Consider the following 72089-nt stretch of genomic DNA (forward strand, 5'->3'; position numbering starts at 1 on the left):
CGTGCTAAAATGAAAAATTCCCATCTTAACCACCTCGACTCATCCCTCCTTCTGTTTTTCTCCTCGTGTACATGCACTATTTCCTTCGTATACGCAGCACACGTACAGTACGCGCGAGAGTCGTCTTCGTCTTTTTTTTTCTTTTCTCCTCCAGCTCCTTCCATTATCGCACTGCGCTTTTTTCATACGTGCAAGTTACTCCGCCCCTTTTTTTTTTTTTTTTTTTTTTTTTTTTTTTCCACTACTACCGACTCTCGACGCCTGCTGAAAAAGCAGCTTCTCCACAACTGCTCTTCTCCTCCTGCAGTTGGTATACTTTAGAGTCGAAATTTCGTTTTCCCTTCTTAATTTAAAAAGCGCATTCGCCACTGCCACCGGAACTCGCACTAATTGCACGCAGCTTTTCGCGAAAATACACTTTAATTAGGGGGACCCCGGGCTCCCGCTTAAATGCCGCTTTCGCCTCAAGATGGTGCAAATAACAAGCAAGCATTTCCCTCCCCCCCTTTTTTCTTTCTTCCTTTGAATGGCTTAATTTTGAGGCGTGCGTCCACCGAACAAGCAGCCTGGAAATCCCCCCCCCTTTTTTTTTTTAAATAAAACTCTAACGAGTTGTAATTATTCAAGAGTGTAAAACGAGGCTCAGCTCCAAAATTAAAAGTAGCTCGGAGGAGGAGCGGAAAGTTGATCCGATGCAAAATATACCCTAAATACACTCCCGTGAAAGGTATAAGCGCGGGCTCGTTTGCTTCTCGTCCTTTTCGAAGAATACTTCGTACCGTGGCTCCGAGCGAGTAATTTAAATGCCGCAAGGTGAAAAAATCTTCCGTCCTCCATCGTAACTGTTGGTGCACTGTACCCAAACTGGACTGCCCCAAGGCGGGGTAACCACGAGGAGCTTGAAATGGTTGATGCCCGAACATGTCCTGGGTCACTCTAGCAATACTTGTTTCCTTTACTGTTTCGTCCCAGTGGGTTTTACCGAACGATAATCCACGCGATTGCAGACTTATAATGTTTCAAAACGTAATATATAGTGATGATTCATTGGTGTGTCAAAACCCTCCCCTATGTGTACTGAGCGAAGTTGACAAAAGTTCGATGCCCGCGGGTGGACTTGAAAAATCAATGAAAAAGGTTACCCGGTCCAAAGTCGCCGGCTCATTCAAAGAGTCATAGCAGAAACTGTAAGTTGAAACCTTTCGACGAAAAACATAAACGGGAGGCCTCTCACCAACCTCTTCCTCAAACTTTTTTTTCCCCCAAAGAAGTCCTGTGCATTTGGGCTACCAATACGCAAAAATGCAAAATAAACGAGACCAATAAAGCTGCAATCACCGCCACAAAGGACCCCAAAAGTTTAAAGAGCTCGCTCATCTCGCTTAACCCCGCGTACAGCCGAGGAAGCGAGAGGGCAAACGTCCTTAGCCGATAATCCGGGCCAGGCGATCCCCGAGCCAAGTGGCTTTTCTTCTCTCCCTCTCTTTATTTGTCCACCGCGAATAAAATATCCCCCGTACGGAAGGAGTCTTCTCCCCGGGGGGTAGGGCAGAGGCGACACGCCATGAATTTTTCCCACGGATGATCGTATAATGTGTACACACACCCCTAAAGGTGTGCGAGGGAGCCGAGAAAAGTGGAAGCCTGGGACGGTGCATATGCGGCACGTGCACCCGACGAGGGTGTAATGTAATAATCTCGCGCGGGTGAGCTGTACCTGTGGGCTCTCTTGCGTGTGTGTGTATACATGTATACGTATGCACAAGGGCGTGAGCCCGGGGCGTCGAGATTGCGTTCGGGGCTTTAGGAATCGCGAGCGCCCCAGCTACTTACTCTCCGTGCCGTGCTCTCTGCAGCTTCTGCATGTAAACCGTCAACTTTTCTCTCGTTGTCTCTCACTCTCTATTTTTTTTTTTTTTTTTTTTTTTTTTTTTTTTTTTTTTTTTTATGTTCATTGCGAGCTGCACTATATAGGGGTGCATACGCGTAATGAGAGTTTTACAGATGCTTGTCTAAATTACTCCGCGTGACCCTATATATTTCATCTTCTCGTTTTTTTAATTAAATTTTTAATTGTGTCCGAAGCGAGAGATGATACCGCAGGCTTTGGAGCCAAAGCACGATTTTTTTTAGGATCGGAGGAGACGTTTGGATTTCTTTTCTTTATTTTTTAAACGAGGCCCATAAGCGCGAATGTTCGCACCTGCGCTACGAACGAAAAAGCCGGTACCTGGAGTCCGTACAGGTATTAAAAGTTGTCCCTGGATGCGTGGTTTTCTCGGCCTAATTTTCCCCGCGAAATCCGCTTTTTTTCCCCTCTGGCTCTCGTCTTCCTCTCGCATACGTAATCTGGTTCTCCTCCCTAGACGCGACGTGTCTTGGCCTCTGCAGGAGAGAAATTTAAAAAACTTGAGCTTCGCAGCGATGGGTCCAGCAAAAGAGAGAATTATTCACTTTCGTCGCACTGTAAGAGAGTATATATAACGGTTTTTTTTTTTTTTTTTTTTTTTTTGTAACTTTTTGCCCTTGCGCTTTAATGATCGACCTCGTAAAAACTCGACTTGAAGTCACGAGGAAGGAAGGAATGAGGTACGGCCTTGGCGATGAGTTTTTACGACTTGGCTGATGCTGAGCTTCTTTTTATCGCGTAATAACTGCATCTACCGACCTTTTTCTTGACATCAGGGATAATAGTAATAAAACCCAGAGACTTTCCATCGGTAAATTAAACATCCATTACACACAATACAAGCTTAAGCATCAACATTTCACACAGTTCTTAATACTTGAGAATAAAATAAATTTTCGAATTAAAACTTATTGCATTATTTTTACTGGATACTTTTATCATTCGTCACTACTTAGAAAACAATTTTTTTTTTTTTTGATAACTCAGTTTATTGCCTTAAATACTTTTTTCAACTACTTTCATCCCTTTTTATTCTTTCGAATTACACTGCACTGTTGTTTCGGGATTAAAATTTCGTTAAAAAATAGAAAAAAAAAAAAATACACGGTAGGGTTGGAAAAAAAGTTTGACGCGAAGCGTTTGACAGAGTATATCCGTGCCCCTACGTAGACGCGATCACGTATGCACGAGTCTCTCAAAAACCCCCTTGCCAATGAAAGCTCATCAATTTAAATTAACCCAAACTTTCAATGCATGGCCTGCGCGCGCGTGGTCTGATCTTACTACTTTATTCCATTTTCTCGTTCGACTTGACTCCCATCTAATGAAACTTTGATGACAAACACACGCGCCGGGAAATGCTGTAGCCTCGCACGCAAAGCGTCGCCATTCATCAAATTTCTCGCCAACTTGCCCACCCATGCCTACGTCCGCTGATTACAATCTTTTGCAGGAGCGGGCATACGCAACTCTCCCCCATCTCGTACACGCTATATGTCCTGTTGACTCGAGTCCACTGCTAACAGCCGAATTTCGCTTTGAGTCCCCTTTTGCTTCGCGGTACATATAAAACCAAAGCCACGCAAAAATAAAAGGATATGCAGCGATAGCATCGAGCCGATGAGCAACGGAATCGATTAATCGCTCTCGTGTGCAATTTCCCCTTTGAGCCCCCTTTCCGCGGATTTGCGCCTAAAAAGAAGATTGGGAGTCGAAAGGAATCCCGCACTTTCGTGGATTTAGGAGACAGAGTTAAAGCGGTGGGGAGAGGAAAATGTGCGAGGTGTACACTGTAATTACTATACGTGTTCGCTTGGAGCTGTACAGGGTAGAAAAGAAGCGGGAGGGGGGGGGGGTAGAGAAAAAGCTTCTTTCATTCTCTCATCGATTTATCTGAAAACTTTCTCCATGCCCGCGAGCGATTCGTCACGTCACGTGACTGCACGCGAAACCCAATTGGAACTTGGATCTTTGCGAGCGCGCAAGTTTCGGGGTAAGCATAGTGGAGAGAGAAACAAAATATCTACTTTGCTTTGAAAGTTCGTGTCGCACAATTTAACCCCCCGCCCCACATCTCTCTCTGACAAGTTTTGAAGGAAGCTGCGAAGATTTCATTATTTGCCTGCAGTGCTGTCGTTGGTAGATCTTCCTTTTCCTCGTGTCTAATTATGTTGACTCGTCTCTCGTCGGATCGTTGAGAATGACTATGATTTTTTGCTTACCTATTTTTCACGGTTACCCCGTGTTCAATGTTTTGAATTGTCGAATAAAAAGTAGATTTAACGATTGAAAAATAATAAATTTTATTAATTTAATATCACCTTTTTGTAACGAAAGCATACTTGGATACGAAAAGGAAGCAGAAAAAATTTTTTATTCCATTTTCAAACAGCGTTTTAAGTAATAGCTCGGCAGCTAGGACATTTATAATAATTTTTAGAAAAATTTCATCTGTACAATCATCCGCAGCAATAATAAAGCAAAAGTTATTGTTTTCAACGCCATTACAACTCTCCTTAATATTTTTGTCCTTTCGTAACACTACACGTTCTGCTCGAGTTGAACAAAAGACTGAATAAAAAACATGGGACGTACTTGCGTGCGCGCTGCTCGACGACTGTACAACACTTGTATACACCAGTAATCCGATAAATTGAGGGGAAAAAAGGCCATTCTGAGATTATCACGGACTAAAGTGCAACTACCTGCTGGACTGACTCTCGTAAATAAATCAACGTCGTGAAAACACACACGTGTGTGTGTGCGTATACACCTTTTTCGGTGTTTGAAAGAAGATTTGCATCGTTAATAAATCACCGCCTCCGTCCGAGGAGGTGTTGCATAATTAACACTCTCTCGTGTTGCAATTGTACTCGAAGTATAACGAGGTCAATTATCGAACGGTAATTAAAAGCTCTCGCTCTCCCCTCGCCCAATGTTGGGCTTTTTCAACTTTTCCCAAGTTTTCATCGCGAATGGCTCTCCTTTCGTTAGCAGGTATACACGCCCTCGATGGAAAAGGAAAATAAAAGAAAAAACTCGGAGCACCTCCAACGATAACCTGCTCCGTGCTGTGTATAAACTCTTGAATCCGGCACAGTGGTGCAGGCGATTGAATTCCAAAAGAAAATCCCAGCTTGATTCAATCGGAGAGGCCGAGCTTCGCCAACTTTTTCCTCGCGTTTATTTTTCCTTTTTTTTTTTTTTTTGTTTCTCTCCTGTAACGAAATATATATATATAGGAAAGAAAAAAAAGACTAGCCCACGGTCTGCTGTTGCTAATGGGCTTTGACAGCAGCTAAAGCAAAGTTCAAAGGACAAAGCGATTTTTCAGGAGGCCTCCGTTCGTTAGAGAAAGGCTGAGATTTTTTATATATATCCCTGCGAATCTCGTATGAGCTTGTTCGCGAGCAGGTGTGTATTTGTTGCTCTATTATACGTGACGTCGAGGAACCAACGTTCTTGAATATCTTTCCGCGAGCTCTTCTCTTTCTTTGTCTTCCTTCAATCGCGTCTCTTGCTTTTTCGATTTTTTACTGGTGTACCTTGCTGGCTGTATCGCTTACTCGGGAGAAACGGGTTCTTTCTGTGTTTTTTCTTTTTTTCTTTTTTTTTTTTACTCTTCCACTTCCTTGGCGTACATGGCACATGTACGTGTATGGTATATAAAGTAGCGTTTAAACTCGACTCAAACGATTTTTACCTCCGTTTGCCGGGGAGCACTTTTCTCGGAACGTTTGAAACAGCCAAACACCCGTCCGTCCCGTTTGTTCATTTCTTATGCATGGCTGTCGAAAAATGTCCCGCTGCTCGATTGAACTCGAGTGACTCGCTTGCCTTGGGGGAGGGGGTTCGTGTTGTTGATATTTGATATTTTTTTTTTTTTTTTTTTTTTTGTAGACTTTTGCCCCCGCGCGTTTGTTATTTCTTCCTTTGACCATCGACCCTTGACGTGAGATTTGTGCTCGCAAAAGGGGAAAAACACAAAGTTGATCTATTTGCGGAAAATGCGTGGTGCAATATTATATATGTATTTCCTTATTTTGCGTGTGTTTTGTGCTATCTGCAACAGGTGGGGGTGCCGAATAGTAACGTGGATAGACATGGGCCATCCTTGTGCCATTCGCGATCCAATTACTTGCACGGGTTATTTGCACCAACTATTCCCACCCGAAACTTGTATCTCTGGTGTCGGGAACTCTTACTTTGCCTCTTTGCCGGGAACAAACAGAAACTCGAGAAATTTTCTGTTTGAGCTGTCACCTTGACGGTAACAACGCTGCAAACCCGATATGGGGTAACGAGAGAATCAGAGCACCTGATAGAAATTTAAATACCCTACACAAATTCACAAGTGTGAAAAGTCGTTGCTGTGGGCATGCATTGGGGTGATTCACGGAAAGAAGCTCTTTGATGTTTCAGTACACCTTGAGGTGAATTTTCACTATTTACTAGTTAAATACAATAGAGTATTGCTATTAAATTTATTTTTCAATTATCATTTGGAATATGTTTGTGTTAAACTTTTTGCAGTGGTAAAAAATGCTCGAATAAAGTTGATGGTTTGCATGGTCGCATTTTGAAAAGCGTAAAATTTTTGATTTGCTTAAAAAAATATCAATTATAATAAAAAACTATTTCAAGATATTTTCGTGATTCACTCTAGTCTACTGCGTTGTATGGAGTGCTCATTTAGCCTATATAAGTTGAAATCCTTCGAGAAACAACAGGTATCCTCGTCTTATGGATAAAAAAAAAAAAAAAAAAAATGAACAAGGGACAAGCACGATAAAGAAAAGAACAGGAGATGAGGCAATAGAAGCGATCGATCAATCGGGAAGCTGTTGACGTTGTACACTCCAGTGCACCCAGTAGTACTCGTCCAAGCTGCCGCTGTAAAGGTCGAGGTTTCCATTGTTCGTAAGTTTGTCCACGCCATTGGCACGGTGCAAGCAAGCCCTAGAGGGCAGATTAGTGAAATTGCTATGTAACTACCGTTGTCGTCGCCATCTGGGATTACCGATTGAATTAGAAAACTTTGCCAGGCCGCCCGGACAAAACGCCAGTGGCGGTAAGTTAGAATCTGCAAAAATTTCCATTGACTGACATCTCCAAACTGAAATTTACGCAGCACTCGAAAACAAATGATACATCTGTATGTGTAGTTTAGAAATCATGCAAAGACATTCCATGCGTTGTATGAAAAAAAAAAAAAAAAAAAAAAAAAAATACTGCAAGTAGTAAAAAACGTCTTTGGTCAGACATTCTAAGTATTGTACATTATTTCTTTTCGATTCTGGGACTCTGTGGAAAAAATTGACCAAATTAATGGGCATTTCCAGTACATATGTATTCTAAAAAGCTCGTCTCGCAATACCAACGCGTAAGTAGTAAAATACATTTTTGGTCAGACATTACCTAAGTACATTATTTCTTTTCGATTCTGGGACTATGTGGAAAAAATTGACCAAATTAATGGGCATCCCCAGTATATGTGTATTCCAAAAAGCTCGTCTCGCAATAGCAACACAATAGTGGGAGAGAATGTCCCTTTTCATATGTCCCATGAGTGCACCGACGCAGCTCTCATCTCCATGACTGCACACGTGGGACACACGTGTTGTATCGGACCCAACGTAAATGACGGAAAACGCTTGGGTGTGAAAAACAGAGTAAAAGTCAAGGCCAGCTATACTCGAGTTGGATGAGATAATATCAATTAGAGAAGCAATTCCAGGGACCAGCCAAACTCGGGTCGAGAGGAATCAAGGGGGAAAGAAAAGCGGGCTTTCGCGATTCTCCGCAAAATGAATCGCGCTGCGGCCCGTAATTGAATCACCAGTGATGCGTCACTGGAAATAATTACGTGAGCAAACGCTCCTTTCTTCCTTCCTCCCTTTTCCTCTCCCATCTGTGACTCTATATGTATACACCAGTTGGTCGGTACGTAGAAAGCTCCAAAATCATTATTTTCCCAGAGCAAGGAGCGAAAAAAGGGAAAACAGACTCCTCGATGCTTTGATTATCCGGCTACACAGTACGCACCCTCCTCCTCCTCCTCTTCTGCGTACTATATACATGAATCGAGACTCGCGGTGCTTTGACGGATTTTCTCTTGCGCATATACTTACCCCTGTGCGTGTGTAACGCCTGTTTAGCTTTGCATGTTTGATTGAAGCTTAGAGGAGGAAACGTAGTTTATTACACACTCAGTTTTTTTGTGTTCCCCTACATCTTATACATGAATGGAAAATATGGGGTACAATGGGCCATTTTAATTTAAAAAGTCGACGCGCGTGTACAAATCGAACCGAGTTCAATCACCAGCCGGGACGCCAAACAAGTCCACGCGCTAGCCGTGAACGCAAAATGCACAGAGAGGAAATTTAATTTGCCCAGCATCTGCAACCTGTGGTAGTAATTCCTCGCTTCGGCCGTCAATAGTGTTTTTTTTTTTTTTTTCTTCTCAAAAAAGGGTATTTGCTCGCGTAGTAATTGCGATTGAGTTCTTATCAAGCAGCAGTAGCAGCTTCGGGAAGTAAACTTGGCGCCGGTGTGCAGTGACGCGCAGTCTCGCGACGCGAGGAAGGGCGGAGATGACGGAGAAGCGCGAATCGAGGCGACGGCAGAGCAGTCGATTTCTGCTCTGCCCCGATATCCAATTACGCCTTCGACGCGTGAGAGCAGCAGTACTTAGCTCTGGTGGATGATATGGGTATAGGTGTGTGTGAGTGTACTTACTTGTGGCAACTCGGCTTAATCGGACTTTAACGTGTACATATACACTGGTGCTCCCTCCCCACTCGAGTGTGCAGGCAATAGTTAATACAGCCTCGAGAACTCGTGTATACAGGCAAATCCAAATAGGCTTACAGTCACCTGCACCGATATTGGCTCCCCGCGCATGAGCGAGCTCATCTCTAAGTCTCTAACTTGGTTGAAACAAACTCGAGCCTCCCGTTGGTTCTTTGACCTCTCCCCGAGGCTTACGGGCCAAGTGTATTTTCGCATGTGGCGTCCACAGTCTATACATCCTGATATATATATTTCCGGTTGCAATTCTCAACTAGCATCGAAAGCTCAGTAATAAATGATAGTCGATTTCCCCGAGCTATCCCATGGATGGAAAAATATATACGTTTGATTCAAAATTTAAAGTCAGGTACACACAACACTTTATTGGAATAATTGGCCTGTCGAACATAAAAATAAAAAAATAAAAAACATTAGCCCTGATTGAAAATAGATGGGGGGTGGAATAAAACATTGCAGCACGTGATGGTATATTTACCGAGAGTTTGAGTTTCGTGTCCCGAGAGCAGACTATGTAGAACCTGTGGGTATATGTAACAGCCATCGATTTGCATTAAATATACAAGCGAAAGATAAATTTGCGGTGAGCCAGCCCACGCTGTGACCAAAAATGTTGGTAGCGTATGTAAATATACGTCACCCGTGCATTTTTTGATGGATGACGTAATTCAGCTTGATACATCTATCTATTGGTTTGACCCCAATGGACGAACGCAGCTTCAGTCGAGCTTGCAGAGAAAACCACTCACACAAGCTTACAAAAAACCAAGGGACGTGAAATCGCAAAAGCGCTATTTTTGCGCTCTCAGTATGTATTATATAGCTAATAGTTTTTGTGTGGCCCCTTTGAATGCGAGCGTGTCTTTCGGTCGCGTGGCGTCAAACAAACTCAAATACACGTACGTAGATTCGTACACATTCGTGCAAACCTTTCAGTCAAAAATGCTGTGGGCGAGAGAAAATTTCCTAACTCTTCGTTTTTTTTTTTTTTTGGACTCCCCACTATTTTTTGGCTGCTCGTACCACTAGTACTCCTAACAAATGTAGCACTGGAGTGACAGCTGGTGCGTGCAGCGCGTGACTTGCTTGCTCTGGTTTCGCCTGCACGTGCTGCAAGTATCATCAACCTTTCTCATATTCCTTCGTCCCCCTCGTACGCGTCGCAGCACCCGCTGTGTACAGTACACGAAGACGACGACGAGAGCCTTGACTAGCGACTCTCGAGATGCAACAGCAGCAGGCAGACTCGCTCGTCGACGCTACCGTAGCTCTCCCAAGTTTTCCGCGTAATTGTATTCGTGCTTGAGCACTTCTTCGGCTCCTGTTCCCTCTCTCTCTTCCAAGTGTGTACCATCAAGTGCTGCCGACTCCAAGAAGAGAGCGGAGAGAAGACAAGGTTGTGCGGCACGGCTGGCCGAATTGTGCCTCGAAAGAACTTACCCAAATTGCTTTTGCCGCGACTAGTGCGTCCCGGAGACTTTGCTGCTTACGTGTGGTATAGCAAAAATAATACTGCAAGTAGTAAAATACATTTTTGGTCAGACATTACCTAAGTACATTATTTCTTTTCGATTCTGGGACTATGTGGAAAAAATTGACCAAATTAATGGGCATCCCCATTACATGTGTATTCCAAAAAGCTCGTCTCGCATAAGCATTGCGTAAGTAGTAAAGTACGTCTTTGGTCAGACATTATTAAGTACATTATTTCTTTTCGATTCTGGGACTCTGTGGAAAAAATTGGCCAAATTAATGGGCATTCCCAATATAATATATGTATTCCAAAATGCTCGTCTCGCAATAGCAACGCGTAAGTAGTAAAGTACGTCTTTGGTCAGACATTACCAAGTATATTATTTCTTTTCCATTGGGGAACTCTGGAAAAAAAGAGAAAAACATCGACTTTACTCTCTCATACGGAAGAATGATGTCAGTTTTGATGACTTTTTGATGCCTTTTTTGCTTGCATCAAACTGGAAGAATACATCTACTTTAAAAATATGTGTTAAAATATGCAATTGAATAAGTTAAAAACAGCATTACCTACTGTCTTGGTATTACTTGAATTTTGCACCGCGTGTACGCGAATATCAATTGTAAAAACGAATCAATTCGCTACGATCATACAAGTACAAATGTATACCGAGTGAGCATGGTATATAATCGGAATTGCATGGGTATACGTGTCCCGCAAGGCCGAGCAGCTCGAGAGCACATAATTTATATCATGTGCACCATGTACACCAGTAAGGAAAATCGTAAAGGAATAGGTGTATAGTACGTACGTACGCATACATCGACAACCTAACCGAGGATCTGTACCACTGTAAAAAAAAAGGGGAGAGAGAGAGAGAGAGATGAGAAAGTACCAAGTGGGTAGAAGAGGAGTAACGACCAGCAGGGCACGTTGTGCAGCTGCCGCATAGCGCAGGCCAGTATATGTATGAACTATCTTCGAGGCTTGCATACGTAAAGTGGCGCAAAATAAGCCCCCTCTAAATTGTAAGAGCAAATGCATGTGCAGGTACAATAATATACGACACGAAGTCATGTACATTACATGAATACATCACGATCCAACTGACCGCGACGCCTATATACGCCGTGTATGCGTACGTGATTCAAGTTTTTTGCTTGCCGAATCTAACTACATTTACTCATATATGCAATGGGTGTAATGTGCTTCGCGTGCACGTGTGTACTATACAGGATCAGAGTGGTGTATACGCGTGCCTCCCAACTTCTTGGTTTGCGAATTTATACGACTCTATACTATATGATTCGGTTTGCCGTGTAAAGTTGGATGATGTGGAGTACATGGAGAGGCTTGTGCAGTGGCTCGACATACCTCCTATTATATGTAAGGCACTCGTGCTCGCTCCATTGTGTTCTTATGTTTACCTACATGGGGTTTGAAACTGGCATGTTATTGGGAAAGGAAAAAAAAAACATCATCAAAGTTTATGAAGTAGTGCTCCTTGATATGCTTGGGGGGTGGGCAAGGTGCCCAATACTACGTACGAGGTGGAAAAAGATCGGCAAAACGATTTAAGCGCCAAAGCAGGTTCTCGATCTAGATTGTGGTCTAAAAAATCACGCCAAACAATACAACAGGAGAACAAAAAGAAAAAAAACATCGAATTTCATCTTCCCAAGCCAATGAAAACGCTTTAAATCAACACGAGAAACGAGGCAAAGAATATTGCACTCGGGGCGCCTCGAGGGATCGAAACACGAGCGATACCTATCTATATGTATACGTTGTATGATTACGGCATTTCTCATCTCTCCTCCATCTCCTCGGATCCGATAAATCGAGCAGCTTCGCGATCACATCGACATCGGCAGGCAAAATGAGCTTTCACCTCGACAACTCACAAAAGTATAATATCCCTTACCCCGAAAAGCTTACAAAGTTCGTCCGACGCGCATACCCTCGTACCCCCCACGCTAACCATCATCTACGCGACTCTTATAAAGCAAGTTTAACAACATTTATGATTGGCACGCCATACTCGAGCGACTCCGTATAGAAATACTTATTCTAATGAAAATACGCTAAAGTCTCTCGCTCGGCAACATATTATATCTCGAACGAGCACAAAATTAAAGGCCCATATGAATATTACACCCACTCGGCGTAAGATGATAATAATACTTACGTTGTAACTTTGAGAAAAACATTTAGCCTGCGCCGAATAATGTATCTTATGTACTTACGAGCGAAAAGTCGATTTGATCCTCTTTTCGCTTCTTCCTCCCTCTTCTATTCTCAAAGTCTCGTGTTTGCGTTGCGCGAAAAATTACCATCCCCGGCAAACTTCACTGATTATAATATATACCGTGCTTCTCGCGGGTGTACGGAAAACTTGGATGAGGAGTGGATACGTACATTCCGAAAAGTTGGCCGTGCTCGGACCCCATTGAAATTCAGATGCGCCCGCTGCTCGATAATCACGCAGAGAGTATTATTATACCCAGCTCGTCCGTGTGGTGTTAAATTCTTAAATTCGCCACCGTGGCACTCGGGGCAACCGTGCCATCGGCGTTCGTCAAAAGCAACGAGGGGAAACACAAAGTTCCTCCGTTGGTGGGAAGGCCGCCGGCTCTATATTTGTCGGACGACGCCGCTGTAACAAGCCATGGGATCGAAAATCGATACCATCCGACGGTACGGCCGCTGTATACAGTCTTGTAAATCCACGTATCCCCAAGCGCGCGTGTATACACGCCTGTACGGCCGGGGTATTAATCGAAATTTATCGCCACCGGGAATTTATGAGTAACTCGATCCCGCGTCCGCGTCACGTACAACGGCTTTGGGGTGCGAGCCTGTCTGTCGCAATACGCGACCGTTATCGCGCGACGTTTAGTTGCCGCGCGTCGGAGGTATTTGCGATTTTTCTTCCCTCCGCCTCGTACAGCGTTTGACGTAATTTCATCCAATATCGGGGTATCGAGGGTACACATATATGTACACCCCCCACGGTGATTTTTTCTAATTAAATTGCATTTTGGGGATCGGAGGATCGTGTGGACGGGTGACGCTTCTCATACCACGTGGACCCTTTAAGCTTGGAGGTCCGTGTTATCGCGGTGATTATAACATCTCCGCTTGTCATACATATACACCTCGTGCTTGCCCGTCCGTTTCTGCATTAGCATGCATAATTATATATATATAGCTCGGGGGCCCGCTAGATCAACGGCCGGCCGTCGGTCGATTGGGATGAGCTCGAGTACAGAGCCCCGCGAGGTCTTGGAGATCTTCTCCTTGTGGACTTAATTATGCGGACCGATACGCCCCGCGCTCCTCTCGAAAGTTTCACTAGGCAATTTATAAGTTTGGCTGCTCCGCTCGTGGAGGGGAGGTTCTAACCCGGACGTGATTAATTAATTTTTCAATTAGTCTTAGGAATCGCGGCTTCGATGGTACACTGGCTAGACCAGGGGGAAACTTATTAAGTGTGTTTAATATTCTTTCAGCTTTATACCTGGCTGTAGTGTTAATTAGTCGTGGTTTACTGTAGCTAATTTTTTTTTTTTTTTTTTTTTTCTTTTGTTAGGGTTTTTAGCGTCACGCCGTTGATTTTTTTCAACGTTTTCTTGTTAACCAATTTACAAGCCACACCAATCGAAAGCCTAGTTCTTTGCAACCACCATAGTTCCTTTAAAGCTATGAAATAAACAAACATAAACTCGAATCTTTTTGTTTAACAATGACTTAGTACCGTATCATGGACTTGGAGCACAACAACTGTTTTTGCCAGTACTTTTAAATCTTTTTTATACTTAATCAAGACTTATATTATAAAGTGTTAAAATTGGCAAAGAAAAAGTATTAAAAAAAAAAAAAAATTATTTATACGGATGTATTAATTTATTGGCACAGCAAATTACAAAGTACACATTTTTTACTATGACGCTTTAAATCGTAAATCATCATTTTACAGTTAATCATGTAAAAACCTTTTTGTAAATATATAAAATAATCACATTCATTCACTTGACTAACACTTCCTCGGTTATGGAACGTTGAGAAACCAAAACGTTGGCTCTATGCCAAGATAGAAAGAGGCTGCAGGCAGGAATACAGGATTTAATACAGTGATACTCGTCATTCAATTAGGATAAAGCAAAATTACATCTTGATCTCTGTTCTTTGATTCGTTTATTCGTATAAACATTTAAAGACATTGGGGGACGTGTGTGATGAATAAATAATAAGTAAAGCAAAAGAAATCTATTGTCCAAGGGCTACCAACCTGTCTCTAAAAAACATTTATATTTTCCTTCAAATTTACTTATGAGTAACAGTAACAACAACAATTTGTTTCCATGCATAAACTCATTTCAAAATCTAAAGGAATCATTGGTAGTTTGTGATTCCTCACGATCTCAATACTAGAGTATTGAAATTAAAAAAAGCTACATTTTTTGTCAGACTACAGCCACGTATTCGTAGTCAGTCACGGTAAAAACGGGCATTTATAGTGTTAAAAGCATGTACAAAGTAAAATATAGTGCTCGTATACATTAAAACAGCAATATTTGTGATATAGTAACGACGGAACTAGCTAAAAAGTACAAATGTTGTTGTGCAAGACATACAGGTGATTAAAAAAGCAAAATAATAAAAATTAGGAGACAACGCGTCGTTTTGTCGATGGTTTATGTTTCCTTTGATTTCTCGCGTGGGTTATCAATTCGAGCGCTTCCTGGGCAGAATAATTTTTGATGATCGCGTCTGGCTGATTGGCGAGCTCGACCAAGTACTCGACCACTTCGTCAATGGGTGGGTGCGTGAGGATCTTCCTGGCCTTCTTTTCGCACGACTTGAAAGACCTTTTGTTAATCTTGGGAGCGTCTTTGCCACTGTAACACGTTTTTTTGTAATCGTTCATTCTAAACGATAGAATAGAGTGTCTGCTTATGGCGTCGATCTCGTACGACTGGTAAACTTTGTGGGGCCCGTTTTTCAGAAATTTGGGCCTCACTTTATCCTATGAGAAACAAATTAGTCAATTTTACTTAGGTGTTTTCCAAAAAATAACAATAGCAATGTTTGTCAATGTATATACTCACCAGACGCTGCCTTCTCTTGGCAGCCAATTTTCTAAACTGTTTTTCGGACAAGTCTTGAAGCTCGATTGCACTCTCGTACTTAATCTTTTCCACTGCTATTTCTGTGGCATCGGATTTCAATATCTCCTGCTCTTCAAGATCCAGCTGTGAAAAAAAAATCATGTGTGTAACATTGATCTCTTGCATTAGTGCTTAAAAAGCAGTACAACTTGATTGGATTTACAATTTGTTTAAATTTTCATACTGAATTTTAATATGGTGTCGATTTAAGATGATAATAATTACGATGGTGATGATGATCGAAGTGTATATCTGTAATATATTATACAGTTAAAGCGTACCTCCTTTAGTTGCCGTATGTTAGAGTCTTGGGTGTCATTGGGCTCTACCTTTTCCGGTGTTTTAAAAGGATCGTAGTAACGATCTACATCGAAATAGTCATATGGAAGTAGAGATGGCGCTCCTTTGTTCTAAAATTTTTTATCCCGTGTAAATTTAATATTTACCACATTCACTTTTACAACATGTTCACAAATATACGTGACAATGCTTTTTTATGCATGACTTACGTCGTTTTCATTCGTATTACTTTTGGAGATTAAAGGCTCCGCTCCAGTATACTGAAAATCATTACCATCTATTAATGTCATACTTGTTGATTGGTCTATTATTTCGTGTACAAATGTTCGTGGAGAAACTTTGTGATAAATGACTCACGTAAACACCGCCACCAACACCACAATCACCGCTACCTCCGTTACCATCTCCTGCAAATAGAAAAGCTTGTCCAACGTTCTAAAAATGTTCATTGGCCATTAATGTCACTCATGGATTAATTTTGTATCCACGTACACAAAGGTACGCAATGAGACTTGTAAAAGTACGACTTACGTAGTTGCCACCCGCACAATCAGCACCACCGTTGACGTTACGGTTATCACCCGATTGTGATGATAGATCTTCCATGTTCTAAAAATTTGGTATTTATTAAATGAGTTTGTCAACCGTGTAAAAATGTTTAAAAAAAAAAAAGAAATTTCGATGTATTACGCACGTAGTCATCACCGATGAGGCCACCATCCCCGACATTTCTTGATAGTAAAGGTGACTTACCAATGTCCTGGAAATTTTCGTATTACTTATAAGTCTTTGATTTTATTAAAAAAACGTATAAAGAAAACTTTGAAACATTTGACGTACATAGTTACCGAAACCATTGACTCCACCACCTTCCATGTCACCGCTAGTGTCAAGAAGTAAAAGTGCCTTTCCAATGTTCTGAAAATTGCAATTATTTACTAACTTCATATTGATTTCTTTAACTTGTGATGGTATGCAAATATTTATTAAATAACTTTAAAATACGTAACTTACAAAGTCATCCCTGAGACAAAAATCGTCTTTCTCTGAGGGCAAAGGCTTCTGTCCAAAGTTCTAAGTAGTAGAATAATTTTTTTTTAATTTGATTCATCAACTCGTTTTTTAATTATATACAAAAATATATAAATATTTTATACGACTAGACTTACGTAATTGTCATTACTGTCACCACCCCCATAATTGGCATTATTTTCTTGGTTCAGTGCAGGTGCTTCTCCTGTGTTCTAAGAATCATCATTGTTTGTTATTTTTATATTTAATAAATTTTAAAATACGTAATAATATTTTTTAATGTATCACTTACGTCGTTGGCACTGATTCTGCCATCGTCACCGTTTCCATCACTACTGCTGTTACTTTCAAAAAGTAAAGGTTCGTCCCCGATATTCTAAAAATTTTTATCATTTTAAATTTTATGATTATGATTAATCAGTCCTTTGATTGGTAATATCCGAAATAACTTTAAATACATTACTCACATTACTGCTGTTGCTTGTATCCCTACTTTCTAGGAGTAAATTTTTCTCGTCGAAGTTCTAGAATTTTTTATTATTTGTCATTTGTACGTTTAAGAATTGCTATTTTGATTATATTTCAGTCTATGTAAAATAGCTTTGAAAATATGACTTACGTTACCACTAGCACGAGTATCCTCATCTTCTAAGATTAAATTATCCTCACTGTTGTCCTGTAATTTTTTATTATTGGTCAGTTATACATTTAATAATTGGTCTTTACGTGCAATATCTTCAAACGTATTACTCACGTTGCCACTGTTATTGGCATCCTCATTTTCTGGGAGTAAATATTGCCCGTTAAAGTTCTGAAATTTTTTTTTTTATCAACAGCTGTTCAATAACTGCTTTTTTGTTTATACTCCGGTATACGTAAAAAAATAATTTTAAATATGTGACTCACGTTGCCACTGTCACCGGAACCCTCACCTCCTGGGAGTAAGTTTTTCTCGTCATACTTCTGTAATTGTTTATTATTTATTAGTTCTACATTATATTATTAGTCTTTTAACATAATACATAAATAACTAAATAAGTACTCACATTGCTACTACTGTCGATATCCCCACTTACTGGGAGTACATTTGTCTCGATACAATTCTGAAAATTTATATTGTTTGTTAGTTATACATTTAAAAAATAATTAGTCTTTTTATTATTTACGAAAACATGTGAAATAATTTTAAGCTTATGACTCACGTTACTATTGTCGCTGATACCCTCATTTCCAGGGGGTAAATTTTTCTCGTCATGATTCTGTAAATTTGTAGTATTTTTTTAATAATCATACATTTAATTGGTCTTTTGATTATAGACAAATGACTTTGAGAATATTACTTACATTGCTACTGCCGTCGAGTCCCTCAGCTCCTGGAAGTAAATTTGTCTCAACACCACTCTGAAAATGTATATTATTGTTACCAGTTGTATATTTAAAAAATAATTTGTCTTTTTATTATTTACTAAAATGTGTGAAATAACTTTAAACTTATTACTTACATTGTTATTGCTGCTGATACCCTCGCCTCCTGGGGGCAAAGTTTGCCCGTTATAGTTCTGGAATATATTTTTTTTTCAATTGTATGTTTAATGTTTAATCTCTTGATTGTATAGTCATAAACGTACGTCCGAAGAGTTTTAAATATCGTACATCACTTACATAATTGCCACAAACATCGCCACTGTTACCCTGTGCAAGTGAAGCTGCTTCTCCAATGTTCTGACAATTGTTATAATAGTTAAATTTACGTATTGGTTTTTCAATTTTATTGAAAAAGATTGAAATAAATTTAAAAATGTGTAACTTACGTGATTGTTACCATTGCCAACATCGCCAGCCAAGTAGCTATCAACATAATTTTTTTCTTTATTAGTTTACCAAATGATATTTTTTATCGCAGAATTATATTATACTATAACACTTATTTACGTTTTAAATGCACTTGTTGATCCTCGAAATGGTCCTCCAAGCGTGTGTTGGTTATGTGTGACATTATTCAAGTCGCCCCCCGAGGCGAAACATGCTAAATTGGGTGCATTTTCGTCACGTGTTTGAGTAGCGGTTGCTGATGGTGTGAATATATGTCCCTTGTTACAATTGACACAAGTGGGTGTTTGTTGTCCATGAAGCTCCGTCATGAATGGGCCATAAGGTTGTGAGTAAAGCGGGCAGTGCCATTCATGATGTTGTCTTGCTAGCTGGTGATGCCCCATTGGAAAACCACTGGGTGTACCTCCCATCCCTAAGGGTGCCCATAAATTTTGAGGTTCTTCTTGACATATATGTATATTTGCCATGTTTTCAATATTTTGTCTCTGTTTACGAAGAAAAGTTTATTGTTTTTAAACTCGTCAAAATTTTTTGTTCTCTATAGTTTTTGGTCTTACGACTGAGCATTTACATACAGTTTTTAAGTTATTTTTATTTGAGTATTTCTTTCAAGCACTTAATTTGTTCATTCCTTATTTTAATCATTTTTTTTTTTTTTAACCCAACAAAAACCATGACGATTTTTGAAGTAAGTGATAACATGCATTTTTAAAGACAACACAAGGTTTTTGGTTCGCTGTATAATTAAAAAAAAAAAAAAAAAAAAAAAACTAGCGTTAAATAAAAAATAAAACCAACAGTTCGGATAGATACTAATACTTGAAAGTGTTGTGAATGTAAATTTCAACTACATAAGCTCCAGTATAATCAAAAAGTTTTTTTAGAAAAATAATTATGAAGTAAAGTGTTAATCGGTGAAACTTTGATTTGTTATTTTGACTATTTTATTTTCTCTGAGAATAATTTATTTTCAACATCTTATTGTATGCTGTCTCACCCCCGTTTATTTCTTTGTTTGTACTATCTGACAGTGCAGGGTGGAGATTGAGAAAGACTCTTGTTACCATGATACCTAGCAGTATCTTGCATTTGATTAATTTTTAAACAACCCAAAAGCGATAGACGTGCCTGCATGGAAGTTTTACTTCAGAAAATTTAACACTTGAAATTAGATTGCTCATCATCATTTTATCGCGATACTTGCCTTTACACTGAAGTAGTAATCGCCGTTAGTGTTTACACGTAGGCACGACCGGAGCTCGTTCATTTGTACGGCGTACGTTCGTTCCATCACTTGGCGCAAATGGGCAATCGCTGCCTCGTATGACTTCATCTTGTTGACTTTATTCTTCTCGTGGAGCACTTGTTATTTAACACTTATTCGTTTTTATCTGTAAAAAGCATGTATTTAATACGATGATTCTATGAGATTTCTATACTTAATAAACTGGATAGAAAATCGGTTGCTTGTCTTGTGGGTCGTTTAAAATTTTGTTAAGTTCATAGGTACGAACGAGACAGTTTTTTTTTTTTACTTTTTCAAAAACAATAAATAAAAAAATCTAGACTGGTACGTTGGGAGTAAAAATACACAGGAGAAAGTTCACCTCGCAAAATGTCGTTCTCGAAACAACGACGCAGGGGAACTCGATGTAAATAAACGTTACATCAGCATTATTCGTTCTTTGACCTTCACACCAAGATTTTAATTGTACAAAGTTCAGCTGTGTCGTTATTTCAATTGAGCAATGAAATTTGCATAATCACGTGATTGCTGATATCTAAGTAATAATAAATCTGTAATAGGGCTACTGAAAATACGAACGGTGCCTAATTATTTGTGTCGACAAACTGAGATGATCAGAGAGAAGATGAAGAAACGAGGAAAATAAAAACACGTATAAGCAAACAAAATTGCGTGGATACAGTAAACGATTAAAGTGTAGTATAATTATGCCAAAAATGCCTAGGTCTCGGTTGCAATAGAAGTAAACGCAAAAATATTTTAGTGAAATGTAGTACAAAAATAGTATGGGATGGGTGATATACCGTATTTGGCAATCAGTCATTAGTTGTATATGTGTGTAATTATGTATTTAAAAAATGAGAAAAAAAGTGTCGTGTACACGCATACTTACAACGGAGAAACGGCAAAAGGGAGAATCTCCGAGTTCCTCATGAGCGCGTCATCGGGACCGTAGCTATATACACTTTGCAGAGCACTGCCCCCCAGCGTCACCTTTTTTCTATTTCTCTTTATTCCAAATACTTTGGAACTAATTTATTACGTGTACTCTTCTTCGTTCCAGGAGTAAAACCAGCAGTCACGCGTTGGTTAAACGTGCGGCTAACGAAAAGTCGTGCTCTCCGCTTTGCTACGCATTTGCTACTAATGACTCCCACTACTTCGACCAGGTCCCTTTTGTCTCTCTGCCTCACTGTAACTTTCTCTACCATGTGACAAGTATAGCCATAATATTTGTACAGCACTACACGTTACGTGCACTTGAGCTTCGCGTGTTTACGTTATTTTCCTCGTGACAGCATAAATGATTGGCTTTGCTGTATTTTTTTTTTTTTTTTTTTTTTTTTAATCAATAAGGCGATTGTCTTACTTTGATTAACTAAAAAAGCTCCTACATGGACATCAAAGGACTTACTTCTCCATAAAGTTTCACACTTTGACTGGCGCTTCAACCCATGTCCTGCTCGACTTTCGTGTTATGTCGACCATTTATCGATAATGGCATAAACGCGATTGTCTCGCGACGCTCAAAACCATTTCCGTGTATGAGTCGCAGCGCTGTACAAATCTCCCGAGGACAGGGGAGCGAATTTTTTTTGTCCGTGTTCCACCCTCTCGTGACTTTTTCGTCCTCGCGGCTGTTTTTCATCCGCAAATGAAATTCCTCCCCTTTTGTTATTATTTTTTTCCTTTCCTCTCACCTCTACCTCGCCGTTTTTTTCTTCCAACGCGCACCTTCACACCGTAACTTTTGGAGAAACCCACCCCCGATTCGTTCCGCAAAAAAAAAAAGGCCATAAGCGGCCTGCACCTCGTCTACGACTAACTTACGCGATATATCGCGGTATGAACTCTTTCTCCAGTCCGGCGAAGCAAAAAGCAAATTCAAAGAGGAGCGATCCGATGCATCGCCCCGACCGACATCAACTGCACGGCTCCGAGAGAAGCGGTGGAAAAAGCGATGCAGGATACTTATTTCCGTCGCCCCGAGTTAACAGCTCTCTCTCAGGGTCGAACGGGACTCGTCAAAGACGATGTGTAGGTATATGTATGTATGCATGAGACGCTCGTGGCGGGGCTTGAGCGCTGTTTTGGCCCATCTCCACGGCATCGAATCATATTTAAGGATACTCGGGGCGAAGCTGGCTCGTTTGCCCGCTCCCGAGCTTTAGGGAATAGTTGAATTGCGAGCCGATAGCTGTTGAACCGAAACGAGAGGAGCTTGTTCATCTCCTTCGTCTACTGGACTTGGAAGTGTGCCGAAAAACTGCGTGTTGCTTTTATCGCGGTGCAAGTGATGTCACGAGAGCTGTGCCAAGGTAGCACGGAATTTATTGAAATTTGGCTATATTTTTTGGGGGATCGTTCGTATAGTGACGGTGAAAGCTAAAGCTCGTCCAAGGTATCTGTACTCATAAGGTAGGTGATATTCCTATCTTATCCGACACTTGGGTTATTGGGTGACGTTTTCTCAAGTCGGCGATACCTCATTGTTGGTGTGTATGGTGTTGATTCTTCCACTTTGCTTGAAGATTTTTTATAACAATCGTGTTACTTCTTAAAGTTTAGTATACTCGATTTCGAGGGGAAACAAAAAAACACGAAATAAAAAAAAAAATCAATTAGCTCCACGCAACTATTACGCATGCATTATTTTGGTACTTGCACATTTTTCAGGCAATAATGTTACGACTCATCGAAATGTAAATGAACGGGCATTGGGACGTATGGTAAGTATACTCTACGCGTTTCACGTTCAAGTATACCACGTACGGGCCAATGTGTGTGTGCACGTATAGGTAATCAGTTTTCACCGTTTCAGCCATGCGCATCGAGAGCTGTATCGGCGAACGGAACCAAAGAGAGAGAGAGAGAAAAAGAAAGAGCTCCCCCGAGTGCCCGAGGTTTTTATAAGCCGTTCGCAAATAACGAGCCGGTCTCCTCTATAAATCAGCGGAAAAGCGCGTTGGAGCCCAAAGCTCGAGAGCCCCCCCCCCGGATGGAGGGTGGGGTAAAAACGCGAGGGCGTTAAAAGCTTCGGAGGAAAGTGCCGAAAAAACGGGAAACGCCGGTGCGTATGATCGTACCCTGGGAGAGAAACACCGACGGCACACAGGAGTGTACAGGTGTTGTTTTTTTTTTTTTTTTTTTTTTTATGCAGTGCATACATCAGTTCGAGTGTCTCGGTAGGAGCTTCGGAGTGGGAGAGGGTGAACCGTGATGGGGTGTAATCCCCTTGATTCCCGATAAGCCGTCGCCTAATCTTGATTGCCTCCTCCTATATACCGTTGCGTTGAGCTCCCTTCCCCATACTCCCGTCCTGTATATGCTCTGAGCTCTTGGCTGTACCCTCCATCATGTGTGTTATAGTATACGGGCAAACCTTCCCGGCTATCGTGCAAAAATGTCAGCTTGCTTTCGGCTTCTCGTTTCTATATCTTACCTATTGTGACTCCGTCAATTGAATTCCGAAATTGATACTCGAGCGCAGCATGTGTCCCCTCACTAGCTCCGATCTAGTTTTATTTTAACTACAAGCGAGTAATCGACGTACAAGTTGTTTTTTTACAGAGGATTCTTTGGATATCCGTTCTGGGACAAAGCATCTCGTCTGGAAGAAAAAAAAAAAAAAAAAATCAAATTCCTCTGTATGAGAGAGCCGGGCGAAGTCTGCTAACTCTCTCGCTCGTGCAGCATCGATCGATACGCGCAAGTAGGAAAACACGCGTCCTAGAGCCACCCGTATCAAATACATTTGTATACATACATACGCGTGTGTACGTACGTATATATAGATGTATTTATGCAGCGCAGTGACCCGCGATAAATCTACCGTGAAAAGTTTGCGCTGTACGATAAATACGCGCACTTTGCGAACAAAAAAGACAACGGTTCATACAGCGGTGTAAGAGAGAAAAAAAGAGCGCTCGACACAAAAATTGTTTCGGCGTTTTTTTTTTTTCCTCTAAACGCCAACCCACCATCCCTTTCGCGCGTACTACACCTTCCACGCCGTGTGTTTTTACGGTTATTGCTGCCCCCGAGAGTTTAAGCTCGTGAAAAAGATCGAACGGACTCGACTCGTACCAACAGCTCTCAAATGAATGTGTACTGGTTTTTTCCTTACTGCTATCGGTAACCAAATGCATTTTCATGCCAAATATTTCATCTCTATGAAATTTCGTTCTTTTTTTTTTTTTTTTTTTTTTTTTTTTTTTTTTTAAATAGTATCACCCATTTTAAGTTCAAAATTAAGAGAGTACTATTTTGACAATGAAAATTGAGACAATATGCCTTTTTTCGTTTAAAAAAGCTTTTTGAACCAAGAGTATGGAGATGACATCTGTTTAAATCAATAAGAATTTTTATAAAAAAAAAAAAATGTTGCCTAACGTTGAATTCACAGTTTCATTTTCACCCACTTGCAAGTTACCCCCTCAGAGACATTTACATTAAAACTTGTAATCCCCGCCTTCCCAAATCGCAAACTAAAACATGGACAGCACGTTTTCCCTTCGAAATCCCCTGGACAGCGGTGCACTAAAATATAATCGACCCACTCGAGTTTAATCTATACACGCACAACGACAAACAAGATAACCATTGTTAGTGTTCAACATACTTACTTTAAATGGTAAAACTACATTTTTTTGCAACTTTAAATGACAGAAAAGTCTTTTTATTTTGTTGCAACTTTATGCAAAAGAAAAATTTTCACCAATTAGAAGTACGTACACGTATTTCACGAGAGAGTGTGACAATTTTTTTCCCCCTTGACGCGGGTGCTAATTCAGATAACCGCGTACGAAGCCTCTCTCACCCACTATCCAGCATCCGCAGCGATGCCGCGTTATAATTATGAAACGTGCAAACACAAACTCAGATGCTGCAAGTGCACCGCACGCGCTCATCCCCTGGAAAATTCCAGTCTCGTCCCATCACCGTCCCTGTACTTGGGGAGGCAGCGTAAAGAGCATGCGTTATGACACCCTCGCGCACCCCAGCGCGGGTATCTCCGATTTTGCCATTAATTAACAATGTTCCGATGGAAGCTCACACGGCCTCGTCCAAGTGCCCCGGTAAATTATGCAATTGGCGCGCACAGCCATAAATATACACGAGGACGGGCAAATTGGATCCCTCGGCCTCGCGAGCTTATACCCAAACGGGGGCTTCCCATCCCCGGTATGTAACCTTATACCACCTTCTTCCCGTTTTAAGTATATATTGCTTGTCCCCGCAAAATTATACGTACGGCCCCGTGTCCGGACAAAAGAAAAATACACCCCCCCCCCTGACACAACTCCGAATGTGAAAGCTCGAAGCATTCGTACGGTGTATATATTATATGGTGTCATTGTTTCTCGTTCCCTCGTCTGCGGGGGGGGGGGGAGCTACAGTAAACACACTTACAACTGCGCTTCCTCTGGGGAGCCACTGTTGCCCTGTAAAATTTCACGCTCTCGCTCCGGCGCGCTAACTTGGCTGACGCTGATATTTTCTTCTCGGCATTTTTCGAGCGTGACGATAACTTTTCGACCTATAGCCCCCAGGGAAAGTTTGAACTTCCTCTCGGAGGTACTCGGGTCAGCGGCGTGATTGAGGGTTTAGTGCAGTTTAGAAATGTATATAATACGGAGCGTCGGTGTATACATAGGTGTGACCTCTTCGATAAAATAGTTTTGCCGGAGAGAGCTTGTTTTTCCCTTTGCCGTGGGCAAACCGGTGGACTGACATTTTTTGCTTGTTGTTCGCAAACTCCAAAAGAAAGAAAGAACAAAAGGTCTACCGATATCTATGTAACTATCGGTTTTCGTGTACCTGCTTCGAGGAAAAATAATACTCGGGCAGCCTTTGTATGGATGGAAATCCATTTATTCTTGGGCAGAGCTTACAAGCTACACTATATTCGATTCACCCGCCAATTATCCTTTATGTGCTTTTCCACAAAACCTAGCTCTCGTTCCATCCTCGGGAAATTTTACGGATTTATCGTATGTTATTGATCGAGTTTCACGGGTTGGGAGGGATGGTTTTAGGAACCCTATTCATCACGCCGAATAAAAGCTGCTAAGCTCTCGTGATGTGATTATCACTGCGGGAAGAAGCTCAGCACTGGTAACAAATTTTAACTTTTTTTTTATTTAATGGAACGGTGCTATCAATCATGAATCTACTTCTAAATTGGTCAACCAATAAAAACTTTTTCCTGACAAATGTTGATGGATTGGCTCACTCTGTTTTTCTGCTTTTTAATATTTAATTTTGCAGATCAAATCACATGCACTCGTTTGCTAAGGCTTGATACATTTTTTTCAATTATTGTTGTGTGATGGCACGTGCAAAATTATAGTACCTATAATTAATATTAAAAAAACTAAAAAATATTTAAAAAACTGATGGTGTACGTTAAAAACGATTAAATAAATTTATGATTCGTGTATAATTTAATCAATCTTGCGTGCACCGAAAAATTTTTCTCTACTTTCTAGCTTACGGGTCGTCATTATTTTGAAAAATTTTTTTTAAGCATGCTCGGCACTCGTTGTCCAAGTAATATTCGTCATTCATCTTCCACTTCCATAATAATAAAAAAAAGGCACTATTTTGCACAATCCTTCATGGCGCACGCAGAAAAATACTTTGGGTAACATATACCAAACGTCAAACTGTTCCGCCATCCATTGCGAGCAAATAATTTGCAAACACGAAAATCTCGGGTATAAATTTGCCGAGAGCTGCTCTCGCGGGTGTTAAAATGAAAAATTACCGGATTAAAGAGTGTTGCTGACTTTGCAGCTCTGCGGGGAAAGAAGAGCGGCAGCAGCAGTCACCAAGCGATTGGCTAAAACGTATGTGTTTGATGCTGCTGATCGTTTAATTTTATACGCCCGCAATATGATGCATTACGATGATGGTTGAGCTCGGAAAGGCAGCTATCAGCAGTTGTAATCTTGGGAAAATTGCAAAGGCAAATTAACATGATAAAAGATAAATTAACTCCTAGTTTCGTAGTTTTGCGTATGTAAATCTTAATTGTAAGTACATAAGCGATTCTACAAAATTTATTTGTTGCATTGATTCGATAAATGTTTTTTCATACCGTCTGAATTGGTCTTATTTTTTATATTCTACAGCATCTATTCGTTTTTCTCAATCAGTTTTAATTTTTATGATAAATTGAATGAGGCTAGTAGAGGAACGTGACGTATTTTATTAGCTTTTCTGCACAAATTGTGTCATCTTGCTAGATTTGTTTGTATACGTTTTTTATAATTCACGATGCAAGAACCTGCACTAATTTTTTATTGCAATAAATTATATCGCCTGAGCTCTCAAACATAATTCAAAGGATTCAAAGAAAATGCTCTGAATGGAAATTACTGGCAATTCATTAAATTTAATCACGGTCGGTGACTTTTAACAAAAATTACAAAGCCTTTTTTGTGCTTTATTTAAGCTCTTATTAACACCCTGACATGTTTCATTAAAAAAAGTTAATAGCTGATGAAAAAAAAAATTAATTGAAAAAATTGCAAAGCTTTCAAAAAAATGTTGAGATGTTCGTGTTTTTAATTTTTGACCTTTTCGTATGGATCTTAAATTAAATTAGAAAAACAAGTGTTTGGGAATCATACTACAATTATTATTATATTTTATAGTATAAATCAGAGTTTAGTATTTCTACAGTGATTGCTTGCCACTCACTTGTAAATAAATATTTGCAACCCAAGGTGAACTTACTACTATTACTCAGCTCGCAGGCATCGCTTAGGTATTGTTTCGTACGATCTTGTCAAAATCAAAATAATCACAATCGACTAAGGAATAGCAATAAAGTGTTTATTTGCTATCGTTATATTCAACAATAAAAAAAAAAAAAAACGTTGATTCATGTGTAAAAATGATGAAACCTGTTTGAGTTAAATAATTTTTACCTTTTTTGACAATACATGGCGTTTTTTCAGCTCTTTCGGACCCTCTACTATTGTATGTAGAAAAATCCATGTAAAATGTTTCCCACTCCTCCTGCCCTTTAATGGCACCCGTGTCTTCAAACAGGCACCAGCCTACCTTTTATTGCCTGTATACAGAGCCGGCATTTCGTCACGCGCGTGGAAGGAGTACGAACGGGCTTACTGTCTTCGCATTTGGTTACTTCTCAAGTACTTCTCTTGACAACATGCAGAGAAGTTAAAGACACGAGAGTCCACGAAAGATACAAAGCTGCACTTGAGTACATGCCTTCAAACCACCAGTTTTTCGTGCAGTGTTATTTTTAATGGCAAAGTTTATTTGACGGAACAATTTCGCGGTATATCTCAATGACGCGTAATTACGCATGTTTTGGTCTTTTTTTGCGAAAACGCGTTGCAGCTGAACAAAGTGTCGGGACTCAGGATAGCCGTAACCATCGCAAAGACAGGAAGCAAGATAAAATGTGACAATAGAGGATACCGACGCAGACGGGTTTACGGAAAGCCAGCAAGAGGATAACTGCTGAAACTGCTGAAAGGCTTGTATTGGCTTTACTAGGTAATGTAAATTTATTACAACTATCGGACAATGTAATGTCGAATGAGTCAAACTTTTTCATTTCTTTTAAGTACATCTGACATGCTCGAAACTTTATCAATGTTTGCAAAATAGCAGGACGATGGTGGTGTGAACTGCTACCTTTTTTTGTTACAGAACGATTTTTACACGGCACATGCTAGTTTTTCGGAGAAATTTTTTTTTTTTTTATTCATTGCTTTTACAATAAAACTTTCTTGAAAGTATACTATAACAAGATGTATACTAAAAGTGTTTGAATCTTTTACACATTGGTGATCTTTGTGGTTCTGCGTTTACAGAGAGATCGTCTTATTTTTCCGAATTTACTACTCTTTGCCTCTCGAGGTAAGAAAAAGGTTTCTCCCTCACTTTGTCTTTGAAACTAAGAAAATCGCAGTCAGCAGCTTTCGCTTCATGACTCGGCTAGACGAATTGTATTTACGTTGATTCCATACAAGATAAGAGCCAGTCTACTTCTAATAATTTCAGTCATGACGAATATGTCGAAATAACAGTTTAGCAAAATTGTATTAAATTTTCCAAATTGCTTGTTTCAATATTTTTTCATACAATAATTTTCGAATTTAATGCAATAATTTTCTCAACGTTCGTACTTAAGTTTTGCAGAACTTTATGAGCAATATATATATATATATATTCTCCAATATTTTTGGAGAAGTTTATCATGAAGTTTCGTTTCATTCCTCAAGTTTTAAAAATATTTCCTTAATATACTAATAAAAGCTGAATCTTAAAAATCATTAATAAATTTTTTTTTTTAAATCGTTCTTGCTTTCATCGTAATTTTTCCAACCATTTTGTAAGACAGTTTGTTATAATTCATCGCTTAGTTGTACGTAACATGTGAAAAAAATTTTAGTTACTTTTTTCACTCGTATGTTAAAAAGGGAAGTTTAACAAAATTATTAGAATACTTATCTAAACAAGTTTTACGTGTATATTGAAAATTTCTAAAAATCAATCCTCTTTTTGTCACCAACGCATACCATTGAAAAGTTTTGCAAGTAATTTTCTCTTTTTTGATGTAATTAGCTAATTTATTGTTACAATAGTACACAACTCACCTTGGGAAGAAAAATCAGGAAGGTCTCGCAGGCAATTGACGTGCGATCTAAGGAATTGAATGTTTCTTCCCTGATGTGGTTGTATACGATTTGTCACCAATCCTGTTCCTTCTTTCGGTGTAGCATTGCTGAAAAAAAATTAAATTGTTATCCAACTAAAGTCCATGCCGCGGGTCATTGGGTTTAAATCCGTTAGAGTACAGAATCATGAAGTTGAAGCACTTGGAGTAACGGGCTAGGGGGCATAATGAAGAGATGGTATTTGAGTTCATTGATTTCGTATGTTTGAATTTGCCGCCAAGCGAGTGCCACTTTTGGATGTTTGGAAATGATTGCGGTTAAAGGCAACGCTATCATATATTCAACAGTCTGCTACTGCTGTCTGCTATACATGGGCACGTGGGCCACACACACTATATGTATATAGTCAGTGACAACATCAACGTTATTACGAATTGTGCATATATAACATTTTTGAACCCAACATCTTCCCTCCCGGCTCCCTGTTAACCTGCAGCTTCTTCGTTACAATTATTAGCCAAAACGACTTCACAGGTACACATGCATGACACCTACGTACCTTTATTTTGAAAGGAATTCTTTAATGCTTTTTGTTGATACCCATCAGTGTGTTTAATAGTGTATATTGATTGTCATCGAACTTTATGCAGATGTGTAAGTGCCTTGTCTCTCACCCCTTTGAGGGTGAATTGACCTCCCAAATTGTTTGTTATTTCTCATTATTTACCTCTTACTCGCATGCCCCTTGTGTCTTCTTGGAAGAGTAGTCCTAACGGACTGTTGATAGACACCTGTGTGAATACGACATCTCTATGGTTTCCCAACTAGAAGTTTTTTTCAAATATTTCTCCTCCTTGTCGCTTGGAAAAAAATCTAATTTTCATTGTTGTAAAGTTCAGCTTCAGTTCATGGTGCTAGTAGTCTACGACCAATCCTCTCAATTATATGAGAATCAAGTGATTCTTTTGTTAAAGGCCCTATTAATTATTTTAAAAATTAGATTCCTAGTGAATTTTTCAAAATTTAAAGCGCTACGCATGTTCCAACAAGAACCATTGATGCATTTCTGGAATTTTAGCTAATTTAGCCATTTCATTTTTGAGTTATTTGTATTAAAGTTTGACTTTTTATATGTAAGGCCAGAATATTCTAAAGTAAAATAAAAGCGCCCAATTTTTAATGTTAGTAAAAAGTAAATCATGCAATCATTTTGTGTATGTAATAAAGCTTCATAGAACTAGAATCTCACTCAGCTTCCTCTAACTGCTTATACAAAACTACATGAAAAAATTACTACACGATTTCTATCTTAAATGGGCCTCTTTTCTTCTATTTATATTTGAACAATGATGTTTGATTAAATGTAGTTTTTACTTTACGAAATGTTCAAAATGATAATTGAAACAGTATGTCAAGTGTTAATAGTCTTGTGTTCATGTTACTTCATGTTTATTATACTGTAATCCCGAATTTTCTCAAAAACAAGAACTTATTAACAAATTAATAAAAAATCTTTGTAAAAATGTAAACAATTTTAATAATTACAGGTAATCCTGCACATACAGTAGAATGGATCCGAGTCACACCAATCATAATCAAGGAGGAAAAAGCGACCTCATTGATTCATCTTTGCAGACAATGATGGCTCGCCAACGTGAGGCGATGCAACAAACACTAAGACGCTATTCACGGCTAAACTATCTAGAGATGCTTTTGCAGCAGGAGTACAAAGCTATCATGATAGATCAGCGTCACATAGAAGCTATGTTGAAATTGCAGAAACAATATAATGCCGATCGCGTCAGGCTCGCAGCACTGCATGAGAGCAGCTTTAAAGCATATCAACAAAGTCAGCAAGCTTACATCGATAAATTGTTAAACATGCAACCACCCCCGCCAGTACCAATCCCCCTTGTTGCCACTGAAGATGTATTAAAGCTTCATCCAATCCCGACGTCGGTACACTCGCCAATTGTACGAGGTGCTACTGTAAGTGCTACTGGTAGTGGAGTTGTTTCTTCTACACCTAAAAATGATAAACCCCTGCATCAAGTGACCATTGTTGATCCAATTCAACGATCTAATGACAAAGGATGCTCACCAACTAAGCATTCTGACGATAAAGGTAAGTACTTTTTCATCGAATTATGATTTTTTATTTGACAAGTTATTTGTTTTGACAAAGTTTACACTTCAAGTACACATAAATACCCTGCATATAGCCTGTGATTGTTGTATTAATTAGAGATACTATAAGTGTAAACATTCACTTGCCTATTGTTATTACGATAGATGTAGTAAATTCACACTGGATTTCAGTCACACTTTGAATACTTTGAATCTTACACTTTTAGTTGATCCATCTAAAATTAATCGACACTCTTGTGCTCATCTTGAATATTTGAAAAATTATCACTACCGTGTACTTTTAAACCACTAGTACATATTTTTATCATTGTAAGCTTTTATTATCATTTGTTCTACTTAAAATAAGAACGTGTGTATGCATACTTCATACATGTTTATGATTACTATTTTTTTATATTTTACTGATTCGTACATTTATTTTTTTTTACAGCCAATGATTATCAATCCAAAAGCAGTGACAATCTGCGTCTAGAACTTGAGCATGAATCCCTCGAAAATGATAACATAACTATTAAAAAGGAATTTAATGATTGCAAATCTTTGCCACTGGTACGAAGCTCTATATTATTTTCTCTTTCTATTTTATACATGCATGAAGAAATGCCTTTAATTCTGCTTGACTTTAATGCAATTAATAAATGTAATTATTCAAAAAAATAGTTGTAATGGTTGATAAATACACATTCACTTTTCAAAAATCATACAGGATAATATTAAATTAGATCAGCAAGAAGACTGGCAGATATTTAAAAAGCCACTTGATCTGCAGTCTAACCCATCAGCTAAAGGAGCTGCTATAATCAACCAACGTAGACAGGAAATTACTTCAGAAAAAAATGAAGGCAGGAAACTTGGCCATACAGAAGACGTCAATAATATAGATTTCGTTCATTGTGACGAAGAAGTTGATGTCCAAAACAATGATGAAAATAATGACGATAACGATATTGGAATTTATGATGATGATAATGAAAATTACAATCTTCATTACGATGACGACAATGATTATGATGACGACGACGACGATGACGATGATAACGACGACGATGATGATAATGATGTTGATGGTAACAATGGTAATACGGATAAGAAAAAAAATAACCATGATGATGATGGTAGTAATGCTAATAATAATACTACAGTTGCTGTATGTAATGATAGAGATAATAAGTGTAATGAAGGTGATGTAGAGAATAAGGACCTTTATGTTACCAAAAGAAAGCAAGTTGTCGATGATGGAAATCCTGAAAAAAAACAATGTGAAGAAAGTAAGTTTTATCTCAAGGCATCAATATGTTTATTTGCGTTCAATAATCGGTTTAACATTCATTTGAAAGATTTGTGATTTTGGCGAATAGGCCTAAAAATTTATTTACGTCTTGATTTTTATTTTTTTTTTTTTTTATTATTATTATTATTTTTAATTGCTATCAATTACATAAAATGATAGTTACCATATTCTTATATAAAGCCTTATTTGAGAAAATGTTCATTCGCAAGTTAATTTTCGTATAAATTATATAATTATTGCATAATATGTAATGAAAAAAAAAATTTTCTTCATAGAACAAGACGGATCTTCTACCAGTACTGGTTCTCGTAAACGTAAACGTCCGAAAAAAAACTGTTATCCATCCTTCAAACACCTGAAGAAGGAACACTTGGAACTGTTGAAGTTTTTTTTGGATAACTTATTGAAACAAGGCAGGTGGTACAGTTCAAAACACGATTCATCCAGACTACCCTTGCGGTTTAGGGGTCTCAAAACGCAGTCCATTCATAATCTCAAGTCTCGTTTGTTGAGCTCCGTCAACGTAGATTTCATTTGCCATCTCGGATATGACAGGAAATTCGCCACAAGTGTCTTGTTAGATAAAAACGTGGTGAAAAGTACAAGCATCCACGACATCCCACGTTTAGGTGAAAATCAAAGTGATCCTTTAGTAGGTACGTCCAAAAAAAATAATATAGAATATGACCCTCTAGATAATTCAAAAAATTGGCCAACGGTGAGCCAAAATTTTAATTTTACTAACATAAATTTAGTTGAATATTAAATGAATTTTTTAACGAATCTTAATAATCGATACTTAAATGTATAAACTTTTTGCTAATAAATAACTTTTCGAACATATTGTTAAAGTAGAGCGCATCAGGTAATTTAACCTCTTAAAGTTTACGATCTATTGGGTACGTTCTCACAGTATGGAAATTTGCCAAAGACAATATTTAAGTGTTGTGTTGTGCAACAATAAAACGATTTATGTATGTTAGTGAAAGCTAACTCACAGTAGACTTCGTATTTCGTACACATTTTCTTCCAGATGCGTATCAGTGGCGAGCGTTATATTCGCTATGAAGGGCGTAACCAGCATCTGAAGGTCACAAAAAATGCCCAAAATACAAAAAAAAAGTTTTTTTTTTTTAATCCATTGATAATTAAAAAAAAATTCTTAGTAGAATTTATTTCGAATCTCTTTCTTACGTCGTATTGATAATAAGCAATAAGAAAAAGTTTTGGAAATTAAGTTATTAAAAATTACATATTCCTTATCTGAATATTGCAAGTTTTAATCAACCGATCTGCATTCGCAAACATGATATTCTTCAACAGTCAATTATCAAACCCATAATATAAGTTCACGTTTGTTATTAGTTTAGAAGTAAACTTAACTTCAATAAGCTACGTTGGTACAAATATTAAATACGATGCGCTCGTCATTTTTAAAATCAAGACCGAAGACGTCAACTTCGTTTAATGTATGCATGTGTATTTAAGATAAAATCACATAGTGCGTCGCTTGTGTCTGCAGCATTACAGCATAGACAAGGCAGCCTGTCCTGATTACATTACGAATATATTAATTAGGGATATAGATAGTGATAAGAGACATTTGCTTTAATTGGCTGTAGTTTGTCCGTGTTCTAGCCGAGCGATGTGCTGTATGATTTTACCTTTACAACTTATTGACAGCAAATAGCTTTTTTACGAATTTTCAACTCCATGGGCACTGCTTCTGGTGACTACATTTACATGGACAATGTGTATTGTGTTTCGATGATATATATTATACTAAAGATTCTATAGTGCAACATTCCAGCCAGCTTTCCACAAAGGTTACAACTATACAAGTAACAGATGTACAATAACTTTTTTTTTTGGCTGAATGAGTGGTACTGTAGAATGTGACTGTCGTTGGCTACAAGTGTTCTGCGTAATTTTTGGTTTCAAATACATTATTCTTAAATCAAATTTTTCTGATGCAAATTCTTCTCTGCCATTGTCACGAAAGATTAACTTTTATGTGACTGAAGGCTAATTATTCGTTGTGTGGTTGATTTGGACAGATTACGTGGTTTACTGAACTGAAAAACAAACTATTTAAAGTATCAGTTACTATGGTTTCCAAAAATGATTGATTTCCGTATCATATCAGAAAACATAGTTACTCTTATTCAATTATGTTATTCAGTTTATTTTAACCTTTAAAAAGTATTAATAAAATAAAACTTATGTTTGTGATCAACTTTACAGTATTTGGTTTTTGGTCATATATGTTTTTACCGATAACTACAATTTTTTATCACTGCATAGTGTGACGCACGTAGAAAACGTATTTGACGAGAGATAAAAGTATTAACAAAATTTTACTTTTATAATATATCATGACTCGTAAATTATGTTATAAACATAAAACGAATTACTGTATTAAACTACAGTAATGATATGAACTTAAGTAGTAATATTAATAATAATTATGATAATACAATAATCAAAATAATAATAGTAACAATAAGAATAATGATAGCAATAGCAAAACACGTGCAGCTTGTCTAACGCATATGGTAGTATGAATATATGATTTTATGAAATTAATAGGAAATGTAACAGTAATAATAATGAAGATGAGAATTTATAAAAAAATAAAGTTTATGTTATATAAAAACATCATGTTTACTTTTTGCTTCTTTTACTTATTGAAATGATATTCGTGTTTACAGAATCGTTACCAAAAAATGTCGAATCGTGCGTTATAAAACCAAACATAATATTTCATACCGAAGATGATCCCTTAAAACAATCTGTAGCAAACACAAGAATAGTTGAAGAACAACTAACTCCATCCTTATTTAAACCTAAATTGCCAAGAGAACCAGTGACTCCAAAGAAAATGCAAAATAATCAGCTTGTAAGTCAACAAAATTATTTAGCTTTTTTAATAAAAAAAAGTTAATTTTGACAACGGATGGAATCTTTTCTTTCAGGATTGTGAAAGCTCAAATGAAGATGAAAAAAAAACACCAAAAAAATTTGCAGAAAGTTTAGATATGTGAGTGTACTTTTTTTTGTTATCATGTTATTAATTTAATAATATTATAAGTTTTAAAACATTTTCATTCTGTACAGAATACCTAGCAGCCTAAAAAGCCCAAAATTTGCTTATAAAGAGGCAACTATTAGAAAAAAGGCTGAACGAGCCCTATTACCGGGTTGGTCTTGTAGAGACTGTGAACGGGTGAGTGTAATTTTGTTAAACACTGCTTACCATTGAGCTTTTAACTTAACAATTATGTTTTCAATAACTTATCGGTATTTTTATACTAACAAATTTTTAAAAAAAAGGTCTTAAGTTAAAATACCACTGGGAAAAAACAATTGGAAAACTCTTCGCTTACTCTTTAAAAATAGTTGTAAAGATAAACTTAAACCAGGAAAATCATATTATTATGAAATTATACTTGGGTTTCTTTTATTTATAATTTATAATTTTTTTAGTGGTACGATGATATGCCAGAGGATGAAAAAAGAAAGAGACAGAACGAATGCTCGAGACATAGAGGAAAATACGTTGCATATCAGCTGACACCTGAAAGTATGTTAATTAATAATATTTTTTAAAGTAATGTCAATGCTTAATAATAATCAAATTATTTTCATAGGTTTTTGGAATCCCGACTTTGAGTATGATGGAAATGAATCGTCATTAGACACTTAATAAAGTTTATATGATATAAAATGTCTATAAACAAACAACTATACATATATTGAACCTTTGCTGAAGTCCCCACTGTTTTTTACTACGTATAAACAACTTGTAGTTTAATGAGCCTGTGATTTATTGACTAGTTGTTGAATTAATTATTCTTGTTGAAACCATCATCATCATTACTACATAGCAATAAGAAATTTCAAGGATTAAACGTTGTTAATAGTTAATATGTACGGAAAACAATGTATTATTGTTATTATAAGTTTTGCTAATGCTATCATTATTGACAAAACTACTATTTTTTTACTGATTCAAAATAACATATTGTTTATGTAATTCGAGATTGTATCAATTTATAAATCATGTGCCATTTTTTAATATGAATACAAAATAACGATAAACATCAACTTATAACATGCATTTTTATGTTGCTGATATTACTACTAGTTAGTTTTAAGGAAGCGTTACGAAATCTACTTTAAAATGACTTGTAGATTAACTTTAAATGTCATTATCTCTCAATGCAATAACCTGAGATAAAATTTTTGTAATTATCAAGTTTTTAATAAATATTCGAACACTTTTATTTAAAACCGAATTATTAGTGTGTTTCACCTACAACCTAAATATACTATATTTCTCCCAAATTACAGAAAGTTTTCCCACTTTTTCGATATCTGAAAATCGTAATGCTGTAAGTTATAACTGATAGATAATTTAGTTACAAACAAAAAAGTTATTTTGTAATTCTTACGCAAATGTTATTAATTTATCCTAAGTTTTATTATGAATTATTCAATGAAGTATTTTAATTCTACTCAGTTCCATTAAAAAAAAACTCAGTAATATTAAAAAAAAAATTCGCCATTTTTCATGTTTAACTAGGCTGCAAAATTAGAAAATTTGTAACTCACTCTCCATATTAATAACTTTTAGTACATTAAATGGCCCTTTTACAGCTCCGGTGGTGATGGCGCTACTGGGACGAAAACTATATATTTCTTCCAGTGGGCGTTATCTGCGGCCCGAGGGTGAAAAACAACAGTTGCGTCCTAGCTAAGAAAAATTATTTTAAAAATCTTATGTAAAACACTAATAAATTAAATTATTAAATATAGTGCACACAACTAACATACCAGAAGTATTTACGTTTAAATTTTAGAAAAACGTACAAACACTGTCTTTTGTAATTATACAACGTTTTTAGTACAACAAGGCTGTATCAGGAACAGCTCTAACAAAATTCTTGTACTTTCAAATCTTTTCTTATTTTTTGTTAACTTGAATATTATTGGACAATAAATGAACAAGCTGCTTATGGTGTCTACCAGTTACGTAGTAGAGAAAAAAAATGTTAGTGAAAATATAATAAAAATACAAAGTAGCAATAACAAAAAAAAACCGTGGAATCAGTCTCGACCCATAACGTACCTGGAGAAATTTGGACAAGTTTTCTAATACAAAATCGGCTTAAAATCTCGTTCGCGTTGACTGTATAGTGTATACCACTCGGATGATGCATCAGTTCATTTCTTGCGAGACACATCAGTTGAGTATGTGCTCACTGTTGGAGCAGCGTTGCTACAATTACCAATGAAATACAGTATGTACTGAATAAGATCTACGCTTACAAATATCTTACTGATAGGTAAGTAAACTATTAAATATAAATAGCAAATATCAGGTGTACTTACCGAAAAATTTTTGTATAATGTGTCTCATATGTAAAATTGTTAACGTTTACGTGTACAAACGCAAGATTTATTACTTTTTTCAATATTTAATGACTTGTATCTGCTAGTAACAAAAATTTTTCGTTATATATATATATATATATATGCAATTTCTATGTACTAACGAATAAAGTAAAAAATCCGTGGCCCTAATTATTATTGTCATGAAATTCATGTTTTAATTTTACTTCATGTAATATTTCAATAATTATATTGTTTGTTACGTGTTGTATCAATTTTGGTTTCAACAAAATCATAGAAATTTTTGCCAATACTTAAAAATTGAATACACGCAAGATTTAAAATCTAAAGGTAAGTGTGTAAATTTTAGTTTGTGAAATATGCAACCACTTTTAAACGCTTTCATATTTTGGTCATTCGTACCCAAGCGGAAACAATTTTATTTTATGTGATAGTTAATTATTTTTAAAAATTAATATTGAGTAAAAAAAAAATAGCAAATTTTTAATGTCTAGATTTCCAACAAGTAATAAGACTTATTATTTACAATTGTCTATCACAAGTTAGCATTAAAACTTTGTAATCCTCATTATTAATTTTTTTTTTTTTTTGTTCGTGAGATCAAACGTGACAACCGTGCTCATAAAGATTATTACTTTTTACTTTATTATTGTCTCAAACCTGCACTTTATAAAATATTATTATTACTTATTAATATTTTTTTTCGTTACTTAATAACAACAAAAATTTCCGCTTGGGTAGTGCATTATTTACTACTTGGAAAATTGTATATGTGCATAACTAATTACAAAGTTAGTTATAAATAAAAAAAAAGTTTAAAGACCACACAAATGTTAGCGTGTTAAAAATTTTACAGAATTCACATGATTTGGTGTGGTTTTATCTTTTCTCCTAGAGCATTGTTCTGAAATATCAGCTCAATGACTCAGCCATGGAATTTATTACGTTGTTTTGTTGGACCTTATCGAGTAAGCGTATGCTCTGTAGCAATATGCTCTGCATCCAATAATTTTCTGTTTGACAAAACCAAGGGATATATAAGCTCGCAGTGAATCAATGTTTTTGAAATGCATAAGTTCTTCGTCACTTTAGCACGTGAATCTGCCTTATATACTTACATCTTAGAAACATTGGCTCGTCTCCAGTGTCCATTGTTTGATATTATATAAAGTAATAGGAGATCGGTATGGCTTGACTAGACAATTCAGAGAAAGCTGTATGAAATAAATACGTAGCCATCTCTTGTTACTCCGATTAAGCCAGCTGATACTTATATAAATTCGCGTACACGGTAACCTATAGGTTCTTCTTGTCTCTAATGCAATATCTACATTTGTATCCGCTATACACTGTAAGATGTATTGTACTACACATGACTATCTCAAATTTTTTAACCGAATACAAAGTAGTTTTTGTTCAATATCGCCTACAAGACATTTTATAATTAAATATAACGTTCCTTTTTAACAAAGCTTGCCTACGTGCTTACCGTGTGAAATAGCGCCATTTGAAGATTTATGCCTTAAAAATAAACCGTAAAGCCATCTTTGTAAAATTTCTACCAGAAATGAATAAATAACATTAACAATTGTTTATAAAATCTTATTACAGGTGGTTTTTTGGCGCATCACAACTTATTAATTTGTGAATCCAACGTTGGAAAAAAATTACCAACCATGAATTCAAAAACATTTTATTCTTGGAATATCATCGCATTTGCGCTTATCCTTTTGTATTCTGTGGATGGAGGTAAGAGTGTTTTTTTTTTTTACCGAAAAATATCTGACTCACACTTTGACGCGATCTGATGTTGTATGTTGTATATTTGTAGCGCTTGGATTGCAGTGCTATCATTGTTCTGGACTAGCTTCAGATTGCTTGAAAGATAATGTAACTTACGAATGTGGTTATGAAAATCTTTTACTGTACTTTGGTATGTCAAGACTTAAGGAATTCGAACAGTTTTACACAGATAGTTTTAAATCAACATTTCCCGATGAATGGGCTTGCCAAATCTTAATGATACGTGAGAATATCATATATATATATATATATGTATAAATTTCATATTTACTGTATTTAATGGTACTGAATCATCTTTTTTTTTCTTTTTTTTTTCATTCTTTTCAGAGTACGCAGACGCTAAAATAATAGATAATTATTGTTCCCCAAAACACGTATGCGAGTTAAAAAAAGAAGGGTACAATCTTATTGAAGGAAAATTAAGCGTAAGATTAGATTGTTGCTACACCGATGACTGTAACCAATCTAATTACTCATCGTTCACAATAACCCCTAGGTTACTATTATACGTACTTTTTTGGTGTTATCTGTCTATTTTAAGATAAAATACAACATACAATATTGCTTTTTATTACAAATTTGAGCAGGCCCATGCCCATTTATTAGGATATCGTTATTTTCAAAATTGAATGTCTTCAGCTGCCCAAATTTCAATTTTTCATCCGTAGCCCGAAAATGAGGGTTGTATACGACTTTTCAATCCTACGCCACGAGACGTAAATTTTTCTGCGCAACACTTGGAAGTAAAGTTTTGTACAAATGCTCTTGGAGTATATTGAAACGACGACAATATGCAAATAAATTTTGGATTTCCAATAAATTTGTAACATAATTTTTTAACAGTATTACAATGAAATTTCTTTGACCAAATCCAACGATTTCCCTTACCTCTAAAAAACAAAAACCCGTCCAAATTGAAACTACTCGACAAAGGTGGCATTGATACTTCATAACCAATGAAGGCAAAGTTCCAAAGTAAATTGCTCACAACATAAAACATTTACATGTGCCCTTAACGAATTTGGGAGCCGAGAAGTTCCGGCTGTGTCTTTCTCCTCCCTCGGGAAAGATGATATCTGCACTTATGGGAAGTAGGGGCAGGAGGAACAACTCCCCTGTCGCCGGAACAATTTACACAGAAATGCGCGCGATCAAACAGCCAGAGACAGCGGAGTTTTCAGACCTTTCTACCCGTAACAGATCGCGTGCATCGTGTAACACGCAAATTCACACCTACACGTAGAAAAAATATGTTATTGAAAAACCATACTTATGTTCCTTACTCCGTTTTGTCATTGTCGAAATCTCATTACAAAGTGCCAACTTGGGAAATGAGAACGCGATAAATTTTCCGTAAGGACGAAAAATCAGGGCATTTTCCATGCGAACGTGCACTCGCAACATAATAGCATTTGGATTCCTTAACCGCGTCGAGCGGCACAAATGGAAGTATTAACACGTCGTCCGGGAGATGGAGAGCGGCTTGTTGCCGAGTAATTGGATCCAGGAGTAATTTGTGCTTTCCCACCTTTTTCCCTTTTTTTTTTTTTTTTTTTTTTTTTTTTTTTTTTTTTTTTTTTTTTATGTATTCCTACCCCTTCACCGATACTTTTTTCCACCGTAAATTGCCCAGACACGCGGTCTGACTTTGGAAGCAGGAGATAGGCCACCCTCCAAGACGAACGTCTTGCTCCGAACTTTCTTTTGTACCGAGAGGATTCGCCGGGGGTTTAGCTGCCGAGTGGAAGATACATGTCCTCACTGCTCCAAGTCAAGGGGTCGCTCGGAGGCACCAGGAAGGCGCCAGAGAAACATGGGACGGGGAGAAAATGGAGCCGTGAAAGCTTCCGAATTTCCATGGGAAGTAGAGTCGCGTGAGGAGCTGCGATTTCGCTCGTTTTGTACGTGTACACAGTTGAAATGCCGAGGCAGCGGTGGAGGAGTACCTCGAGATTGAGTGCAAGAGAGAAGAGCCCAAATTTCTTGACGAGAAATCGTATTACCCACATTATAAGCGTATACCCGTTCCCCTCTGTATTCTTCAACTCTACTCAGGAGGGGGGAGCGAAAAAGGTTCAAAATACGTTCAATTCCTTGGATATTTGCGTTTTTCGTTTTTTTCTGCGAGAAGCAGCAAACGGTTTGAAAACCTGCGATGTACATCGCATTTATTCGAGTCACGATCAGCAAAGGGAAATTTGCCGAAGGATCTGTCTTTTTCCTTCGAAGTGACGCTATCCTCTAGAGATGATTGGGGGTACTTGACGCTGTTCTTTGATCGGGGCATTGGCTCGAAACGAAGTTACGCACGTGCAAGGGGATTCCGAGATATGACTGTGCTGTGTGATATCGGATGACGTTTCAGGGGATCTTTTTTTTGTTTGCCGAGTGGTTTGATAAAAGTTTTGCGAGGAAAATCAAATTTCGACGCTTTCGTACTTTGGAGGAAAAGACCCTCAAAAGGAGAAAAGAGGCCAAAAGCGAGTTTGCGTTAACGAAATAATCGGCTCCGTCGACGAAGAATTTTATTTCGAGAGCAACAACAACCACCTCTTCTGCCAGGATTCAAAGGGCCTCTCTCGCCGCTGGAAACGCAATTTCAACTTCGACCCACGAGTTGCGAAGAGCCTCTCGAGTCGTCGAAGTAATTCATTAAATTACATTTGAGCATTTGAAAACTTTCCAAGAGCCAAGTTTTCGAGACGAAATCCCTCCCGCCCTTTATTTTCGGGGACGTCGACGAGAACAATATCATTGTTGCAGCTACTTGTTGGAGTCTCGAGGGAACCGCAGGCCTCGAACTTTGAAGTATCAACTACACACATCCACTGACAGAGCAATGCTATGTATACCTATTATATTCCGGGCCACAACATCGAATTGTGGATATATACATACACTATAGCCCAAGGCTTTGGCCGGAATTTCCAATTGTCCCTGCGTAATTGCACTTCGTGAAACCTGCATACTGTCTGTATGGCTTCTGTATGACAGGAACAATTGGTTGAGGATACGCGCAAAACATTTCCATCTGTTTCGATCGGTAGAAAATTTATGTATGAAAAGCGGCCTTTAATTTAACGGTCACGGTCATTTTTCCATACGTTTCATATTGCTCTAAAAGTGCTGGTTGTAACAATAAACTCTGAATTCCCTCAAGAATTACCAAGCGTCCTGGTAATGGCGTCAAAGAAGATCACTTGACGAAAATCCACGTGGAAAGTGCGCTTCGCCAATTGCACGGGCGAGACGAGATTTTCTCAATTAGGAGGGTGCAGGGAGGGTCATGGTAAACTTGAATTACGCGCCTAGTTTGTACATCGCCGCGACCAATTTTCCGGAAAAATATTACGCGCCTTTCGACTGTCGCGTATACATATATACACACGTATACGTGCAGCAGCACACCGCATTTGCATAACTTCCCCACATTTCTCTGGTCTACCCTTCCAAGCGCTCTTTTGCGCGCGCCCTGTCTTTCTTTTTACCACCTGTGCGCCCTAGGCATTTTTTTGCTTTCAGACCGAGTCCGATCTCCCGCATCGTGAAAAACATGCTCCTGCGCTCCCATTGCCCGCAAGTTACATGCGTCACGGGGAATTAAATTCGCCAAACTGCGAGCAGGGAAAAGCACTCGTGTTAAAAAGTTCTCACACGGAGGACGAATGTAAATTTCGCTGAATTACGTGTGCTGGTGGAAAAAAAAAAAAAATGGTGTGCGTCTGACCAAAACGTGTTTGTACTACTTGACGAAGAAGAATAATTATTCGTCGAAAAAGGAAGGGGAAAATCTCGACGAAAGTCAGAGGCGAGAGCGAATTTAAGATTCCCCGGTCGTATTTCAAGCGAGGACCCCTAATGCCCCGGATCTTGCGTTTACCGGGGGGTGAGAGCCGGCCGGCTAAGTTGGCCGCAATTACCCCGAAAATCCTCGCGGGAGCTGCGTCAGCCGTTTGCGTGATCTTTTCCTTCCTCTTTCCACTCCCAGGGCTTGTGACATCCTTTGGCTCGAGGACACGAGAGTCCGGGCTCTTTTCAGACTGCCAGTTTGTTCCGTCTGACTCTGACGGCTACCAAAATATTTATTTTTACGTTTCAGTGAAACTCGACGACTTGCTAAAAAATTGTACGTGACCTTACGAGTAAATATTATTATGTAAGCTCTGACCTCAGGTTATAACGTGACATTCAAACGCTGACGAGACACGAAGGACAGTCTCTGCAAAGTATCCTCTTGCAAAAAATGGAAGTAAATCAAGCTCTGGGGCTAAAAATTTCAACGTCAACGGTGACACGATTATTATTCCACGCATCGAGAGTCCCCGGTAAGCCAACTCGCGTCCCTCGTTACCTCGTAATGGGCCGTGAGTTGAAATCCATACGAAAATACCCCGAGCCTCTCCCTTTATCTTCAATTTCCGGTGGTTGGCGTGCCGCGCTGCCGTGAGCCCGAAAACAGTGATTATCGCCGCGATTATCTCGATCGTTGCTCCCCGGCTCGCCAACCGCTGTCGACCCTTTGTTATATTACTCCCTCGCACAGGCCTTCAATCTCGTTAAACCGCGCCCTTTCGCAAAATTAGACGCGCACCCCCGAGATTTATTTTAATCCCGACGCATAACGAGATTCTGAGAGTATCTACTTACTCGGCGCGGCGGGAGCGAATCCCGAGAGGCGTGGAAGAGCGTGGTTTTAAGGGCCAGTCTCCAACACGTACGTAGCTTCTCCCTCTGTTCTTTTGGATACAATCCCCCCTTGGAGCAGATTTGCCTGCTTAAGCTCCGTGTTACCTTTTTTCCCCGCTTCTTTTCCGCCCTTTGAACTTAACTTTGGGAAAAACATTAAAATTTCTCTTGCTTTGGGTGAATAAATAAAGTAGGTCCAAATGGCGTACAGCACTAATGATCATTTCCCATTTTTCTGTTTCAGGTAAGCTCTCATCGAGGATCTTGACGAACTTGCGCAGAGCTCCTCGAGGGTACGTAAAATAACATCGACACGAACAATAACCCCGTAATATTACTCCTATTCGCGCTCCGACGTACTAAACTTTGGTAGCAGAGTTCACTCGGTGCATCGTTAGAGCCCTCGGTAATTCGTCCCCCGGTAGATCAAGACGCAACGCTTCTCGAGTAAAAAAAAAAAAAAAAAAATATCCTCGCTCCAATGGATTCGCTTGGCAGCGCTCGCAGAGTAGTTTGAGAAACGCGACACAATTATAAGCCCCCCCCCCTCTATTTGGGCAAAGTTTATACGGACTTTGTATAAATCACTCCGAAACTCCTCCCGAGAGCATATCTCAGACGTATATATGTATACATAACCGTCCCATTTGTTTTAATACTCCAACGGGGTGTATATGGCACCCTGACTTATCCAGCTGCTTATCTCCATTTGTTGATCCTCCTCTCGAGTACTCGCAAATTACACGCATTATCCAATAATCATCGCAAGCGCGAATTTTACCCGCGAGCTCTTCCAGTACATCATGCACAAAGTTACCCCCAAAATTGAAAGCATTGGAACACCACACGAGTATAGGTAAATAAGTAGTACAAACTAATTTCAGTCAGGCGCGCACACGGTTTAGCGTTTCTTCGAGCACAGGCACTCGGCTCTTGAAACACACATACACACACGGGCGTCGGGAAGGGGGGGGGGAGAAGCTTCATTAGCCCTTCCACGCGCTGTACCGTTAATCTTCGCAGTAGCAGCTCTGAATCAATTGGGCGGAACTTCTACCCGAGATCCTCCTCCCGAGCGAGTGCATACAACTCGTAGCTCTCGCTGTGCGCGCTACGTACGATTAAGCTGCTCTACGGGCGTTGTACGTAATCAGGTATCGTTTCATTCGCATACTCATGACTCCTAGACGTGCTACTCGGAGATCGACACTTTAATACAAAAAGGGGGGTAAAACAACTGAAGTAAAAACACACGAGGTATAGCAGAAACAAACTCTGATGTTCCTTTTTTCGAGCTGAGGTTTGGTATGTGGATGAATGTCCAAGACACAAGAACCGAATGTATCGTAAGAGCGGAGAGAAGTGGCGTTTTTGCGGCTCCAGCGTTTGCACGGAGGTAAGGGAGAACCGGGGAGGGACGAGCGAACGCGCCAACTGGGCGACCACTAATTTGCATTCTTGGATCTGTTGGACGAATCGTCCAAGAGATCCAAGAATGTAAATCGAGCCGCGCTTGGTCTGAGAGTCACGAAGGTTTTTCTTACTTGTATTTAATAATTGTTTGTCAATCTTTTGGGGCAACAGTGATTAAATAATAATATGGAGGGCGAGAAACACCATAACCATCTATTTGCTCATTTTTAAATTTGCCTACGATTAGATTTGGTAAAATAACCAGTCAACACCTTTTCACTCCTCGTATTCACTGGTTAAAATAATCCAGGCGAGCCTTTGTGGTCCAGCACTGGGCAGGGGTCAACAGGTTCGTCGAGTGTTATATTTTTCAGCAAGGCGAAGGGCAGGGGAACTTTGGAGGCCGTAGCTTCGTTCTCTTGTCGTGTCATTTTATTTTCGTTTCTGGCGCTTTTCCACCCGCGTATAACTTCGACACTACACCCGTTGCTCTCTGTTTTTTTTCGCCTCCCCCCCCCCCTCCTTTAGCCTTTGCTGTGTGGGGCTAGGGCAAGTAAACCGATCGGGGTTACACAAATATTTACTGTCTCATCCGCACTGTTGGCAAGTCTATCGTGTTCTCGTATTTCGATGCGAATGAAACGTGAAAGAAGCCACAAACGGTATGTGGGGCTGCGGTCGATGTATCGGGTTGTACATATTTTCGATTGAACCTCTCGGAACGAGGGAGCGCTTATGGAGCTCAGGTCTACGGCTTCTTTCGTGTTTTTGCGCAAAAAAAAAAAAAACGTGGCACAAAGTTTCGAGTCCATCTAACGGTCACAGTTTCCTCCTGGCATGGTCAAAAAGAACTTTTCATCGACGACCTGTTTCATTAGCGCCTTCTGTACCATTGCTACGTCGTATAAACTTCTCTGCTCCCGATTGTCGGTCGCCTCGCGGTGGCGATTCATCTTATAGCTATACAAACGGAGATCCCTCCTCCGTAGACCGCTGCTTCCGTATAGCCGTCCGTGCGAATGGCCCTCTCGAGAAAATCCTACCTTCTAAAAGTCCACTCGAAAGACACTTTTTTATACTATATATACTACGGAGGCACGGGTAATTGTTGTGTACATTTCACGGGCTGGTAAAGGCGATCCGCTTTAAAAAACATCGCGACGGTAACTCTCTTCCCATCCCTGGGCGCGTCCACTCCTGGATTTATGGCTGTTGCACGCGATAGATTGGGGAGCGGGGAATACTCGCACTTTGACGACCACTATCGCGACATTTTAATCCACATGTGCACTCGTTGGCACTATTAAATCACGGGGTCGTAAGATTTAGTTGAAAGCACGGTATGGTTAACGTGGAATGAAAGATTTTGCTTCTTGAGATAAGTCGATGACCATTAATTAGGAGAGGAGAAACGGAGGAGTGGCGCGAGGGGATGAGGGAGCTGCTGTGAATTATTGAAATTAGGGGCGCTAATTGGAACGTGCGCCCCGGGTGCCTCATACCACTGCCACTCTGGCTAATGGGTGCGTATAATATATATATATATTATGTATTATACGTTGCTGGCGTGTTTCGCAACGTATCTTTATTTTACCTGTTCCCAAATGTTTTACTTTTTCCTGAAAAAACTGAAAAAAAGAGACGTGTCGAAGTAAGGAATCAGTTTTACTTCAGGGACTTGCATTCCTTGGGCCCCCACCTGATACCTACATATGGCAAAAAAGACTCCGAGTGCACGGAAATTTCATCCGCGTCTACGGAGTCATCGCGGTACCTGGACGCTTGCCTCGCCATATCGCTCGTTTTCTCGCCTCGGAAGTTGCTCCCAAAGACATAGAAACGATCCGGCGCGCTTTTATCGCGTCCCCGTGATTTGAGCTCAAACGAGCCGCGAAATGGGGCTTCCTTGCCTCCTTCCCTCGTCCTTGCGATCAATTTACAGCTCCATAGCCTTCGCAGTCGATGGCAAAGACTCGGGTGACGCCTTTATTCCCCACCTCTGTCCTGCACAAGTTTCGAGACCCGATCATTGGGAAAACAACACCTTTTCGAGCTCTCTGCGTCTGGTACGTTACTCACTCGATCCTCTTTCGCTCATGTATTTGAATTTCCAACAATATATCTCTGTGAGTAAACCAATCGGGTCCGACGCGATTACGTGCTTAGAAAAATGAGAAGCCACGAGAAATATCGTCTTCTTCTTTCAGAGATCCCTAATGATCCTCCGCACCCGGAGAACTCCTCTACTTGGCTCGCTCGTTCATTTCCTCCTCTACAAATTCCAAGAAGACATAGTGCATAGAGCGTGGACGGCAGATAGTAGCCATCAGGCCACTACTTGCTGCTTATTTCCCCCCCCCCCCCCCGTGTGCAAGAGATGCTCGGGGCAACGAAAAAAACTCCCGTTCTTTCTCGGTGGGAAACTCGGTTCTCGCTCTGCGTGCGGTCGAGCCATTATACTCTGCAGCCGAGAGTGGACCGGATTTTTCCCCCGCTAAAACCGCCCCGTAGCGTCAGCTAATTCTTTGCTGCCTCGTTAGCTGAGTGTTTACCCGGAGGCTACGGATGCATTTTTTTTTTTCGGGGCATTTGGTCTGCTGCACAGAATCGGAATGTTAGGTTGACTCGCACTCCGGTCGGCTGTATGATTGCTCCCTCCGAAATCTGGATCAATGCGGCTTCGCCCCCCTCCCCCCCCCGGTTATATACATACGTACTCGGCTAGCTTTGGACTACTATCTAATTTCAATTTCAACTCGTTTTCCGCTCGAACGATTATCGCACTGCAGCCAGGGGGTTACCCTCGCGCTTGGTGCATGGGAGAACGTTGCTGTTGTCGGGAAGTATATGCAAATGAAATTTATCACGATCAATTTTCCCCTTCTTCGGGGAGAATACAAAGGGCCAAAATGAGTGTGCCGTAAATTTTCTCACCACAGAGTGAAGTGTGAAAAAAAAAAAAAAATGTACTTTTCCCGCGCAAAGCCCGCATCGACATTGTTATGAACCACGCGGGTGTACGGCGTTTCCTTGCTCTCTGTGGCCCTTTCGTTGTACTTTACTTTACCACTGTTTGGGCCTTCCTTTTGCCCCCGAGTAGCTTGTACAATAAACAGGAGGTCGCTCGCCCCTTCCATCCTAAATCACAACCCCGCTGGACTCTCGGTCGATAAATACTCGCTCCCCTGCACGTGGTTGTTCCCTCCTCTGGTGGGTATACACCTGGACTGAAATGGAACAGCCTACGGTGGGAGGGAGAAGAAAAAAAAATAGAGCACCCCCCGTAAATTCGTAGCTGCGCGTGAAAAAGTTTATTAAAACAAAGAAGCCGAGATAACAGTCCACAGAGATAAAGTAGCTGCGAGTGAATAACGTCACGAGCGAGTATTGAACGTCTCCCTCCGTTCCCCGACATTTTTTTTGCGATCGAAAAGGAGTTCGAGGTGGCGCGAGTATTACAGCTCGCTGGTACATATATATGTATATAATGAATGCACTTACCGGCACGCCAGCCAACAAATCACGCGCCGATCGGTCCTACTGTACGTTAATGCGACAACGTCACGCTTACCGTGTTCTCCTGGGGGTCGTGAATTAATTTTAATACCAGTTCCGTTCAATTTGGGTGGGGGGGGATCGTTGCTGCCCCGGATTTTTTTTTTTTTTTTTTCCTACAGAAAAATGTTTACACAACCCGTGGTGGTATATTTTTTTTATAATGCACGTGCATGTACACCGTCTGCGAGCCCCCACCTCTTCGGGCATGAATATGCGCGTGGGGGATTTTTCAATTTAAAATTCAAATTGTTTCCCAAACAAGGGGGGAATTTTAAAAAAAGGATAAACCACCCCCTCCCTGTCGCCCGTTTTGCCGGCTTTGTTCTGAACTTTGACGAAAGCTTTTTTCCACGGTTGTTTGAAAGCGTTAATTTGCCGGAAAGCTGCGCCTTCGGTGCTCGAACCATGCACGCATACGTTTGGAAGCTAATGACTTGGAAAATAAAAATGACGATAAAAAAAAAAAAAAAAAAAAAAAACACGCGTGAGCGTGAAAAATGGAGACCGAGTGTTCGCATCGCCGGGGGAGAATTCGTTGAATTGAAAACCGAGCTACCGCTCGCGAAGCCAAAAGCATTGGCTGTTTTGTATGTAGATTGGACGGTAAGATTTTGGCTAGCGTAGACACCCTCTTATGTGAATTTGATACATCTGCCAAACGGAAGCAGCACCGTGTCGAAGCAATTTTTGTGCGCGTTAGGGGTGTGTTCAATGGTGCGTGCGGGGGAACCGCGGTCAGCAAGGAGATCGGGGATCAGCCGACCAAAAAGGGTCCGAGCGATTCAAGACTCGTCCTGGTTCTGAACTCCTGCCCTGTAGTCCGTTATTTGTGGTTTGCCAACATCCCCCAGCCCTGCTTCGATCCGACTCGGCGGTTTAAGTCTCAGGGTTTCAGGGAGCGGACCTTGAATCGATAGGAGCAAGTCGCGGTGGATTGACAAATTAAAGGAGCGCTAGAGAATTGCGGTGCTTAGAGAGGGTTTGTCGATTTAAGTTGAGGCCTCCTACTTTTTTTGTGTTTCAAGTTAACCGAATGCAAAATATTTCAAACGTTTCCATCTCATACATATACCTGCATTTGTGTATTCGGGGTGAGTGTTACACTTTCAACTTTGAAGCTTAAAACTAGGTTTTATGTACACCGCAAACTACGGAGCTCGAAAATCATTATTTTTCAACTCGATGAAAAAATTTATTGAAAATTAGGACAATTTCATCATTAATAAGGCAAAAGGCTTGAGTTTTACCGTAACGAAGAAAAAAATTTGGATAACGTGAGCCGAGAGAAATTTGATTTTGAAAAAAAAAAAATCGAAGCCCCATGTGAATCACGAAAAACGTGTGCAATCGATTCGAGAACGCGGTGGAATTTAATAAATCGTCGGTAGCGTAAACTTGTAAAGTTATTTTTCACCTGCAGCGATTCGCGCGGATTCAGCATTTTTTATACGACTTTTCGAAACTTTCCGACTCTTGGGGGAAAAATAATTTTTTACACCCCTCCCTAATGGAAGAAAGTTCCCATCTGTATGAATTTCTTTTACAAAAGATATCTTTCCCGGTTCAATTTCCTCCCCCCGTCTATCACCCGAGCATGCCGCGATCGATTCTCCGTACCGCAAAGAAAAAAACAACAACGCAAGAAATCAATCCAAAATCAATTTACGGCGCGTACAATCGATCAATAAATTCCCGGCTCTCCGGCGTAACTTTGTTAACGTTCTCGCGTCAAAAAAAGGTAAAAGAGATCTGGAAAAAAAAAAAAAAAGATAAATTCATCAAAACGTCGTGAACGCCCTCTCACAACACAAGAAATACGAACATCAGTCGCCGCTGGAGAGTAACCTACCCCTGCGCTCGGCCCGAAGCTATAGACGACTGTTCGGGTCCATTATAAAACGCGAGGGCTTGATTTCCCGCGAGCGCCGCTGAACCTGTAAACTAAACCCAATCACGCGCCAAAGGATACAAATCTCGTTTATCCAAAGGTTATCGAGCCTGGAGGGGTTTTTGCTACGTTAACCACAACAATTTTCGTATCAACAGACTCGTCAAGTCTTGTCTAGGAAAAAAAAAAATTCCCACCAAATCCGTACCCCTCCCGAACAGTGGGGGGGCTAAGAGTGCTACGGAGCGAGGCAAGTGGCCTGCGTCTTTTCTCTCAGCTCCCTCGAACATTCGCCGGGCAGCAGGGCAAGCGAGGGCTTATCCATAAAAAATCCACGCTCCCACTACGCTGCGCGCCATACATCACCTGGCTAATAAAAAAAAAAAAAAAGTGGTGAGAGATAAGAAGAAAACAAAGAACTAGGCGAAAGGGAAAAGCATTTTCCGGCTCCGTGTTTGCTCTCGTGCTCTGTATGTGGGTGGTATAGGTAGTGTGTACAGGGTGAGTAATGCAGGAGAGCACTCGCGTGAGGAGGAGCCATCACTTTGGTTGCTGTACACGGAGCACTGATGCTGCGTACCTGTTTAGAAAAGCTCCGCGAGTGCGGCTCGGCTACACCACTCGTACCTACACCCTTACAAGTCTGATTTAAAATGAAATGGAGAAATTAATGTATTTAACAAGCTCATGGCAAGGTGAGGCGATACATCAAATTTTACGTTTAAAAAAAAAAACAACGTAAATATACAACTGAGCTGGGACATGTGAACTGCGTATACCAGTAGCTTACACTACATTCCACGGCAGGGACATGCAGCTCCGTCATACGTGCGAATCGAGAGTTTGCACCATAAATATACGTACGTACGTATACATAAATGCACAACGGTGCACGTGAATGCGGACAACGCGCAAACGCAGTTGGCCGAGCATCTCGGTACATCCCTGCCGCGGACAATGACGCACTGCAGAGACGTTGTTTTGAACCAATGCCGCCCCGAGAATAATTATTGCCCGTCTGGCCGAAGCGATTGTTCAGCCGTGGCGACAGAAAAGGAGGAGCAGGTGGACCAGCACCACGTGCGCGCTTTTCCGTGTACATGGGTAAATTCAAAAGCTCCCAAAGTCACAATGGCCGCGTGACGCAAAGCTGCAGGTATATATGCGTATATATGTATAGGAGCAATGACCCCCTCTTAGCGCTGGACAGCAAAGACAGGTGTTTGACGCAGTTTCCAAAGGACCGACAAGCCGGCTGGATTTTGAGACGAGTTACATTGTTGTTCACAGCACTCCACGGTACAAAGGTGTTTTTGACGAAATGCAAACTAAATGGATGAAGGGCGAGTCGAACAACCCAACCAGCACGAAGATCGGAGACACACGGAGATTCCTCTTCGGTTTCTAGTGTTCGGTTAGCGTCTTTTAGTAAAAAATGTTCTCCATGCACCAGTAAGCCCAGAGGATTTCTTCGAGCGGCAAAGTCCCGATGTGTGCCGAGCAGCTGGGGCACCCAATCTGGCGCACCGCTATACCTACGGGGGTTGGGAGTATTGATGCCCGGCGCGTCTCCGTCTCTTATTTCTGGTCTGGCAAACAGGAGGACAACGAGTAGTCATTGTCGAGCAGGACAGCTATAGTGTCACCCGAGATGGTAGCCGCTGGCGACGACACGTCAGACTTTTCGTGTTTGTTCGCTGCAGAGAGATTGGAATAGGAGTTTTGGGGAGGGGACAACTCTTCGGCGGATAAATCGTGCTTTGTAAACTTTTGCAAATAGCCGTAAATCAAAGCGAGGGTGTGGGAGTAAGTGGTCGGTGGACCTGCGGCGCGTGACGGGCAGCTTATCCTCCCCTCCTTTGTCGTCGGAAATTCGCGTGCTTCCGACCGGACTACCCTCTGTTCCGTTGTTCTACAGTTTCTGTACCTTGTCGGTGTCGAAGTGATGGTCCCACGGTGCCCCGACTTTTCACGCATCGATCCGTACACGGCGTTTACGCTGCTGTGAAATAAAAGTTCAGGATTCGGATCTATCGGTCTTTTAATACATTTTTGCGTGTTTTTTTTTTTTTTTTTTTTTAATTAATAAACATCCTTTACCACCACATATTTATAGTACCTGCATTTCCATAATAGGGTAGCTATTTATTATCCCGAGGTTTTTTTCGTTTCATTGAAAGAGGAGCTAAAAAAATCAACGTTGATCCCAAGAGACGCAGAAGCGCTGGCAGCTTTATTTTCGTCGCTATTCCGATTGATACACTATAACTCAAAGGAATACATCAAGTGAACAATCGAAACGTGATGTCCTACTTTCTTGCTGCTAGACAAGAATCCAATAACCGATAACGAATCGAGCTTTTTTTTTTTTTTTTTTTGATAAGTGCGCATCCGGGACCTCCCGAACAATGCGAGAACGCAAATCTGTACTATCTTTTGCCACTCGCGCTATTCCGATAATGAGCTGTAGAATATTTGGTTCCTCTGTTGACACAACTGTCTTCTTTCTCCATAATATTTGTGAGGCTTCAGTGCGAGGGATGGGGTTGTGGAGAAAAATACGCGTGACTTGCAACGTATGTTATCGCATCAGTAGTACGAGTCAGCGTTTGGTCAGACGCGCGCTCGTCTAGTACTTTCGCAGGTTGGGTGCAACTTTTAAAAATTCCAATAAATTATGGAATTTGACAGGGAATAGATTTTAATTACGTTGCACGATGGAAAATTCTCTAATTGCATAGCTACATTAATTTAACGTCGAAATTATCGATTGAAATTAACTTTCGTGTTTACACCCTTGGTGCTTGTTAAATTGATCGAGAGAGCGCAAAAATAAAATGAAAAGCCATATCCACCTTTGGACACAAATAATAGAGTCAAGTTTCGAAATTGCCACGAGACCAACGCCGAGTACGACATATGACTTTACGAGAAGTAATAAAGAATCTCGGTATCCGTTTCCGATCACCGCTGCGTATAATGCGCTATGACAATCATTAACAGTGTGCCTGTGTAGCGTACGTTTACGCGCGTGACAACAGGAGTACGTACAGCTGTACAAACAGGGACGAGGAGGTGAATGGCACACACGGTATCCACTCGCGCGCAAACCACGACAGTGTAGGTACTCGGCGAGCTTTACGAGGTGTCGGACGGGTGACTGCAGGATTGCGGTGGTGACGAGCTTTCGAGCTTCACTGTTATCACGCTGCGGTATACACGTAGTTTTACCTCCGGAAAATGTATACCTACGTATACCGTAGCAGCCATCGGCGGAGTATCGCCCATCTACTTGTCGACTCTGTCTCATGTGGGTCGCGTGCAACAGCACAGATTAATTAACTCTTGTAAGCTCAACTAGGTAAGAACTGCCTTATTAGGTCTGTTGGCGTGTGTTTTTAGATAATTCAGCTCGATAAGAAGGTCTTAAGTTTTCACCAGAGCATAAAGTGCACTGAACCGTGACGTGTCTATTTTGGACAAAAGGGTTATTGGGTTGTTGAGTTATTGGAAGTAAAAGAAATTAACAACCTGATACATAATGTACAATGTAAAGGTCTATGTGAGTGTTGTCAAGTTTTTGGATTCCCGCTTCTGTAAGCTCTTTAGAGTTCCACAGTTTGCCAATAAGTCCTGCATGGATGAAAGCGTGGCAGGAAATTTCATAAAATGCGTCTCCGGCAATACCTCGTAAATATGAGGGCAGAGTCTATTCCGAGACATCCGTCACGTGCCGTCAAATTCTCTCGCGAATCGAATACCGAAAAGCGTCTCCGTTCTACAGCTCAGGGTGAAGGAGGCAGAGAAGAAAAAAAGAAACTCGATGACGAGGAGGCCAGATAAATCAAATTCTTTGCCTGTGGAATATATATATATATGTGTGTGTGTGTGTGTGTGTGTGTGTGTGTGTGTGTGTGTGTGTGTATATATATACATATACACCCCTCCGGTCGATGCACACACGCTGTATCCTCTAGGCCCGCACTTGGTGTCGCATGTACCAGCAACAGCGTGGCAACTCGAGCCAAAAGGTATAGAGAGAGAGAGAGAGAGAGAGAAAGAGAGAGAGAGAAGGGGAAGGTGTCGTATAGTTCGGTATGTGTATTGTGGATCTCCGGCACGTTGGCCGTAACAGCAGCGGAACACGATTTAAAGCTCACCTCGACGGAGCTACAGCTTTTAGTATATATCCCAGCCTCCAGGCTTTTCCTCCCAAAGCTGCCGCACGCATCTCGGCGAGAACAAGCCTGCTCATAATGATCACCCCCCCCCCTGCCAACCACCCTCCCGTCCTCTACGTTGGCGATATCACGGTGTGCTCGAACACCGGAGAGTTGCGGAAATACGCCGTCGAGTGGTTTTGTTAATCGATGAATAACCGAATTATCGATTTTTTTCACTTTTCCCACGGTCAACCCCCGGCCAAAATTGTAACCTCCTCCCACGTGTGTTGTGCACACCCGTACCTACAATGTGTATGCACAGTCGGTTGGTGAACGCGGGCCAGCACGCTAGCGGTAGATGAAAAATAAACACGTGTCCAAGTAACCAGATGCATGATTATTATAAATGTATGTGCACACTACGCGCGATATAACAATCCATGCGCGTTTGTGGGGATATGAAACGAAATTTCGTGCGAGCGAAAAATGGGGCGAACGATTTTCATTGCGGTATCAAATGCAAACACAAATAAATAATGGATATACTATGTATGTTGTAGACTTTTCCCAAGTGACGAGAAGCCGACAGTTGGAGATAATTTGCCTGCGCTGATCCCTCGCACGACTCCAAGTTATTTCGAGACTGTATGGGTTTACGGGAGGGAAGCCGGTCTATGTATAAATGTGCGCGAGCAGTTACCGCCGCTATCTCGAAGGCGATTGTTGGCAGACCGCGTTTGTTTTTGTGCGCGTTAACGAGCAGTCGCAGCTTGTAATTTAGGAAACGTTTAGCTGCTGTACACCTATACCTGTAAGCCTCTGCTTCTTCCTAGATAGCACAAAGTTGTGGCTAAGTGAGATGAGAATGTGAATTTTACCGACAAATGTTCAATGCCTCGCAAACTTATTGAAAAAACTGTCTCTGTCGGTGTATCGTGCATCAGAGAGTTGTTTTTTTTTTTTTTTTTTTTAATCTTGAATTAAAACACGGATAATAAAATACCATTTTTTAATCACAAACCCCTGACTACGCGCAGCATGAAACGTAGAAGCTTGATGTAGGGTAGAGAAATGATGATCATAAGTGTTCAATGAAATTAAAGTACAATTGCAACGAACAACATATATATACGTGAACTGTTGAATGCTACACGGGGCGGCTCACTCTCGAGAGCGGATATATACACTCCTCTTATACATGCCTACGATATCATGTTGTTCAGCAATAAAGCTATACATATATATACCGAGTTCTCAAAGCAGGTGGTTATGCGTTAGCTCTAAGCAGCCAATTAGCATCAACGTACGAGCCGGTAAGATCCAACTCGTGTTGCACGTCTATGTTGTAGAGGTACGTATCTGCACATTTGGGAGGGACGTTAATTGTTCCACTTGCGAGATGGTGCGCAGCCATGTACTACTGCTCGAGCGGCCCTTGGTGGCCGATCGAGGGATCGCAAAAGCGAAAGCCGAGAGGAGGAGAGTATACCTACTCCCACTTTTGTTGTTGTTGTCAGTGCTGTTTCTGCAGGTGGTCCATTGATTTCTTGGAGATATAAGCACAGGGGTATCGGTTGCTCCGTGGAGCTGGCTCGTTAATTGGAGCCGTTATATTGATTCGTTCGTGGAATTTCTGGCCGATCCTTTTAATTTTTCCAGTGAGACATTGAAAGGGAGCACTTGGACTATTGAAAGACAATTGAGTACAAACATCTTATTCACACTTTACACTCCAAGTGAACGTGTAATTTAATATCACGTCAAACGTATTCGGGTTGTATACAATACACCTATGCAAGGAGCAAAGCAGGTGTATAATCCATATATGTATAGGTACGCCTGGTCTTTGAGAGTTGTAATACCCTTGAGGCCACGCACGTTCTGTACCTTTGCCGTGACACTTTGCTCGATATTGGAGCAAGTATGCCCTACGGAAGCCAGGGTTGCTCGTTACGTTGTAGCTAAGCTCCTTGACACACTATACGTATATATCTATATCTGATAGCCGGGCACAAAGATCAGCTTGTTCTCTAGCGCGTCTCTAGCGAGAATAGAGCTGCTCCTGTGTAATGATTCTGTTGCCTCCATTTGCAGGACGACAGTGTTTGCACTACTGTATATGTGTATTATATATACGTTGAAGACTTCAAAAGAAAAAAGCTACCTCCATTTGCAAGCTTTCGGAAATTAAAAAAAAAAAAATTGAATTTCGTCGTGTTTGATTTCATTCTGTTTTTTATTTTTCTACTTAGATCCAAGCTCTCGTTTGAAAATAAACCCACAGATCAATGGATTTCAAACAAATTTTCATGTATTCCATAATGTTACTTGGTAAACATATATATATTCATGACATTGACATTTACTTTAACTTAGAAGTAGAGTCGCGTTTTGAGCTGACAGAGTAGCAACGGTAAAAAAGGCAGAGAAAATTTTCTAGTTATGTGTTAGCTATTTCAAGTAGATAAATCTGACGAAAGACAGTAGAATAATTTATAAATATAATAACTTTTTCATAACAACTTTTGTTATGTTACACTCAGGCCTCCAAAGAAGTTTCTTATTCTTAGGAAAAAATCATTTATGACTTTTCAAGGTTCTCTGAAATATTTCAAGGTTTTTTTAAAAAATATGAGTCTCTTTTAAAGTTTGACGTGTCAATTTATTAATTTCTAAGTACAAGTTGAACATAAAATTTTCGATTGCATATTTAATCATTCTTAACCAATAGAATCGCAACTTACACTATACATTATTAATACTCGAATTATACATATTTTTAACAATTGATCTATCCGCTCGTAATCGCTGACATTTTAATAGTAAAATTAATAGAGTCACGTTTTGAAGCGATAAAGTAGCTATGGTATCTACTATTAGAAGGACTTACGTCCTGCGTTTTTTGATTACGTGTGACAGTATTGTGCCTCTCCCTGAACGTATCAAACTTCACAATCACATTTCAATCTCATGGCACACGCATATATATATACAAGAATATTGACGAGTATACAATCACTTGTTGATCTATGTCGCAATAAAAAAAAAAATAATCCAATTTCTTAAAAAAAATTTTCTACAGCGTTTGGCGATTATGTGTTTTAGCTAATGTACGCATTCGATAATCTTCGGGGAATATTTGCAGCTGCTGATGCTGCTGCGGCTGAATCACCTGAACTGATGAATACAGTTGTTGCAGATGCATCGGTTCCACATTCAATTTGAATTTGCAACTGCTGAAAGAATTTACCAGAATTTTTATAATGTTGTTGTTTAAAAATATATATTTAAAAAAAAGTTAATGGTAATTAAAATGGTAAGAAATTAGTTCGCGCGTTTGGAGTCGAATCAAATATTTCATGTAAACTCTTATCGCGTAATCGTTTAATGGCAGTGCATAAAAGACTTTCTGCGGTGAATAACTTTTTTCCTATTATTTTAAAAAATCAAACTTGCGTTCAACGTATACAGCTACTCGTTTAACATTAGTGAGAATCTCAGCTAATACTTACGACGGTATAATATATTGAAAGTTAATTTCATATAGGATATTTTTGTAAAATTAATAAACAATATGTCGCGCAGTAATAAACTCAAGACAGAAGAAATTCTTTAAACTGACATTTACTTTTATTTATCCGCGATATATTTTTAATGGTAATGCATCAAGAGAACATCGGTATGTTTGTAGCAAAGAAAATTAAAATTGACTTTAATGCTATTAATAAAAAAAAAAAAAAGGAAAAAAATGCCTGTGTAGAAATTTGAAAGACAAAAAAGTTATGATGAAATATCGTATTACCTGGCGTAATCAGGAGCAAACGAATCGCGGTACAAATCACTGGCTCGAATAACAGCTACTGGGGCTCCGGAGCTCGTAAGAGGCGGCACACGTCGCAAAACTACTCCAAGCTGCTGATTTGCCGGAAAGTATGGATGCACCGATGGTCTCCGCTGCATTTCAGGAAAATACATTGGCTGTTGGGGCATCATTGGTTGCTGCATCTGCTGATGGGGAATAAGCGTTTGCTGATGATGATGCGGAAGCAACGGCTCTTGCTGACCGTTAGATGGCTGCTCGACTTGGAGCAATTCGTTGTCATCGATATCAGTGGATCGCAGTACTTTACTCGTTTGGAGGAGGTTCAGGGTATCAGGGCAGTTTTCGTAGTCTTTCTTGAACTTTATTCTACGATTTTGAAACCACACTCGCACCTGTTGCTCCGTTAGTTTCAACTGCCGTGACACTAGAATTCGATGGTAGCGGCTCAAATACTTAGCTCTGCTGAATAACCCTTCGAGCGATGTAACCTGCGCCAATGTATACGACGTCCTGTTTCTCCTCGTTGCACATTGGTCTGAAAATATCAAGTTGTAGGTAGACATTAAAAAATATTTTTTTTTTTTTAAATGCAAATTAATTATGCGAGTATGATTTTTACCTTTCGTTTCCTGATCCTCAGGCTTGTGCTTCTCAGCAACATTATCTAACTGTTCCGGATACTGAACCTGCATTTTGTCCTGGACGATATATGTATACTCTTATTTACGTTTATTAGGTATTCCAATTCGACAAAGGCACGAGGTCTCAACACAGTTTTCGACGATTTCAAAAACTACTGCAGGTAATATATTTACGAATGCGATAATAATTTCTTCGTGACAATTCAAAAGCATCAGGTAGAATCGAATGCTCACACGAAACTGATGTGGAACGTACAAGCACACGGCCTTATATACCCTAGTCGTTATTTTCTACTGTGAAAAGGTTGGAAAGTTCAGTAGCTGTTATCTCTTAGTACGAACTTTCCAAGCAATTATATCACTATTAAGTAGATCCGTGAAATTGTACTTATTTTCCGAAACTGGCCGTTGCTGTATGAACATTACTGTGTGAGTAATTTGCGTAGGAGACCAAAAAAAAAGTGGGTGGTGTTTTTAGTAGTGGAACCAAAATCTGACAAATTTAAGGTTTGTCCAAAAAATGCCCGCTCATAAAAATTTTCGCATTCCAATTTGGACGTTTTTTAGTCTACGGAGGTCGAGGACATTAATGTTTTTCGATTATTCCATAATCATTTGCCAGTGCTACAGACTCGCGAATTTGTAAATTCGATCCCCAAAATTAAAAATCAAGAGCCCGTAACGCTATACAACGTCGTGTAATTTTTCGAAGCGTTCGGTCGTCGACTCGGAAGGTGGTGGATTAAAATATAGCTGTTTTGTAAAAAATGTAAGTGCAAAGGCGAAGTTTGATTTTTATTTGGTGCATCGCAATCTCAATTTTTTGATAGTTATATAAGAGCCTGTAACGCTCCTTTTGTCGCCAAGTACCCGTAACTCTTTGTATCTACGTGTAATGTAATGTAACTTTTACAAATGTTAATGATAAGTACACGATATAAATATAAGACCAAAGTCAAATTTTCATAATGAGCTCGAATAAACGAACATATACATACTTTGTAAGATGAACCTAGAATTTACGTCATTTGGTATATGGTTATAAAAGTCATGAATCTCGAGTAACACGCCATAGCTAGTAAACGATCAAATTAATTGTATAAAATTATTTAACTGATTGGTTTACTTTTGAGTTATAATATTGAACTCATGTGGGAAGTGACACCCACTGAACATCGTCGATGTGATCGAAAGTTGCCATCGCCTGCGGGGCCGTTTTGCGGCCCGAGAATCGTAAGTAGGCTCGAGGGACCGTGAGATAGCCTCGGATGGACGGCCCTTGTGTACCGAACACTGTTTTCCCTACCAGGGGCACACCCGATCCTCAAAAACGCCGGAGGTATAGGAAAATAATTTGTTTTTGTACAAAGCGGGAACCGCTTTATGGTTTCGGGTGAGTGCGACTCTCCATTATATTCGGTAACACTATATATGCCTACACAGGTTATTTTCTCTTGTTTTGTTATCCATCCTACTGAGTCTCTGTTATTTATTTATTTATTTTTTTTTTAATATCGAACCAGTAGAGCATATCATACGGATTTGTGAAATTGTTTTATTTTATCAAGTCTATTCATGTCTTTATCGATGGGCATGGATGAAGCAAAATAAAATGTGAAACGAGATCGATTCCTTTCAACACTCGTGTATGCAATAAAGTATGCAACGCGAACATTATTCATTTAATAAAAAAAAAAAATTCTTAAAATCGATGGTTTGTCATAAATATTGGTACATAATGACTTTGAATATAATGGGCATCGGGTGGAACAATAGGATGATCGACGGAAAAGAAGGGCACAAACAGAGGATGTAGTAAGGGGTAATGTAGAGAGAAAAAAAGATGTTTATCCTACGACATCTTTTGGTAGCCTTCGAGAAAATGCATGAAAAGTTTTATACCTCCTGCCGAATGGTTCTCGCGTTCTTCCGCATGACTGTAATTTGTCAGAATCACTGGAGCGAGCGTAAAGGTGTATACGGCATCTTAGTGTATAGTGTATACTTACAGACAGAAAATAAAACCAGTTAGCTTCGGTTGCCTTGCTTTTTTTATTTTTTTGTCCTCCGTCATCTTGCATACATATACTTTGTCACGACATGCTCACGCAGGTGTTTGTATGTACACCTACTTGTGTACGCGCGATATTTTATCTTGGGTCTGTTGACGTGTTGTTGCAAAATAAAAGTACCTCGTAGCTTGAGCTTACCTTTTTAGTTTTCATGTAAAATCGAAAATTTCATGAAGTGAAAAGCCACCAATGCATGACTATTACAATAGGATGATAATATTTTTATTGGTGTGTTTAAAATTATTTTAAAAATTAATAGCCAAAATGATTCAAGAGCTATTAATCAAGTGCTGATAGATATTGTTCGTTTTATCCTCTGAAATTAAAACTACAAGAACAATCTTGGGCGGTAATTGATGGTACACCATTATAATTATGCAAGAAAGTTAAAATACTACAAGAATTATGGTCGAGTGTAACAAATTTGTCAAGCAAAAGTGAAATAGCGATTTTACAAAGTTTTCGTACCAGATGTAATCGTTACTTTGTCACTTCGCAAAATAGTAAGCAAAATTTTAGACTATTTTAGTTTTTAAATCCCTTGTTAACTATGGGACGAGTAGTTGCAAAAAAAAAAATAATAATAATAACAAATAGAACGGTTTCCATCTGGCACCATCAGACGAGTAAAATCGACATTTAATGCATTGTATCTATAAAGAGTGAGAACATACGAATTCTTGCTATTGGCACAAAAATCAATTGTACAAAAAAACAACAACGATATTAAATTGCCACGTTTTTAATAAGAAATTTCCACTGAATACGCGAAATCAAAAAGTTTATTTTCATTTTTATCGTATCTTTTCACCAATACAATAGCTATTCAGAATGACTCTCTTTTCAACATCAAAAAAAAAAAAAAAAAAAAAAAAAATCAGGTGAAAATCATCTTGAAGGAAAATTGAAAAATCCCTCGAGTAAAAAAATTGCTCGGATTTCTACAGCCAGCGGCATCAAGAATCGATAACAGCCGAGGAAATAAATCCGGACACCTGTGAACTACCCATTTCCGACACAAGCTCCCGACTATATACCTTCCACTGGTATAATTGCGCCGTGCGTGGAAAGATTCGCCTGATGCATGATAAAATCCCGCCTCGTCGAATTTCACCAGCAATTCTTACCAAATCATGTATACCCTCTACAGCATGTAAGCCCAGAGTCTCATAATACACGTACACAGATACCCTCTTGGGTGCTGTGCCTCTTTTACGCGAATAAAAAAGTAGTGGAACAACAATAAAAATTCAAGAAGAAAAGAAGGGTAAGGAGCTCTCCTGCTTTCGCGGCCGAGGGTCGGAGGAGTGGGAAAAAACCTTGTTTGAATATTTAGCTCACTCTCACTAAAAGGACACTCGTATAAACCTTTCCTCAGCTTTCAAAGCCAAAGTGAAAAAGCAACAGTTCAGTGGACAAAAATATGTGTACCTATACGCGCAACGAAAGCTTCAGTTGTCCTGAGTGTCCTCATTTAACCCGCTTTCCAAGTAATTCCCTCGACAAGACCAAGCGAATAATCCGTAAATCAACAATTCGTCGCTCTTGGCACCTAATGCGTTCCACTATCTTTCTTTTGGAAACTCCTTGCCGCCATGTCTCCAGCTTTCACTCCTACACCACTACCGGCGTCTTACCGCGTGCACGGGGATGTGGTTGCATTGCTCATCGGTTGGCTCGGTCCCTACTTAGCCTAAGTGATTACAAGATCGTCATCGCGTTAAATACTTTATTGCATACACGAGTGTTGAAAGGAATCGATCTCGTTTCACATTTTATTTTGCTTCATCCATGCCCATCGATAAAGACATGAATAGACTTGATAAAATAAAACAATTTCACAAATCCGTATGATATGCTCTACTGGTTCGATATTAAAAAAAAAATAAATAAATAAATAACAGAGACTCAGTAGGATGGATAACAAAACAAGAGAAAATAACCTGTGTAGGCATATATAGTGTTACCGAATATAATGGAGAGTCGCACTCACCCGAAACCATAAAGCGGTTCCCGCTTTGTACAAAAACAAATTATTTTCCTATACCTCCGGCGTTTTTGAGGATCGGGTGTGCCCCTGGTAGGGAAAACAGTGTTCGGTACACAAGGGCCGTCCATCCGAGGCTATCTCACGGTCCCTCGAGCCTACTTACGATTCTCGGGCCGCAAAACGGCCCCGCAGGCGATGGCAACTTTCGATCACATCGACGATGTTCAGTGGGTGTCACTTCCCACATGAGTTCAATATTATAACTCAAAAGTAAACCAATCAGTTAAATAATTTTATACAATTAATTTGATCGTTTACTAGCTATGGCGTGTTACTCGAGATTCATGACTTTTATAACCATATACCAAATGACGTAAATTCTAGGTTCATCTTACAAAGTATGTATATGTTCGTTTATTCGAGCTCATTATGAAAATTTGACTTTGGTCTTATATTTATATCGTGTACTTATCATTAACATTTGTAAAAGTTACATTACATTACACGTAGATACAAAGAGTTACGGGTACTTGGCGACAAAAGGAGCGTTACAGGCTCTTATATAACTATCAAAAAATTGAGATTGCGATGCACCAAATAAAAATCAAACTTCGCCTTTGCACTTACATTTTTTACAAAACAGCTATATTTTAATCCACCACCTTCCGAGTCGACGACCGAACGCTTCGAAAAATTACACGACGTTGTATAGCGTTACGGGCTCTTGATTTTTAATTTTGGGGATCGAATTTACAAATTCGCGAGTCTGTAGCACTGGCAAATGATTATGGAATAATCGAAAAACATTAATGTCCTCGACCTCCGTAGACTAAAAAACGTCCAAATTGGAATGCGAAAATTTTTATGAGCGGGCATTTTTTGGACAAACCTTAAATTTGTCAGATTTTGGTTCCACTACTAAAAACACCACCCACTTTTTTTTTGGTCTCCTACGCAAATTACTCACACAGTAATGTTCATACAGCAACGGCCAGTTTCGGAAAATAAGTACAATTTCACGGATCTACTTAATAGTGATATAATTGCTTGGAAAGTTCGTACTAAGAGATAACAGCTACTGAACTTTCCAACCTTTTCACAGTAGAAAATAACGACTAGGGTATATAAGGCCGTGTGCTTGTACGTTCCACATCAGTTTCGTGTGAGCATTCGATTCTACCTGATGCTTTTGAATTGTCACGAAGAAATTATTATCGCATTCGTAAATATATTACCTGCAGTAGTTTTTGAAATCGTCGAAAACTGTGTTGAGACCTCGTGCCTTTGTCGAATTGGAATACCTAATAAACGTAAATAAGAGTATACATATATCGTCCAGGACAAAATGCAGGTTCAGTATCCGGAACAGTTAGATAATGTTGCTGAGAAGCACAAGCCTGAGGATCAGGAAACGAAAGGTAAAAATCATACTCGCATAATTAATTTGCATTTAAAAAAAAAAAAATATTTTTTAATGTCTACCTACAACTTGATATTTTCAGACCAATGTGCAACGAGGAGAAACAGGACGTCGTATACATTGGCGCAGGTTACATCGCTCGAAGGGTTATTCAGCAGAGCTAAGTATTTGAGCCGCTACCATCGAATTCTAGTGTCACGGCAGTTGAAACTAACGGAGCAACAGGTGCGAGTGTGGTTTCAAAATCGTAGAATAAAGTTCAAGAAAGACTACGAAAACTGCCCTGATACCCTGAACCTCCTCCAAACGAGTAAAGTACTGCGATCCACTGATATCGATGACAACGAATTGCTCCAAGTCGAGCAGCCATCTAACGGTCAGCAAGAGCCGTTGCTTCCGCATCATCATCAGCAAACGCTTATTCCCCATCAGCAGATGCAGCAACCAATGATGCCCCAACAGCCAATGTATTTTCCTGAAATGCAGCGGAGACCATCGGTGCATCCATACTTTCCGGCAAATCAGCAGCTTGGAGTAGTTTTGCGACGTGTGCCGCCTCTTACGAGCTCCGGAGCCCCAGTAGCTGTTATTCGAGCCAGTGATTTGTACCGCGATTCGTTTGCTCCTGATTACGCCAGGTAATACGATATTTCATCATAACTTTTTTGTCTTTCAAATTTCTACACAGGCATTTTTTTCCTTTTTTTTTTTTTTATTAATAGCATTAAAGTCAATTTTAATTTTCTTTGCTACAAACATACCGATGTTCTCTTGATGCATTACCATTAAAAATATATCGCGGATAAATAAAAGTAAATGTCAGTTTAAAGAATTTCTTCTGTCTTGAGTTTATTACTGCGCGACATATTGTTTATTAATTTTACAAAAATATCCTATATGAAATTAACTTTCAATATATTATACCGTCGTAAGTATTAGCTGAGATTCTCACTAATGTTAAACGAGTAGCTGTATACGTTGAACGCAAGTTTGATTTTTTAAAATAATAGGAAAAAAGTTATTCACCGCAGAAAGTCTTTTATGCACTGCCATTAAACGATTACGCGATAAGAGTTTACATGAAATATTTGATTCGACTCCAAACGCGCGAACTAATTTCTTACCATTTTAATTACCATTAACTTTTTTTTAAATATATATTTTTAAACAACAACATTATAAAAATTCTGGTAAATTCTTTCAGCAGTTGCAAATTCAAATTGAATGTGGAACCGATGCATCTGCAACAACTGTATTCATCAGTTCAGGTGATTCAGCCGCAGCAGCATCAGCAGCTGCAAATATTCCCCGAAGATTATCGAATGCGTACATTAGCTAAAACACATAATCGCCAAACGCTGTAGAAAATTTTTTTTAAGAAATTGGATTATTTTTTTTTTTATTGCGACATAGATCAACAAGTGATTGTATACTCGTCAATATTCTTGTATATATATATGCGTGTGCCATGAGATTGAAATGTGATTGTGAAGTTTGATACGTTCAGGGAGAGGCACAATACTGTCACACGTAATCAAAAAACGCAGGACGTAAGTCCTTCTAATAGTAGATACCATAGCTACTTTATCGCTTCAAAACGTGACTCTATTAATTTTACTATTAAAATGTCAGCGATTACGAGCGGATAGATCAATTGTTAAAAATATGTATAATTCGAGTATTAATAATGTATAGTGTAAGTTGCGATTCTATTGGTTAAGAATGATTAAATATGCAATCGAAAATTTTATGTTCAACTTGTACTTAGAAATTAATAAATTGACACGTCAAACTTTAAAAGAGACTCATATTTTTTAAAAAAACCTTGAAATATTTCAGAGAACCTTGAAAAGTCATAAATGATTTTTTCCTAAGAATAAGAAACTTCTTTGGAGGCCTGAGTGTAACATAAAAAAAGTTGTGATGAAATAATTATTCAATTTATAAAAAATGTCATCATTTTTCGTCAGATTCATTCAAATGGAACAGCAAACACATAACTAAAAATGATGTTTACCTGCTATGACAGTCGCATCGAACAAGAGAAAGTTGAAGGCAGCTCGGCTGTTGGCGCCAACTCTTATCTCCCACTTACCTCGATGAATAACTAGTTATATACTTACGAGAGGGAGGAGTAAATGACTGTGCGGGATGACGTGAATCACACGACTTCACATTATAGTAACGACTTCCGTACCTAAACTTCCCAATCATTGGGACACCTGACGTTTCCAGTAATATTCATTCTCGCAGTAGAATGTATAGCTTCCACCGTAGCTGGAGTTGCCACATGCATTTCACAACCACCATCTATACAAACTCATTCCTCCAGACTGATCCCTCTCGCTTGTTCTGCCGAGACAATATGTCCTTACACACAACTTTAGCGATAGACAATTCAAAACGCGAACCCTGCACGATAAAGGGAACGTTTTATGTTATTCTTTTTACACTTTTATGGGTCTCTATTCCGTTTTACGGGATTAAATTTTTTGTACTCGTACCACTGCTGTTTTTCCTCCGTACGGCACCAAAAGAGGGACGAAACAATATATTTACCAGCACGTCCCTCGACAACCCGTTTCACGTCCCCAGGCGAGTTTCATTTCACGAGCCAGCTCGTCAATCCGGCATATACTTGGTACTCAATCCCCAACGATTCCCGTTTGCTATCGTATCGTCGTCTCGCTGATTTTATTTCCCTTTTACCATCGCTGTCTACGTATACTCCGTAAACAGGACCCTCCTCTTAATCTGCTTGATCGCGCAATCGCCCGTTTATTCCCCGTGATTGTGGGTCGCCGATGTAAATCTTCGGTAAAACGCTGCCCTTCGAGTGCGCGCTCGTTCAATCATCAACTTCATTGAACTCGGTTAAATAACCCCCACCACCCCTTGTTTCGCTCGCTCCGAACGGAAGAGAACTTTGCTCGCTTTTTTTCAATCGCACCGGGAATCCTTTGCCAGTCGAGATTCGCTTGCACCCGCGTGTATGTATAACATAGGTGTAAATTACACGGCAGTGGTTTTCGGCTGCTTTAGCCGACGCGGAGGAAAAACACGGGTAAAGCTACACTCGAATGAACTTTTGAATTTAATTCGAGAATCCTCCGAGTGTTTGTTTTTCTAAATAATTACAGGCTTCAGGGATGGTTGCGTTGCGCAATGATATATCCAACCGTATAGAATTGGGTATGTGCAACTGTACCACCGCCAATGGCTATTTTCGCGTGTTCATGTCTCCGAGAGACTCGGGAGGTGAAACTTCAATTGAGGTGCTAACAGTATGAGAATAACCCAGAGAGGGGGGCAACCGCGAAAATAGACGAGTTTACCGTGGGGTAGGTATATATATATATATCTAGTACACACCGGCACGACTCACACCGCAGCACCCGCATTTTTCTTTCCCCGTTTGTCACCTTCTCCCTTCTCTGGCTGTAGCTTAGAATTGCTTCCTGCTGGTATCCTCTCATGTATACGGCACCCACGCAACGAAGAGGGCTCTCCTTCTTATTTTTTATTCCGCGCTCTTTCGTGCACCTCGATATATTATTGCCTTACGTTTTTTTTTTTTTTTTCCGATGGAACTGGGCAAGTAACCCAGAGCAAGCTCCTTTTTTTCTTCTCGGTTTCCATGTAGTCGCTTTTGTTTCTCATCTCTACGAGGAGGTTTTACTTTTCCCCTGTACTAAGGCTCGTACGTAACGCAAGAGATAAGAAAACTGATTCCAGGCTGATATGGATTATATCCACCGAAGCCTTTCCTATCCCTCGGGAGATAATAACTATTTTACGAAAAAAGGCAATCCGAAATCGTGTTTGTATGTTACACATTCAACTTGGATCGTTCATTGCCTTGGGTATATTGATACATCTCATTTGTGGGGAAAAACGAATAAACAAATGAATTAAAAAAAAAAAAAAAAAAAAAGGTTTGGCAAAATTAAAAAGAGTATTGTTCATAACGCGGTTTTGCGAAACGATAACGTTAAAGACACGCGGTGACGGTCCTTCACTTTCGACACAATACGCGTCAACGGACGGCTGAGCATACGAGAACTGGCATTTTTATTCAAGTCCAGCCACCTTTGCGTCTAAATAAAGAAACTCCCCCGTGATACCTCTTTCTTTATCCTGCGAACTATGTTTTGTCATCACCCCAGCTATGGTAACTTCCCTCTCTTTCCGGCAACTTTGTTTACGCTTGCACGCACTCACAGCGCGTTCCGTTCCCTGTTTGCTCGCTCGAATGATTTTTATTTACTCTGGTTATTCATGGACTGTTTGTAAGCGTGCGCTGCTGAGGAGAAAGTTTAACTGGGTGCTAAAGCGTTGCATCTGCGTATGGCAAGCATGAATTTTGGCTTAGTGTATTTTGTTAAACGAATCCCAGCTTTTTAGGAAAATGGTTTTTGGGAACAAAAAAAAGCAGACGTGCTGTACATGTGTTAAGAAAATGCACTGCAGGTGTTTATAATTGATATTGGCTGAGTGCACCTTACTCCTATTTTTTTTTCTCTTCATATCTGTTCACCCGATTATACCTAATAATACACGGCACTCGAATACCAAATTATCGCTTTTAATCCTCTCAAACATTTCTTTCCTTTCTTTTTTATTTCTTGTTCTACTCTACCTCAATACTCTCAGGTGACGGCACTGAAAGCACACCTAATAACGGAAATTTCCTGCAACACTCGTACCCCTTGAGTCCCTCTCTCTTCATCTGATTACGCGTATGAATGCCCTTCACGATTCACCTTTTTTTTTTGCCTTCTCTCCTCTCTTCCCTTCCCACCGGCTCGGCGATCATATTACGAGAATTAATCCCCACGCTTTGTTCTCGGCTCTTTTGCAGAACACAGCGCTCGATGCTTAACTAATCACTTGAGCGCTCGGCTCTTTCAATCGACCGGAAAATTCATACGCGCTTCAAAAAAAAAAAAAAAAAAAAAAAGGCGAGAGGAAAAAAAAAAAAACAACTTTACCATCCAATTTCCAGTTTAAATCACGCGAGCGAGCTATTAATCCTCTGTAGGAGGAAAAATTTCATTTTCCCTGATAGTCCGTCCAAGAGATGTGTTTCCTCTGTTCTCCTGTCATACGCAACAATTTTTTTTTTCTTCCTACCAACATTTCTCCATTGACCTCTCGACTTTCAACCCACATGCAATTTGGTCCGTAGCCTTGTGACCAACGAATCGGATCGTCCTTCGAGGAATCATCGATATCAGCAGCAGCTCACGCACACGCGTCACATACATGTTGAACGAAGCTCGCATGGGTCGAGTTTCATCGGGACTGCAATGCAGTGCTCGCAAGAGCAAAAGGGGTTGGGCTACAGAAATCGTAGGGGGGGGGTGGTACTGGAATGCGTTCACGCATAATTCACTCTGGCATCTACAGCAGAGGCAACGCGAAATGCGATAATGACGTCGAATGTCACCCCCTTCGTTTCCCGTGCGCTGTACACGTCCTTTGCACTCGAATGGTAGAGGTGTATATACCCCATCTGATGCCGGTATTCGTGTGTATGAGGTGTGCAGGTGGAAAGCCACTCGGTTTGACTGGAGATAATCAACGGAATTGTGCGTAAATATGTTCGGTGCGCGAAATCCAAATTCCAGAAGCATTGGTTGTAGGAAACGAGTATACCGTTTCGTAAGAGAATTTGCGAATAAACTGTATATTCGCGTACTAGGGTCTAGAAAAACTTACGACCCTCTCCGCGGGAGTCACCTTTTGTCGGCTCCTTTTGCCCGAGACCTGTTATTTTTCTAATTTTACGAGTGAAAATTGAGGCTTGCTTGTGTTTCCTCACTTTCGTGTATAATTGAAGAACAATCGTTGTTTATTTCATTTAACTTTAATCAAATTGCGCTGTTGCTCCAATTGTTTGCGCATCGTTACAAATCGTAAAAATCACAAAAAAATAACATCGAGTATTCAGCTCCTCTACATTGGCCCCGGCAATTATCGATTCGCGGGCGGTAAACACGCAGGGCATATATTATTAATCACTTTGTTAGTCGTGATGAATTGCATTTCTGTTAATTTGCAAAATTTTGTATGCGAATCAATTTACCTACGTATGCGACATGAATGTATGGACGATGCATCCTCGGGTCCTGTTTATCGAAACAAAAACTTGACTAATGGCTTTTGGAACAAAAATAATTTTTAGCTGCGAGCAACGAGCTTTCGTCATTATTGCCGTATTAGGGAAACTTTGAATCGTCAATGATCATGGTTTTGTTTGACCATCGGGTATTTTGAAAGTTCCAACTCCACCAATTTCCGTGCCCTTTAAGAAACGCAGATCTAGGCAGAGCTGC

The 72089-nt window shown here is 39.7% G+C and overlaps 3 protein-coding genes across 8 annotated transcripts; 2 read left to right on the plus strand and 1 right to left on the minus strand.

Moving 5' to 3' along the window:
• Positions 1-14105: 14105 nt before the first annotated feature.
• LOC106640820 (uncharacterized) lies at positions 14106-28250 on the minus strand. Of its 3 annotated transcripts, none has more exons than XM_089590644.1 (24): positions 27716-28250; positions 19737-19923; positions 18632-19017; positions 18511-18547; positions 18362-18421; positions 18202-18258; positions 18044-18100; positions 17902-17958; positions 17746-17802; positions 17606-17662; positions 17454-17510; positions 17319-17375; positions 17167-17223; positions 16992-17075; positions 16837-16911; positions 16682-16741; positions 16508-16585; positions 16362-16427; positions 16199-16276; positions 16025-16102; positions 15877-15927; positions 15649-15777; positions 15308-15451; positions 14106-15225 (listed from the first exon to the last, which is right to left on the minus strand). In XM_089590644.1, the coding sequence occupies exons 2-24, from the start codon at positions 19863-19865 to the stop codon at positions 14863-14865; spliced, it is 2274 nt and encodes a 757-aa protein (XP_089446770.1). In that variant the 5' UTR covers positions 19866-19923; positions 27716-28250; the 3' UTR covers positions 14106-14862. The 3 variants fall into 3 exon arrangements, with proteins under 3 accessions (XP_089446770.1, XP_014210466.2, XP_089446771.1); XM_014354980.2 differs by lacking the exon at positions 27716-28250 and adding an exon at positions 20671-21694; XM_089590645.1 differs by lacking the exon at positions 27716-28250 and having other exon boundaries at positions 18632-18944; positions 19737-19823.
• Positions 27757-37119, plus strand: LOC149375016 (uncharacterized). 3 transcript variants are annotated; one of them, XM_089590648.1, is made up of 11 exons: positions 27757-28313; positions 30988-31565; positions 32019-32137; positions 32295-32664; positions 32731-32856; positions 33155-33535; positions 35591-35778; positions 35855-35919; positions 35997-36105; positions 36366-36462; positions 36530-37119. In XM_089590648.1, exons 2-11 carry the CDS (start codon positions 31010-31012, stop codon positions 36583-36585), a joined length of 2067 nt encoding a protein of 688 aa, XP_089446774.1. In that variant the 5' UTR covers positions 27757-28313; positions 30988-31009; the 3' UTR covers positions 36586-37119. The 3 variants fall into 3 exon arrangements, with proteins under 3 accessions (XP_089446774.1, XP_089446772.1, XP_089446773.1); XM_089590646.1 differs by having other exon boundaries at positions 27758-28313; positions 32295-32856; XM_089590647.1 differs by lacking the exon at positions 27757-28313 and adding an exon at positions 29910-29974 and having other exon boundaries at positions 32295-32856.
• An 812-nt stretch (positions 37120-37931) lies between these two features.
• LOC149375017 (uncharacterized) lies at positions 37932-40942 on the plus strand. Of its 2 annotated transcripts, none has more exons than XM_089591544.1 (5): positions 37932-38227; positions 39906-40043; positions 40126-40320; positions 40425-40593; positions 40685-40942. In XM_089591544.1, exons 2-5 carry the CDS (start codon positions 39971-39973, stop codon positions 40701-40703), a joined length of 456 nt encoding a protein of 151 aa, XP_089447670.1. In that variant the 5' UTR covers positions 37932-38227; positions 39906-39970; the 3' UTR covers positions 40704-40942. The 2 variants fall into 2 exon arrangements, with proteins under 2 accessions (XP_089447670.1, XP_089447671.1); XM_089591545.1 differs by lacking the exon at positions 37932-38227 and adding an exon at positions 39489-39585.
• Positions 40943-72089: the final 31147 nt, after the last annotated feature.

This window comes from Copidosoma floridanum, unplaced genomic scaffold, assembly GCF_036245765.1.
Source record: "Copidosoma floridanum isolate Cflo_tuat_1 unplaced genomic scaffold, Cflo_Japanese_pri ptg000013l, whole genome shotgun sequence".
Classification (NCBI taxonomy): domain Eukaryota; kingdom Metazoa; phylum Arthropoda; class Insecta; order Hymenoptera; family Encyrtidae; genus Copidosoma; species Copidosoma floridanum.

What these genes read in the sequence shown, in the direction of transcription:
- LOC106640820 (XM_089590644.1), bottom strand. Translation starts at nt 19,865, where the DNA reads ATGAAGTCATACGAGGCAGCGATTGCCCATTTGCGCCAAGTGATGGAA. An exon ending in TCAACAAGTGCATTTAAAAC is followed by an intron (nt 18,548 to 18,631) that starts GTAAATAAGTGT and finishes TTATGTTGATAG; the next exon opens with CTACTTGGCTGGCGATGTTG. An exon ending in GTAATACGAATGAAAACGAC is followed by an intron (nt 15,778 to 15,876) that starts GTAAGTCATGCA and finishes AAAAAATTTTAG; the next exon opens with AACAAAGGAGCGCCATCTCT.
- LOC149375017 (XM_089591544.1), top strand. Translation starts at nt 39,971, where the DNA reads ATGAATTCAAAAACATTTTATTCTTGGAATATCATCGCATTTGCGCTT. An exon ending in TTTGTATTCTGTGGATGGAG is followed by an intron (nt 40,044 to 40,125) that starts GTAAGAGTGTTT and finishes GTATATTTGTAG; the next exon opens with CGCTTGGATTGCAGTGCTAT. An exon ending in TTGCCAAATCTTAATGATAC is followed by an intron (nt 40,321 to 40,424) that starts GTGAGAATATCA and finishes CATTCTTTTCAG; the next exon opens with AGTACGCAGACGCTAAAATA.
- LOC149375016 (XM_089590646.1), top strand. Translation starts at nt 31,010, where the DNA reads ATGGATCCGAGTCACACCAATCATAATCAAGGAGGAAAAAGCGACCTC. An exon ending in AAAAAAACAATGTGAAGAAA is followed by an intron (nt 32,857 to 33,154) that starts GTAAGTTTTATC and finishes TTTTCTTCATAG; the next exon opens with AACAAGACGGATCTTCTACC. An exon ending in AAATGCAAAATAATCAGCTT is followed by an intron (nt 35,779 to 35,854) that starts GTAAGTCAACAA and finishes CTTTTCTTTCAG; the next exon opens with GATTGTGAAAGCTCAAATGA.